Here is a 71,939-nt window from a genome sequence, read left to right on the forward strand (position 1 = left end):
TCTTTTGCCTAAACCAGTTTGGGTCAGGTTGTCTTTTGCTTGTAAACCAAAATATTCTGAATGATCTAGCCCCCCAGTTTTCCTTTATGTTGTGAAGATAATAAAATTTAATTTTGTCTCAGTGTCTGCAATTGTTGAAGGGCAGTTGCCTGATAAGGGTACATTTCAAAGACATCAGAAACCCTGAACCTGGCTACCTGTCAGAATCATCTAGTGGGGCAGCCCGGGTGGCTCAGCGGTTTAGCACCACCTTCAGCCCAGGGCCTGATCCTGGAGACCTGGGATCGAGTCCCACATTGGGCTCCCTGCATGGAGCCTGCTTCTCCCTCTACCTGTGTCTCTGCCTCTCTCTCTCTCTCTCTGTCTCTAATGAATAAATAAATAAAATCTTTAAAAAAAAGAATCATCTAGTGATCTTTTAAAAATATGGACACCCTGGCTTCACCTTGTCTGTACCATTTACTGCTTCATGGGAAAAATGAAAATTCAAAGAAAAGGTTTGAGAGTATGAAACCCTAGTTTCTGAGGGGAAGTGAGGGTATATCCACATATCTCAGAGCTCACCCGAGGAGCCAAAGTGAAGCTTCCATACAAGCCCCCACCTTATAGTCTGAGAGATCAGATATGCCCAGATGGAGCCTGGCCAACCTGGGAGAAGAGTAGAGGGGGCAGATGCTGGTATGTGCCATCAGGGAGCTGTCAAGTGCAGGGTGCCTCTGTGCCTCTGAAAGAGGACTCTACCTCCCTGGTCTGCTCTGAAACCCACAGACTCCAGATAAAATGCCAAGCCTTCCGTGGGGGAAGTGTGTGCTTACTTCCTGCCCTCAGCACTGCTATCATTCCTGTTACCACTTCCAGGCCCTTTGAAGCTTTTCTCCTGAGTCTCTTTGATTAGAACAATGAGTTGTGTTCAGTTCATTTCTGGTCAGCGCACTCTTGGCTTTCCTGATTTGTGTCCCTGTGGGCGCTATTTGAAAAAAAAAAAAAAAGATGATTCTACTTTGCATGAAAATTCCTTTTGATCTCAATGAACTAGACTTGTGCAGTCTTCACACACACACACACACACACACACACACACACACACACACAAATCCTTTCTCCACTTCCTGAGAATCTTTGTCTCCTAGGCCACAGACTCTGAAAGACTGAAAAGTGATGAGGACAAAATCCTCTGAAGTTTGACCTCATATAAGAGCTCTTGGGTGACTGAATTTAAGTTCTATAATTTTTCCTCTCTTGCTTTTACTTCACCTGACTCTGGGGACACACACACACACACACACACACACACAGAAGATGTCATTACCACATTAGTTCAAGTTCAGTAAACATGCATTATGTATCTAACAAAAGTCAGAAAGTGTGCAAAGAACTCTGGGCATAGAGATTGACAAAATTGGATTAGTCTAGTAGAGGGAACGTGTGCGGTCCTTGTAATACAGAGTGGTTGTATTTTGATAGAGCCACATATCCAGCAGCCCAGAAGAGGGGCATTTAGCCCAGCTTAGGAGTTTGGAGAGATGATGCATGAACAAATCTTGCACGATGGACAAGAACAAGTTGGTGAGAGGAGAGAAGAGTGCTACTGAGTGAACAGTGCCACACTGAGGGAACAGTGTGGCAAAAGTAGAGACAAGAAAGTGTTGTATTGGGAACTATGTGTTTTGTTTTGTTTTGTTTTAAGATTTTATTTATTTATTCATGAGAGACACACAGAAAGAGGCAAAGACATAGGGAGAGGGATAAGCAGGGTCCCCATAGCAAACCTAATGCGGGACTCAATCCCAGCCAGGACCCCGGCATCATGACCTGAGCCAAAGGCTCATCCACTGAGCTACCCAGATGCCCCTGGGGTCTATGTGTTAGGAGATGGTGTTGTGAATCCAGAGGGTCAGGGTCAGACTAGGAAGGACCTTGTGGGAAGGTTGCTTTGGGAAAGCAGGGCATTGTTTTGAAGGGAATGGGGAGCCATGGAAGGATTTCTGGCAGGGGAATACTTAAGCGACCTCACTTGGGCTCTAGTGCCAGTTGAAGATGCTTGGATGAGTGAGTCTGAGGTTGCAGAGGAGTCAAGGCTGGAGAAATACTTGGAAATTATCTGAACATAGGTGAATTATATTTTAAGGATCCCTGAATGCTGGGCATGTCCTCACAGCAATTTTGGAAAAATAATTGTTATTTACAAATTTAGTACTATTTTGTGTCCCACTTGGCAAGTACATCAAAAGGCATATTTGTTTCCTTTCCTGGAATTGTTTTTGAACTATCTCTGCCTTCCCAGAAACTGAAGAGTACATATCCAACTCTGTCTGAGTCTGTGCTGACATAGTATTCAGTGAAGATGATATTTTGCAATATTTCTGATTCATGGGTGATTCATCAAGATCATCAGAGCTAACAGTTCAGAAAACACATGGGATGAGGACCTGGAAATGTTCTTGGTGCATAGTAGCTATTCAAGGAAAATTTATAGTTTTTTAGTTTGGAAAGTGACCCTAAGAGTTTAGAATTCACTCTGGAAAGAGCATTATAATCTGGGTTTATGGTAGTAAACATATCCCTCAGACATTTCACTTTGTGCTTTGTAAACCTAAAGCCAAGCCATTGAACTTTCTGGGCTTTTCCCTGCAAGGCATTGCTTTCAGAAAACAGAAAGATTTTAACTTTTCCAACTCGGACTCAATGGGTATCATCCAGGTTCTCTTCCCTTCTGTGGTTACTTACTGGACTAAGAGGAAAAAGATTAGAACAAAAGGGTTAGGGGATTTTGTCTTAAGCCCCTGCCTTATGGAAAAGCCTTGAGAAAATCCAGAGGCCCCTTGACATGATCACATAATAGCCTTCCTACTCATGGGAAACAGATGGTCAACAGGCTGTGACTTGTTTTAAGCAAAATTCCCAAGCATCTTCCTGTATCATATACTCCCATATGATATACAATAAAGAAAAACCACAATAAATCCCATGGGAATATATGCCCTCTCGTTTTTTATAAGCCATGCTTACCTTTTATGTTTTTTTTTTAAGATTTTATTTATTCATTCATGAGAGACACACAGAGAGAGGCAGAGACACAGGCAGAGAAGCAGGCTCCTGCCGGGAGCCCGATGTGGGACTCCATCCCAGGACCCTGGAATCACGACCTGAGCCAAAGGCAGACGCTCAACCACTGAGTCACCCAGGTACCCCTTTATGTTTCTTTATAAAGCAAATAGAAACCTGCCCCCAGAGACAGGAATAAAAGAAAAGAGTTTTTTGGGATTGTACTTTGGGGCCACAGTTTTTTTCCCAAAAGGTGTATAATAAAAGAGATAAAGAGATCAAAACACTTTTGCTTTGTGGGAGATCTAACCAGTTGTGGTGGTAGAGGGTAATATCCAGATGACCGGCACCTTTATGCCTTCCTCATAGCCCAGCATGAGTCAACTGAGCTGGGTCTGGGGCAATTGAGGATTCCTACTTTGGTCACAGGGCAGGAGTTGATTGGATAATACCTTGGGGTTAGGTATGCAGAACTTTATAGGTCTTATCTCAGTGTCCTGCCATTTTCATATCATTGTGATTTTAAAAAAAGGGCGGGGGGAAAGAAAGAAACAGGGCCCGTCCCTGCTTGAGAGAGGAATCATCCCCCCATACAGGCACTGTCACTGGCTATCCATCAAGCAGCCCCATCTTCTCTGATCGCAGACCCCAGTTAGGTTCTGGGAGGCAATGTGCCCAGCCTATTCCCTCTTTACTGAGATACCTTCCTGGTCACTTTCTGAGCCTCTCAAGCGGCCAAAGGTGACCACGTGTCATAGTTCTGACCAGTGAGACAGAAGAAGTCCACTGGGAAGAGGGCAGGCGGCAAGGAGGCGGGGAGGACCTCTGCGTAAGAATAGAAGTAAAGATGTTAGGGACGCCTTGGGATGGCTCAGTGGTTGAGCGTCTGCCTTCTGCTCAGGTCGTGATCCCGGGGTCCTGGCATTGAGTCCCGCAGAGGGCTCCCCACAGGGAGCCTGCTTCTCCCTCTGCCTATGTCTCTGCCTCTCTCTGTGTGTCTCGTCTCATGAATAAATAAATAAAATCTTAAAAAAAAAAAAAGATGTTAGAGAGGAGCTTCCTTCTGCTGCCTCTCTTCCTCCCTATTTGGGATTCTGGGGCACGGATGCAGTGTTTGGTGTTGTGGTGGCCTTCCATAATAACAAAGAGCTAGATAGCAGAATCAAAAGCCATGGGGGATGCTAAGTGGAAGGTTAGGAAGAGTCTGGGTCCTAGATGATGTCTGTGAGTCACTGCACCCAATATGGAACTAGCTACCTTTGGGATGGGCATGTGAGATAACCAAAGATCTTGATTTCTTTAGCCTCCAGGAATTGGTTCTTCAGTTACTTGCACCTGAACTCATCCAGACTGATAGAGCTAATCTTGGCAGGTCCCAAAGCACCTTGGCTCTTATTTTCACCTAGCTCCATTTGGAAGGTCACCACTTAACTTTGTTTTCTTTGCTCACAAATACAGAGAGGCAATAAAATGTGTAGGTCAAAAGTGAAGGACTTGAAACTAGATGAGCCTGTGGTCTAGCTGCATTGCTCTCTAGCTGTCTGGCTTCAGGAAAATTATCTATTTAAGTCTCACTCTTCTCAACTGTAGAATGGGATAATGTAAAATAGAATAAGAATGGGACCTACTTCACTGGCCTATTTTGAATATAAGAAGAAATAATGTGGGATCCCTGGGTGGCGCAGCGGTTTGGCGCCTGCCTTTGGCCCAGGGCGCGATCCTGGAGACCCGGGATCGAATCCCACATCGGGCTCCCGGTGCATGGAGCCTGCATCTCCCTCTGCCTGTGTCTCTGCCTCTCTCTCTGGGACTATCATAAATAAAAAATAAAAAATAATATTTTAAAAAAAAAGAAGAAATAATGTAAATAAAGAGCTTAGCACAGGCTTTACACTTGTGATTATTACTATTATTTCTGATGATAGTACATATATTTGTTCACAGATACCTTACTGTCTCTTGCCCATATGGTATCCAGAGTCTTTTATATCTGATTTTTCTCCCAACTCTTGAAATTTCACTCTTCTATATCACAACTCCTGGATTTTTCTTCTCCATAATATAATCCACAGAGTCAGGAATCCAGCCCTGTGGTAATGGTAAGGGCGAAAACAGGGAAGTATGGATCATGGCTCCTTGCTAAAACAAAATGCCTATTGCTTAGTCTGGAATAGAAGTCTACCATAAGCCATATTGAATAGCAACATAGGATAGGAATCATCTTAAGGCAACCTATATTATGTTTCCAACTGGATTCCACCTACAAGGTGGGGGCCACCTGGGTAGGGACGCTATGCAAGGAAGTGGCAGATGGCTTGGATAAAGGTGCTGGAGACCTACCTGACCAGCTGGGAGGGCCATTACTCAAACAAATATACGAAGGGATGTCATTACTGGGCACAGAGCTGGAAACTTAGGGAGACAGTGGTGGCTCTATCACCATGCAAACCAACCTACTACCTAGAATTATGTGTGAAGCCCCCCATGGAGAGTAGTCAAGGATATTCTCGAAGAGTTGACTGAAGAAGAAAATTATTTTCCCAATGAATAGTAAGAACAGGGACTTCTCATCCTTCCATTACTTTAAGCATCTGACCAACATGGGAAGCAAAACAGGATCTCTCCAAAATAGAAGTCAATAGGCCTCAACTGTATCTCCCATCTGGGTAACCTGAGCTATGGAACTATCTGTCCCTTGTGCATGGTGAAGGCTCACAGACAATGACAGGTGGGGATAAGCAGGGTGCAGAGTAGACCCGTATATTGCAAGGTAGAGATGGGGTTGGACAGCTCTGGTTCTGTCCGTGACAATGGGGAGAAGGAGGCACTCCAAGTTTTTTGCTTTATCTGGAGCCAGCCTTGGATGTGCCAACATTGACACTTGAAGGGACGTGGTGGGCTAGCAGCCCCAAATATAGATTATAACAGGCAGGAGGCACCCCAGGGTCTGGCATTTAAGCATGTGTTATGCGCCTATGGTGGCTTAGGAGCACAAGGAGTGAGGTTTGTTGGTCTGGTACAAGCCAAACTACTGGAAATCCCTCTGGGCCACTTGACTTTTGTTGTTTGTGCTTTGAATCCTGATGAACCTGGATGTCAGGGATGAGAGTCTATGTAAATAACACAGGGGTTATTGTTCTTGCCCACATAAGAGCTTGTATCTGATTGTCTTCAAATCCTGATTGCGAGAGAATTGTGGTAGGAAAGGGAGGGAGTGTGTGCATTGCCCTTTGTGTCTTAACCACAATCACGAAAAACTACAGTGGCAATTTTATCTGTTAGCACAATTTAATCCCACCAGCTTGGCGAAAATGCTTCTTAGTAGCCCTCCCTCCCACGTTGCTGTTCTTACTGCAGCCTGTGGTCTCACTAAAAAGGCTTGTTCTGCCCAAGCCCTGGTGACAACGAAGGCCTCTGGAATCTCTGTGTTTCCGAAGGAAAGAAGGCTGTGGGCTGAATGTCAATGTTTTATATATTGATTAAGAAATAAAGATTTCGGGGCAGCCCGGGTGGCTCAGTGGTTTAGCATTGCCTTCAGCCCAGGGTGTGATCCTGGAGACCAGGGATCGAGTCCCATGTCAGACTCCCTGTATGGAGGCTGCTTCTCCTTCTGCCTCTGTCTCTGCCTCTCTCTCTCTCTCTCTCTCTCTCTCTCTCTGTCTCATGAATAAATAAATAAAATATTTTTAAAAGAAATAAATACTTGTTTATTCCTATTTCTTTCTAAAATGATTGAAGTCTGCTTACAGTGAGAATATGATATATATTTTCCCCTTTTTTCTTTGCTTTTTCTATTTGCTTTTGTACCAATTTCTTTGGTAATATTTTTCTGTTTTTTAAAAATCTATAATTTACCTCCTTCTATAGCTGGGTCAAAATCTCTACTCCAGGGGGTGGCAAACTACAGTTGGGGGCCAACTCAGTTTTTGAAAATAAAGTTTGATTGAGACACAGCCATACTCATTTGTTTATTATTGTCCATGGCTGCTTTTGTGCTACAGTACAGTTGTGAGTAGTTGTGACAGAGATCATGGGGCCCGTAAAGTGAAAATATGTACCATCTCACTCTGTGTAGGAAAAGATCGCTGACCTTGCTCTAGTCCATAGTCTAAAATAATTTTAACATATCTTGCCTCAGTGAATTTATCCTTATTGACATGATGTGGTGGCAAGAACTTGTGTTAGTTCTCTATGCCGATGTTAGCCTGCTTCCACTGAATGCCCAGTCTCACTGGTATCTATCCAACCTGCAGAGACTTCTCTCCTTTTTTCTCTATTCTGGACAGGAGCTCAGTCCTGTTCCTTGATTTTCATCCTCCAACACAGCACACAATCAGTATATAAGTCTTGGCCAAAAGTTTCAGGTGAGGGATGCCTGGGTGGCTCAGTGGTTGAGTGTCTGCCTTTGGCTCAGGCATGATCCCAGGGTCCTGGGATCTAGTCCTGCATCGGGCTCCCTGCGGGAGCCTGCTTCTCCCTCTGCCTGTGTCTCTGCCTCTGTGTGTGTGTGTGTTTCTCATGAATAAATGAAATCTTTTTTTTAAAAAATTTTCAGGTGAAAATAAAGTGACACCTTTATAGTGAGGACTAAAATAAGGTGACATACTTTATTAGTTACCTAACTCTAAAATCCCTCTGGCAACCCCCCTTCTTGCCCCCAGAGGAAATACTCCCTGGATCATCTTGCTCTTCAAGACTTTACCATATTCTTTGGCCGATCTCCTCCTCAATACTTACCTTATATCTAAGTGCCTCTCATTTAATCATAGAGAACAACCACGCTCTCTGCTCTTAGCTTACATAGTGTATCTGCACACCCTCCAACACTGGTATGTACCAGTTATTGCACAATAATTAAAATATGAAAGGGACCATTTGTGTGTGTGTGTGCGTGTGTGTGTGGTCTCAGGAGGAACCTAGGCTTTCCTAGGCTTCAGGTTTCTACAAGGAGGGATATCAGTTAGTGGAATACTTGTGGCCTCTCGCTAACCCTCATTCATTCTTCCCCAAGAAGGAAGGATGTCTAATGTTAATGATATGTTTGAGATAAGGACTGAGCAGTTTGCTCCTTCCTCAGTCTCTCCCTTCCTGAGACACAGCTGCCTAGAGGCCCATACTCTGGTCTTGCAGTTCAGTGCAATAAGTTCAGCTCAGGGGAGTAGGGCATCTGATACGTGGCGGGCAACTACTGATAAAGAGTGGAATTTGACGAGAATAACTGCCATAGGTAGAAGCTTCTGGAGGCCCAGGCCATGTATGTCAATGTGAGTTTCCCTTAGGAGACACTGAAATAAGGATTGAGTATAAGTGGTTTACCTGGAAAGTGAGTTTGGAAAGCACCAGTGAGGGGGTGGGTAGGGAATATAGACAATTAAAGATGTATTATCAAGCCAGCTACCACTGTGGGTGATTAGAGTATAATCCCACAGTGGGCTCTGGGAAATGATGTGGAATTTGCATGTCAGCATTATCCTACTGGAGAGGTGAGGGAACTGAGGTATCTATACTCTTAGCAGTCATTGATTGAGGACTGCTCCTTACGGATGACTTTCTGGCCTGCCCCACATCATAAAGCAGCCTTCTTCAGCTTTAGGAAAAACCCTCAAGCAAAGAAATGCAGATAATAACAGTTGGAAGTTCTTCAGGAGCTCCCTGAGGCTATAACACAAGAGGAAAGTGAGTGGGGCCAGAATACTGTGTCACTACCATAGACTCCAATGTTAAAGGGTGAATTTAGCATCTCCTTCTTTAAAAAAAAAAAGATTTTATTTATTTATTCATGAAAGACACAGAGAGGGGTGGGGAGCAGAGACACAGGCAGAGGGAGAAGCAGGCTCTATGCAAGGAGCCTGATGTGGGACTCGATCCCGAGACTCCAGGATCATGCCCTGTGCCGAAGGCAGGCGCTAAACCACTGAGCCACCCAGGGATTCCCTTGGCATCTCCTTCTTAGTTGGTTGTGCTTTACCTTTATTGTGTGACTTAAGGATTGAAGGAGTCAAATTTTGGGCTTTGGCAGGATTTGTTTTCTGATCACCTATTCTTATGTCTGGCTATTATATGTGACTATTTTCAGAGGTTATGGGTCTTGGCCCATCTCCCAATAGTCACCTATAGCTTCCTCTCTGTAGATCCTCTAGATAGGGCTACCTGCCTGGCAGACGCCGGCAGCTTCCTCAAGACAAGGGCTGTATCCCCATGATTAGTAGCAGCATCTCTAGTAGCTCAACCATCTCACATCCATGTGAAATGATATTTCTACTCCTCCACACTCTGGATTCCCTCAAGACAGAAGCTAGGGCTGAGAAAAAACTAAAAAATCCAGCAATTAATTGATGTGCTGCTCAGTGCTCCAAAAATTGTTTGGAGAAACCAGTGGTGTTCACTCCATCAAGACTGGTCAGTTGGACTTGGTGATGGAAAGGAATAGAGGGTCAGAAGAAGGAATGGGAGAGTGAGATAAAAGCTGTCACAGGACCATGGATGCTGGAAAAAGCAGCGTTGATCAGAGATGAGAAAATGAGGGAAGCTGTGGACAAGATAAGCAAAATAAGGAGATCACAACGCAGGCCAAGGAGCAAAACAACAAAACTAACTCTCCTGGTCAAAAGAATAGAACTAGTCAACAGAAAGAGAAAAAGGAAAAGTGTGGAGGGAAGAGACGAAAAGGTATTACATTGAACAAGGTGTGTTGTCCAATATCCTACAGGATCAAACCATCTTGCTATGTGGATTCAAAAAAGAGATCTGTGAGAAGCAAAGAGTAGTCCAAGAACTGGTCTGGTGGGCGTTCTCCTAGTTCCAAGTAGCAACAGAAGACTGCTGGAATAGTTTAAACCTTAGCTATTCAACATGAGAGACACCTAACTCTGGGAAACAAATAAGGGGTGGTGGAAAGGGAGGTGGGCAGGGGGTTGGAGTGACTGGGTGACAGGCACTGAGGGGGGGCACTTGATGGAATGAGCACTGGGTGTTATGCTATATATTGGCAAATTGAACTCCAATAAAAAATATACAAAAAATTTTTAAAAAATAAAATGTGAAAAAAAAACTTGAAAAAAAAATAAACTTTAGCTATTCAGAGAGTGGTCCACAGACCAGTATCAGCATCCCCTGAGAGCTCATTAGGAATGCAGAATCTCGGGCCCCACCCCAGACCTACCAAATCAGAGTCTGTATCTTAACACAATCCCCATATGATTTGTGATCACAGTGAAATTTGAGGAGCATTGGATTAAATGAAAGTATGATGGGATGTCTCACAGGCTCTGAGGACAGGGGTCTAGCAAGACCTCAAGAACAAACTAGAACCGACAACCTGAATACTAACAAGGTGTCCCATCTATCTACTCCTGAACAATAAAGTCCAGTCAGGAGCTTGTACTCCTGAAAACAACAAAGTTCAATCACAAAAGTGGAGATCACACTCTTGGAAATAAAATCTTTCAATTGCCAGGTTTCTCTACTTTTAAAATGGTCATTATGGACAAAATTAAAGCAGAGTCCATAGAGAACAGAAATTTGAACACTTGATTACACTATGAGGAGAAGGTTGAATTTCTTTTAGAACTAAATGGAGACATCTGTTTTGTTTAAATTAAGGATCTGTAAGTACCAGCTAGGGACAGAGTTGACAGCCATTTCTACAATAAAGTAATAAATCATGGGGATGGTTAAGGAAGCAAGGAACCCCACATTCTTGCTTTGTTAAACCAATTAAGCAATAAGCCATCTGGGTCCTTTTGTTAATTACTGTCAAACGCAACTTACACAATTGAATTCAGCCTTTTATTTAATTATATTAATTTATTCCAGCAACTTCACTCACAATGCCAATAATTAAGTTTACTTAAAAAAATAGAGGTCTTGTTTAATTTTTAGTTTGCAACTATTAATACCATTTACAGGGTTGCCATCTGATAATTTTTTAGCTCCATCCCAGCCTCAGGATGTCAGGAGAATTTGTTTTAAATATAGAATGTCTGAAGGAAGCAGACAGTGGCTAAAATCTCTTCTCTCAATGGGCTGATGAATCTATCGAGATCAGCACTATCCAATAGAACTATTTGCAGTGATAGAATGTTCTATATCTGTGCTCTCCAATACAGTAGCCACTAGGCACAAGCAGCTATTAAGCACTAGAAATGTGACCAGTACAACTGAGAAACTGAGTTGTAATTTTTATTAAAAATTAACATTTAATTTAACATTTAAATAGCCACATGTGGCTAATAGCTACTGTAGACAGCACAGGTCTGGAGTGTATTCTGAGGAAGGAAAAATGCAGTGGGCTATTGACTTAAGCTGATGGAAAAAGAATACATAATTATGATAGGCATTGCTTAGAAACCCTCACTTCCTACCTAGTTTTTCTTATTTGAAACACTCTAAATTCTGAGACAGCCCAGAGGAGATAATATCTTTGAAGGGAGGTTTCTAAGCTGACCGTGTAGAGATCAAACTCTACTTAGAGGAGAAACAGGGGGATAAATGGTGTCTTCTTAACAGTACAATCAACTTCACTCAACAGCTCCCTATGGCCAAACTAGGTAGACCAGGTCACAGCAAGGAGAGCCCTTCAGCTCTTGCTAGCACTGGCTCTGCTCTAGCTGAGGCATGTAGCTCCCCCAGTTATGAACATTCAACCTGCAGGCACATTTGGGGATCCCAGGCTCAGAAATGGCCACATCAGCCCTAATGGGTATTGATACCCAACTCTGGTTCCTTTCATATGAGTTTTGGCTCAAGTGCAGGCATGTCCCTTCTGGGGAGGCTTGTTTCTTTATGGAGGTTGCTATTTCTGATTCAGTCAATGCAAACCCTATGACAGGGCATCAGGAGAATTTCTCAATTGTATATACTTTGTTACTGGGAATGCTCAGTCCAAGCTGACCCTTCCAATACCAATGATTAAAGAGAAATACATTGCATGAGATTCTGGTTGGGGTTAACCAAGCTAGAGAAGGGCTAGGGCAGGGAGAATGGAGGTAGAAAGTATGGAGGAAATTCTCATTTACATGAAAACATCCTATTCCAGGTCTGCTGACTTTCTAGCTGAGCTGAGCTGGAGAATTGGGCCAAAGCTCTTCCATCTTCTTTTGAACTCTACTCTTCCTCAGTGGCCTCCCTTTCTTCTTCTGAGCTATGGCTCAGCCAGTGAACATGGAATTTGTCCTAATGAGCTTAATCCAAAGTTTTTGGGATGTCAGGCCATTATATCCTCTTCACACTTGAATTTTCATGGTTGGCTACACAGAGGATCCAAGGTAAGGCCATTTGCAAAAGATTTATCTATTAGATTTATGTATCATTGGAGATGTTGCCAGAGACTGCCCATGCCTCTTTCTTTTATCAGAGATAAAAAGCAATTATCAAGTGCTCAATGGGAAAAAAAAAAAAAACCCTAATCTTCCATACTATGTAATGACCATCTACCAGTGATGAAGACAATGAGCAATGAATTTTTTTTCCTTTTTCTAAAACAGCCAGCAGTCAATGCAATAAGGTGTAAGAAGCAAAGACTTTCCATATTCATTCATGGAGCTTTCTTTTCTACTGTCACCAGAAGCACAAACACAAAAGGGTCTGCTTCATGAAATAAACATGCTCTTTCAGTTCTCTTGGGGCTGAACTGTGATGACTAAACTTCTGTTTTCCCTTTGACAGTCACCGTTCATCCACAGTGTTGACATTGTCAAATCGCCACAGCTGGCTGGCTTTTCCATCACACTGGTGCAAGTACAAATCTTTACTGTTTTCCTGCACCACAGCTTCCATGCATTTTCCAGAAAGAATGTGGACAATCATTCCATTCTGAAAAGAGAAAAAAAAAAAAAGGAAAAGAAAAGAAAACCAGTCAATTCTCTACAATCAGTCAGCAAAGAAGGATATTTCTAAGCTTTGTGCTCATTATTATAAGAATTATAGAGGTGGTCTGAACTGGCTGATAGGAACTGTAGTATGTTGGCTAATATAAAGTATAATTTAGGGATGCTTGGGTGGCTCAGCAGTTGAGCGTCTGCCTTCGGCTCAGGGCATGATCCTGGAGTTCTGTGATCAAATCTCACATCTGGCTCCTTTGCATGGAGCCTGATTTTCCCTCTGCCTATGTCTCTGCCTCTCTCTTTCTGTGTCTCTCATGAATAAATAAAAAGAATAATAAAAAGATTTTAAGAATCTTTAAAAATATAAAGATTTTTATATTTAAATCTTTAAAAATATAAAGTATAATTTGGGGTAGCCCTAAAAATAAATATTATTTGGAAGCTTGAGGTCATTAATTAAATTATCTTTGTTGAGATTGTATAATTGTGCCAATTCTTAGAGAGTTGTGGTTAGTAGCATGCCAGGGTACAGAGCATGTTCAGTCTTTATACCATATTGGAGACATTCATTGTTATCCTTGTCTTGTATATTTTTGCTTTCGAAAAGATTTTAATCTGGTCTCTGCCCCCTCTGGATCCTGCAATTTAGTACTGCTGCCACCAGGTTGCAGTAGAAAGTGAAAGCTCAAGGATATATAAAGGGCCTAAGTCAGTCATGTTTGAAGGATGTCAGTCACGCTTCCTACTCAAAAGCGACCAGATTTAATATTGAATATGGCTATCCTTTTTTCCAACAAAAATTGATTTTCTATTTTAAAAGATTTTATCTGTTTATTCATGGCAGAGACATAGGCAGAGGGAGAAGCAGGCTACCTGCAGGGAGCCCAATGTGGGACTTGATCCCCAGACCCCAGGATCACACCTTGAGCCAAAGGCAGATGCTCAACCACTGAGCCACCCAAGTGCCCCCCAAAATTTATTTCTTTTTGAAAAGTTAAACATTTAGAACAACAATGCTGATAATGTCCATTTGGTTTTTTTTTTTTAGTTATAATTCATACACCATAATATTCACTCTTTTATAGAATACACCTTGATGGCTTTTAGTATACTCACAGATTCCATGCAACCCTCACTGTAAAAAGAAACCCACCATCCGTTAATAATCATTTTCTGTCTCTCCCTCCTTCTAGCTCCTGGAAATCACTAATTTGGTTTCCATATTAATGGATTTGTCTATTCCAGACATTTCCTATAAGTGAAGTCATATAATATATGACCTTTTGTGATTGACTTCTTTCTCTTTGCGTAGTGAAATAGTACCTAATTTCTTTTTTCTTTTCATTGCAGTAAAAACAAATTACATAAAAGTAACCATCTTAACCATTTTTAAGGGTAGTTTTGTAGTATGAAATATGTTCACATTGTTGTGAAACACATATTCAGAACTTTTTCATCTTTCAAAATTGAAACTATACCTATTAAACAACTCTCCCCTCCCCCCAGGCTCCTGATAACCACTATTCTATTTTCTGTTTCTATGAATTTGACTACTTTAGATACCTTCTATGGGTGGAATCATATAATATTTGTCCTTTTCTGATACACACTTAGTGTGACGTCCTCCAGGTTCATCCATGTTGTAACTTGTGACAGAATTTTTCCTCTCCTTTTAGGCGAATAGTATTACATTATATACATATGAACATATAGGTATTTATAAATAAATAGTATTCCATTTATTTATTTATGTGGAATACTATACCACATCTTGTTTATTCATTCATCCATCACTGAATGCTTGGGTTGCTTCTACCTTTTGGCTATTGTAAATAGTGCTATTATGAACAATACTTCACTCCTTTTCATGGCTAAACAATAATACTTTTTTAAAGTCTTAGTTTTTAGTGTATGTGCTGCCAAAGCGAGCACAAAGTCTTAGTTTTTAAAGCCTGAAATACACTGGGTGTATCTTACTAATCTTTTACTTATTATTTTAAAATGCTCTTTTTAAAGCATTTCTTATACATAGGACTTGAGTTGAATGGTCCTTTGTTACCATTCATAATGGACCTTAACTTGGTTTCCAAGATGTATTTGAGCATGTGTGGGCCTGAGTCTTAGATCCACTTATCACCAAGTAGAGAAGGAAGGGCCTTTCTATTTCTCCTAAAACCACATCACTGAGGTATTTGGCTGCTTCTATAACATACTCCATGGTCTTGCTGGTGACCTGAGCTAATAAACTTCAAAAAGGGACTGTCTCCTCTTTCTTCCATGATCTTAGTCAGAGATTTACAAAGACATGGCAAATTAGTCTTCAAGAGGCTGTTGGTCCAACTTTGCTACAAGGTTGGCTTTATTCCTCCTGAGGCCTTAACACCAAGTCCCTAAGTTCAACAGCAGGGGCACCAGCCTGTATGGTAACACTTGACTCTTGGAAGACTCCAGAACACAATCCCAGCCAGAAGCATTGCTGAACACTTCCTGAGTAGATGACTCACCTCTTGGAAGTCCCAGTGCTGTTGATGGATAGCAGGGCCTTCCTTGGTGCAGTTCTGAAGAATCACCTGCTCTTGCCTGACATCAAAGCACAGGTGCTGTGGGCTGCCATAGTGGATCTGCTTCCTGCTGGTGTGCTTCAGGTGCTGTGACAGAGGGGATGGTTGTTAGCATAGCTAGAAGGAGATCTTTTCCAAAGCTAGAGGTGAAGGAAGGAGAACTCAGGTCTAGGGGCAATCTTTAGATCCTATTAGGGTCAGCAATACAATCTCTCATAGTCCAAGCTACACATACAATCCTAGACCAGACCCAGCCACTGAAATCGCCATGTGCCACATGCTGTTGTATTCATGATTATACATTTTGGTATGTTTCTCCATTATTCTTTTTATTGCATCATAGGTGAGGCCATAAGGAATACTGTGTATCGTGTGAGTGCACTGCCTGAAGAGCAGATAGGGGACACTCTTGAGGCCCAAGGTTATCTCTTTCTGGAGAGATCTAACCTGGCCTGTAACTAATTCTCCTGCTGTCTGTTGCATCTGCTGACTCTCACTCATGGTCATTTTTTCCTCCCATGTTTTGTAGTGTTGGATTGTGCATATCTTTGCAGAGGGGCTTTAGCTGTAGGAAGCCTGTGTAGCCTGGCTGGAGAGTACCTTCTGATAAAACCATTTTCTGTTTCTGCCAGGTACAGCTTGAATGAATTTTTATATTAATTTCGTGGCTGGGAGACAGAGTTGGGTTCATGGATGTGCGACCTGTGCATTCACGTGGGGCCTCATGCATAGAAGGGCTTAGTGTTTTTGGTTTAATATACTTAGTTTAATGTTCTATTGTCACTACCTTGAAATTTTTAATAATTATTGAATGATGGGCCCCACATTTTCATTTCTTTCTGGGCCTCACGAATCGGGTAGCCATTCCTACTGGAAGATTCCCACACCATACATATATTTGAACCTGAAACCCATATTAGGTGTAGGCTGCTGGTTAAAAAAATTTTTTAAAAGTAACTTTCTCTATACAAAGACCCTGTGGAGACAGACAAGCTTCCTTTTCATCTTCCTGTGGGAGTGGGTGGATTTTTCTAGTCAAACTTTTCACAGATGTGTTACTCTTTGAAACTCAAAGTTGGCTTTCTATGATGTCTCATTTCCAGCTTCTCATCTGTCACAGGCTGAAGTTAGGCTCTCATTAACTACTCCTGCCTGTAACTAATGCCTCTGGATTCCCCTGGCTCCCTCACCTCAGGCAGGATAGTTTGGCCCATGCCTTATGGCTGCCTCTTGATTTTTGGGCCCTGGAGATTTCCCTTTGTTACAAATTCAGTTAGTTTTGTGTTTCTTCTTAATTTTTATATGGCATATATAGGTGCTTTTATGAGAAGGGCTTTCGACTTAGCTAGTTCATGATTTTGCTACATGTAGAAATCCTTGCTAATCTTCTCCTTCCCAATAAGATTCAGAAAACCCATCAACACTAACATTCTGTTTGCATGCAGGAGACAGGATTATTGCCAGCTGCAGAGGAGGAAACCAAGACTTGGAGGGGTTAAGAAGGCTTCTGATATCATACAGGTAGAAAGTGGTGAGCTGTTTCTACCACCTTACACGGCTTCCTCACTTAGCACTTTATCTCTCTGTCCCCCTCCCCTGTGCCAGGTGTGAATGCCTTTTGGTGTATTCTGGAACACTGGTTAAGGGCCAAGCCAAAAGAGGCCACATGCATCCTAAGCACCTGCTTCCCCACAGGCCCTCCAGATGCAGGCTTTCCCCCAGGGATTCCAGGGTCTCCCACTGGCAAGCCTGGCCTCATGGTTCCTCCCTGCAGGGCTGGAATCCAGACCCTCCAAGACATGTTCTGGCATTTGCCCCAGGCTCTTGGGGCCTCACCTCACTTGTTGGAGCAATATCTCCAGCAACTTGTACTTTGTTGTTTGTTTTCAATAGAGGCCTTAATGCAAAGATCCTTGTCATAGGCCAAAAGAGATTTGGGGACAGAGTAGGCATTCTAGGTTCATCCAAGTCATGAAAACCCTCAGCCAGCATCACTGAGGCTTCCACCATCTTGGGAGTTATTTCGTGATGGAAATTTTAAAGAGAAGCTATACCCTAAGATACAAAGAGACCTTCCTGATAACCAAGAGGCCTACAGGATGCTACACCTTCCCCTGACTCAGTAACCTTCTTCTTTCCTCAGACAATAGAGGGCATGAAGTTTACCAATCATTGGGGTACTGAAGGAAGAGACATGGTTCTACCCTTCAACTCTTTCTTTTAGCTTCTGGAAATTATAACCCAGGGGTTTTAGAGCCCCATGGACCAGAGAGAGCTTCAAGGGATCTATGAACCCTGGAAATTGTTAAAATTTTGTGCAGATGCACTTTTTTCTGAGGAAGAGTCCTTAGAATTCATCACCTTCTTAAAGGAACCATGTGACCTGTGATGGTGTCTGCTAGTCTGACCTCTGAGCTTTTAAGCCCCACCCCTTCACCTTATCCCTTTGCTCCACCTCTGGGCAAGCTCATAAGAAAGCCCTGTGCTTTCTTCATTGGTGTTGGCAGAAAGTTCAAACCAGGTATGCCCAGCCAGAGTTTGGGTACCCTCACCTGGCCCGCCCCCCGACCACATAAGAGCCAAAGCCAGTTGTCTCTTGCTGTCTCAACCCAGTTGCTGGCCTACCTGGGAGCCTGCCCAGCTCTCCCCCAGAAAGTCTCATAGCATGAATAATGATGCTTTCCATTGTTTCATTGCATGTGTGAAGTCATGAGTCTCCATATCTGAACCAAATTTGGGGTCAAGGGTTGATCACGCGTCCCATAGGGCAACCACAAGATATAACCTAAAAAAGGTTAAGAACCATGGGCAGGGAACAAACAAGCCACTAGACTGGCCCATCCTTACTAGGCCTACATTTTCACCAGGTGTCACCTGGATTTCTCAGCGCTGATTTCAGATTGTCTGTCCCATGGTGAGCTACTGCTATCTGAGAATGGGAACTCTGGCTCAGGGAGCAGCCTCTCCCTGTGGTCAAGGTGCCTGCCGAGCATATTCAGCATCTCTCTTTGACTGCCCTTTGGGCAGCCCCGTCCTTGTTGGGTCCAGATAGGTCCAGCCACATTGCAGAGTGGGGCCTCGGGGAAAACTGTGTGATTTGTCTTTATTGCTGCCTCTTGGTCCCTCCCTGAGCAAGTCATCAGAGCACTGTAACCTGGGGAGTGGCCCCACCAGCCCTGGCATCCCAGAAGAGCTTATGTGTTATTCCCCTCTGCTCTGAAGGGGTGTTTGTTCTCTCTGCTTTGCTTCTGACCATGGAGTGAAAGGCTTCCTCCCTGTGGGAGGAATTTCACAGACCAAATTGCTCTGTGCATGGGAAATGTTCTGAATGAGGCCAATGCTCTGCAGCTTGGAGCCAATGACTCCATCTGTGTGGGAGCCCTCCTCTGGCAAGTGGAGCAGATGGTCGTCTGAGGCCACAAGGCCTGTCTGCTCCCAATCCAGCCCTCCTCTTCCGCTTCACATAGACCACAAAAACGTGCATGTCCAGAGACACCCACACAGATAAACAGAAGCACACACGCCAGGCTCCTGTGGTGCCCTATTGATTCCCCTTTGTGAACTCTGGCTCCCTTAGAGCCACATTAAATTCCTGAAAGCCTCACCACATTTGCTTGTGAGGCTTCAGAGTCAGAGAACTGAGACAAGACTGCAGCCATGAGTTGTAGGTTTGAGACTCCACTGCAAGTGGGGAACACTTTCTGGGCTCTCCTTGCCTCCTCAGTGCTTCTGTGTCTACGGTGCCCACTTGCGTGAAACCTCCTTCCCGTCTCTGGTTCTAGCTGGCCGATGATCTCTGGCTGGTCTTCTCTGACTTTGGATGATAGATTTTTAATTTAAGTAGGGAGATTTTCCATAAACTCTGGATTTCAAACATCTTTCAAAACTTGGGGGTGATCTCATAATATTGGGGCCACTTTCATACAAAAGAGAAAGCATTGCTGAGGCTGGGGAATGGTGCTGCTGCCCTTTCAGATGGGCACATGTTCTGCAGACACTCCTCAGTCTCCAACCCAGCTCACTATGCTCTCTTTCTTTCCCTGCCTCACCCTGGGCATATATGACCTTGCAATCCCTGGGCTAGTCACTCTGAGCCTCAGTTTCCTCACCCGTTAGATGAATGGCCAGATACTCTCCATTTCCCCCAGGCTTGGATAATTGTATTCTCTGATGATGGTCTATGTCTGTGCTTGTGCCTGAGGGTGGGTAGGCAGAGCTGGGACGGGTCACTGGAGTAGGGGACACAGGACTACTGAAAGGAGATGCCCTTAAAGGGAAGCGAGGAGCATCCCAGGAAAGACCACCCTCAGGTCTTCCCGGCTGTTGAATGCTGAGAACTCTGACTACCTACCTGCTGCTGCCGGCTGTCACTGCAAGGAGCTAGCATCATGGCACAGCCCGGGATGTCCCCTTCTGCCTGGCAGTCTGCACAGAGGCCAAGTCCGGTATTGTGGAGCTGGAAGTGGACACCCATGCAGATATGAACCCCCCTGTCAACTGTAAAGACACCTGCTGTCCAGTGCCATTCCTGCAGTATAGCTCAAGGTACCAGGTTCAGACCACAGAAATAAGCAAGGTCAAGCTGAAAGCTCTAACTCCCAGGGACAGGAAGCAGGCCACACTTGTCATGATGAAGGGCCCTGAAACAGGCTTTGCAGCAATCCAGTCACCTCCCTCCAGGTAGGCATGAAAGCCTCTGAGGCCCCAATGAGTTGGAGACAGTGTGGCTAGGATCATGGTCAAGCATCTGAACATCCAGTTCCTGTCTTGGGAAACTGCCCCCACCCTTCCTCCTCATCTTCCCTGGGTCATGCCTTGCCTTTCCAGAGAACCTCAGCCTGCACTCAGTTGGGTACAGCTCAGGGTAGATGTTGGCCAGAAACCAGTGGAACATCCGACACCCCAGCCTTCTTTGCAGCTGCAGACGTTCTGTGCAATCTGGCTTCTCGGCCTGGGGCGGGAGAAAGACACAGGTAGGGAGACAGGTGAAGGCTGCTGTTCACCACCATTCACATTTGGGGAGGGACAGAGGTGGCTGGGAAGAAGCTGCAGGAATGGGACTCAGACAGGGGACCAAAGCCACAGTTCTCCAGGGCTGCAGACAGGAGGGAAGGTCATGTGTTGGGGGAAGAGGTCTGAAGAGGACAGAATAGGATGGATCCTCCGTATAGAGAGCTGTGGAACCAGTAATGTGGTTGTGAGGTCACTCCTTCCCCACAATCCCTCATTTTTTCAGTTGACAGAGACCATTATATCTGTGCTTTAAGGACTTCTCTGTGAAAGCCAGTGAAACAGTGGGGCTTTGCACCTAGGCAGGTGAGGTGCAGCACTATAATGAGCCTTATGGAGGCAGGAATTGACCCAAAGGCCACTGAGATTAAATAAGCTGGGAAATTGTGGGGTGGGGTGGGGATAAGGCAAGTTTACTCTTCTTCTCCTCTAAGTGCCCAACCTCCTCCATTAATGAATCATTCCTTTGGGCTATGCTATCCCCTTTCTTTGAAATTTTCCTTTATAATACAGTTGTCCTGGGATGGATATCAGGTAAGTCCTTAACACTTTAGTATAAATTTATGTATTTGGCTGTATTGATAAGATGTAAGGAAACCTATGTATACATTTGCTACTAAATCCTGGATATCTTTAGGGAAGACAGAGGTGCTAAGGAGGAGATGGAAAGATCAGAAACAAAAACAGAGAGAGGGGTGCCTAGATGGCTCCGTTGTTTAAGCGTCCCACTCTTGATCTCAGCTCAGGTTGTGACTTCAAGCTGAATCGGGCTCCATGCTGGGTATGGAGCCTACTTAATAAAAGAGAAAGTGGGGTAAGGAGAGGAAAAGAGAGAGGGCTAGAATAAGAAGTCCATGTCCTCTAGGATGGCAACTAGACACTGGGCGTTATAACAGGCTGTATCAAGTGGGATTGGTTTGATTCAGCTTTCTCCCTCTTCTACTCCTCAGATGGCAATGTTGGAGGAGTAAGGTCTGAATCTGCCATACTGAAATGCTCTCGGCATGCTTCTCAAACTGTTATCCCAAGCACCTGGCTCAGAAATGCCCAAGGAACTTGTTAAAATGCAGATTCATAGGCCCTACACTAGAGACTATGATTCCATAGGCTGGGGCAGCACCCCTGGAATCTGCTTTTTAACTCTCTCTCCTGGTGAATCTTATCCACAGGAAGCTTGGGAACAACTTCTCTAAGTCAGGAATGTCTTATTTATTTAGCATATTTACCTAACATTAAACCAAAGAGATCTACTACTTTCCTTTAAGGAAATTAGTATAAATTTTTTGTAGTTTCTTGGCATTCGGAGTGTTCACTTGAGACTTTGCCAGCCATTCTGTAGGGCTGGACTTTGGTCCCAGAGCAGGAACATTCCTTCATGCATATTCCATCACCTTCAGCTTTCTTGGTAATGAAACAAACTGGTACATCTAGCCAGCCCTTGTCTGACCTCAAATGAGGAAGGATGCTGACAATGAACTTGCCCTTCTGTACACCCTTGCCTGAGAGGAAAACAAAACAAAACAAAAAACAAGAGGATGACAACTCTTCCAACAGTGAAACCCCAGCCTTGTCTTTTGAGTGCCCAGAATTTCTGTATCTCAAAATCCATACGAGGATTTTGAGGTTGGAGTAGGAAAGGGGATGGAAGGATAGAAATTGTAGAGCAAAATGAGGCAGTGATATTATTAAAATATTTTTTATAAATTTATTTTTTATTGGTGTTCAATTTGCCAACATATAGAATAACACCCAGTGCTCATCCCGTCAATATTATTAAAATCTTGATACTGATGTAAGCAATAGGACAGTTCCAAAACATGAATTAATAGGAATGTTTAAAGGGGGGGAAAAAGTCTTCTCATTTACCAGTAGGAGGTGCCATTGTCTTTGTGAAAGTCAGATGAACAGATGGGGAGATTTCTGAATCAGAATAGAGCTATGCTGAGTGAAGTAAGTCAATCGGAGAAGGACAAACATTATATGTTCTCATTCATTTGGGGAATATAAATAATAGTGAAAGGGAGTATAAGGGAAGGGAGAAGAAATGTGTGGGAAATATCAGAAAGGGAGACAGAACATGAAGACTCCTAACTCTGGGAAATGAACTAGGGGTGGTGGAAGGGGAGGAGGGCGGGGGGTGGGGGTGAATGGGTGACGGGCACTGAGGGGGGCACTTGACGGGATGAGCACTGGGTGTTATTCTGTATGTTGGTAAATTGAACACCAATAAAAAAATAAATTTATTAAAAAAAAAAAAAGAATAGAGCTCGGCCCTGCAGTGTAGGCTGGTAAGGGGCTTTTGGGAGTTGTCCCAAGACCTTTGTGGGTGGTGGAAATCTTACCTCAGGCGTCCCCACACCCTGCATAGCAAACATTAATGGGAACCCACATCTCAAGTTGAATAGTATGTATGTGTCACGCCACAAGAACTGAGGTGAGTGGCAGTTGAAAATGCACTGTTTGTGGACGTTTAATTAAATGTTTAAGATTTTAATTTTTCCGTGGCTTATATTAGATCTTTATATTTATACTTACATTTGTTTCATGTCTTGGATAATTTCATAGCCTTGAGCATTTTGCCCAGGTTGAAAAGGCCCCCTGAGACCTGTTACTGCTAATATTCCCTGCCCAATCTGTCCTCTGCCCCAATGTGTCTTACAACCCATGGATGTCATCCAACAGACATCAGGGGGCTGCAGACCAAGACCAGCTGGGATGCCCTGATGCTTGGGAGAGACGCTGGGGAGAGACAGGCAGCCCTGCCAAGTAGAGGAGCCACTTGAGAGGAACAACTTAAGGGAAACACGAGGTGGAAGCTTTTATTCCCCCCCACCAGGCTAGAGGGAGAGGCACTCCCTGGCCCACTCTCCTGCTGGTGGCCCTGTGGCACGTCCAGAAGCCCCCGCTAGGATCACTCCTTACCTTGCTCAAGGAGAAGGCCTCTGGGCTGTGCCTGTAGAAGGTTTCTTTGAATGAGCCCAGCCAGGTCTCAGCGATGCGAACCTTGTTCCGCACAGTAGCCTCCTGATCAAAGGGGGAGTGGGTTTCCTGATTTCGGTAGATGTGCCCCACTCGAGAGCAGGGCAGGATTTCAACAGAGCCACCACAGAGCCAGACCTTCCAGAAAAGGAGAAAATAAACATCTGAACACCATTCCGAGGACATGGGAAGTGAGGGACCCTGACAGGGGCTGGCAAAATGCACATGATATCAGGAGCAAAAAATGGTAAAGAGAATTAGAATCCTCAGGGTGCCATAGAGTTTCCAGATCTGGGAGTTCTGGGCAGGGGAGTGACAGGGTGGAAAGAATGAGTATATTTGTCCCAGGACAGAACCAGTGGAGTAAGGGGGCCACATCCATGCAACGTGACCTGCCCCTGAAGCACACATGCAACGCTTTTAGAGATGTGGCCATGTGGATTAGCACCCCTGTTCCTCAAAGCTGCTTTCTCGGGGAGCAAGGGGTCCCTAGTTCTCAGAGAATTTCTAAAAACTCATGAAATCTCCTGCTGCAAAGGCACCAGAGCCATTTATGTGAAGATCAAAACAAGTTTTCCTTAAACATAGTTGGTCTCTCCTTTAGGAGGGTTCTCACTGTTCACTAACGCTCCTGCCTCCTCCCAAATACCTGGAATTCATTTGATAGGAAGCCTTTCATTTCACACTTGAGGGTAAAGAGGAAAGATGAAAACATTCCTAGCATAGGCAGCATATAAACTGAAACATACCACACATGGAGTTCCCAAACTGTGTGCCAAGGTACCCCCAGGGTGCCCCAGCAATCTCAAAGGTCTTGCAGACAGGCTCTTTTAAATGTTTGGGAGAAACATAGTGACATCTGTTGGATGTTCTGCAAACTACAAGCTTGAGCTAATTCGTGGTTTCAACGTTAGATGGCTGCACTTGATAACATTCATCCTTATTGGGTTAGGTTTTCAGTGGTTGCTGTGATGAAAAAGCAAGTATTGTGTTAAAATCGACATGGAGGGACATCTGGTGGCTCAGTGGTTGGGCGTCTGCCTTCCGCTCAGGGCATAATCCCAGTGTCCTGGGATTACGTCCCGATCAGGCTCCCTGCTCCATGGGAGCCTGCTTCTCCCTCTGCCCATGTCTCTGCCTCTCTCTGTGTGTCTCTCATGAATAAATAAATAAAATCTTTTAAAAATCAGCATGGAATGGGAAATGAGGGTGGCGGTGTCTGATCTGATTCCAAGGTTTGAGAAGTTGTGTGGGGCTCAACAGGTGCTAAATTTTTAGGACAAATACTTGTTTTACTTATTTTTTAGAGCTCCAGTAGTTCCCTCTTATCCATGGGGGATATGTTCAAGAACCCCAGTTGATGCCTGAAATCACAGATAGTTCAAGAATCTATATATACTATATTTTTTCTTATACATACACCCATATATGCCCATGATTTAACTTATAAATTAGGCACATTAGGAGATTAACAACCACTAATAAAATAGAATGGTATAATGATAAACTGTAACAAAAAGTTATGTGAATATGGTGTTTCTCTCTCAAAATATCTTCTTAGAGCATACCCAGTCTTCTTGTGATGCTGTGAGATGATAAAGTGTCCACATGATGAGATGGAATGAGGGAAATGATGCAGGCACTGTGATCTAGCATTAGGCTACTACTAACCTGACCATACCTCAGAAGGTGGCTCATCTCTTCTGGGCCATGGTTGACCATGAGCACCAGAAACCGCAGATAAGGGGGTTAACCACCGAATTCAATGTGCAGAACTGCTTGGCATTTGTTTTGACCTATGGGTGCTGTGAATAATGGCTGAGATGCTGAGGGTGCCATGCCCAGAGAATGTACAGGAAACTTTGTGCTACGGTATACATGGCTGATACCGTGCCCTTTCCTATGGGCAGGTTTGATAGCTGGGTTCACTAGGGAATACAGGCATGAGAGAGATGGGAAAGGGAGTTTTGACACACCACATTTCATGACTTTATACTTTGCCTGAAGCCTCAGACCCAACTAGGGGCATTTACTGGCTGCCTCCAAGCTGGGACCTTACACACAACTCCATAGAACCCACCCGGCTCCTCCCTTGATCCAGGACATACCTTGAGAGATAGTTCGAGGTTTTCGCCACCCTGCAGTGACATGAGAGGGTCATAGGCTCCAGTGTTTTGGAAGTAATGTCTGTCCATGGCCACAACCCCAATGGGCACCACAGGGCTCCTGGGCAGAGAGAAGACAGGAATGATCAGGTTAATATATAAATTACATAAGTCCAATTTAGAAAATCAAGACAATTTTTTTTTTGCACTTCTAAGCTTATGGCTTATCAAACTTCTGTTAGAGTCACACTCCCTTGAACGGACCCTTCGAAGTCCTGTTTGTGCCTAATGTCTTCATTCTGTGTCCCTGTACTAGATACTCAGAGGCCACCAGAATAATTGGTTGGCATTGGGCAGTATATGACGGAGATGGACTGTGGCTAATGGAGATCCACTGCCCAGAGGTGAGCACCACCACCCTTGTCCCAGAGGCTCTTCTTACAATGTGACATTGACGTTGCTTCCCCTGAGAGGTGGGGTCTATATTTCCTTCCCATGAAGAAAAGACCTGTGATTATGTTGGAAGTGACCCTGGGTGACTTCTAAGGCTTGGTTAGAGAAGAGGATAATGTACTCTGAAACATTATACTAAGTGAAAGAAGCCAGACACAAAAGGTCACATATCATATGATTCCATTTATATGAAACATCCAGAATGGATCCATCCATAGAGACAGACAGTGGTTGCCAGGTGCTGGGAGGGGTGGGGAGGAGAGGGTGGGAAATACCACTTAATAGGTATGAGATTTTACTGTATTGTGATGGAAATGTTTTAGCACTAGATCCAGGTGGTGGTTGCACAACACATGCACAACATTGCTACTTGTTACAGAACTGTTCATTTTTAAATGGTTTATTTGTGACATGTGAAATTCACCATTCATTTTTTTAAATTATTTTTATTTTTTAAGATTTTATTTATTTATTCATGAGAGACACAGAGACACAGGCAGAGGGAGAAGCAGCTCCCTGTAGGACCTGATCCCTGGATCCAGGATCCCACCATAAGCCAAAGGCAGAGGCTCAACTGCTGAGCCACTCAGATGCCCCTCACTCATTTTTTTTTAAAAGGAGGGGGGATACAGCTTGTTTCACCTGGCTGGCCATCTTGGGATACATAGTCTCAGAACCCAGTGCCATGGGTAGTAAGCCCCACGTGCAGAAAGCTCATGGAGGGAGTGGGTGAAATTCCCATGGAGGTCCCAGCTGATGGTTAGCATCAACCTACAGATATTCAAGGAGCCTCAGGGCTGCCTCCTGCCCCACCATCTTGAGCCATTTCCTGCCATCCCAGATACCATGGAGCAGAGACAACCAACCCTGATGCTTCCTTTCATAATTCCCGGCCAGCAGAATCTGTGAGCTTAATAAAACTGTTGTTGTTCTACGCCATTAAGTTTGGGTGGTTTGTTATACAAAAGAAGATATCTTGAACATCTTCTTAAACAGAATAATTGCTCAAAACCCAAACATGCTCCAACACTAAAGCAAGCAAGCAACCCACAAAATTTGATGTATTTTGAGAGTTAAGACGTCTTAGCATTCACCTGACTGAATCCTTCCTTTTTAGCAAGAAAATACCTGAAGTCAGGGAAATTCTTGGGGGAGGTAGAGTTAGGTCAACATCTCAGTTCAAGGGATGCCTGGGTGGCTCAGTGGTTGAACATCTGCCTTTGGCTCAGAGTGTGGTCCTGGGGTCCTGGGATCTAGTCCCGCACCGGGTTCCCTGCAGGGAGCCTGCTTCTCCCTCTGCCTGTGTCTCTGCCTCTCTCTCTCTCTCTCTCTCTCTCTCTCTCTCTCTCTCTCTCTGTCTCTCATGAATAAATAAATAAAACCTTAAAAAAATAATAAAAAGATCCCAGCTCACGCTCTCTCACTGCCCCACTAAGGGGCGTCCACTGAAGCTACCTGAAAGAGTTTAAGCTGGACTCCGTTCACATAAGAATATAACAATAATAACACCAAGGGTTGAGTGCCTGGCATTCTCTCCATGCTTTTCATGTAGTGTGACTCTTTCAATCTTCACAACAGCCCTATTATGCTCAATTCACTGATGAGGAAACTGAGGAACAGATTACGTAACTTGCTAGGAAACGATGAGACCAGGATTAGATCCTAAGCAGTTTGGCTGCTGAGGAAGCAAAGGAGAAGCAGGCTGTGTGATAGAGCCTCACCTGATGGGGCTGATGGGGGACTGGAGGACCTTCCTTTCTCGCTCTGGCAAAGGCTCCCAGTGGAAATCCAGCTTCCAGTCCAACACGCCGCGCTGCAGGTCCTTGGAGGGGTAATATTGGAAAGTCTTCCAGTCGATCACATCTATGACTGGAGACACCACCCGGCTCCTGGAAAGAATTGTGGAATCAAATAAGAGATACAAACCATTCACTTGCTGGGGGATAGAAACATAACCTACACCCGTGTTGCCTAATACGGCAGCCAGTAGCCACATGTGGCAGCCACATAATCTGTCTGAATTGAAATGTGGTGTAAGTATAAAAAACACACTGGATTTAGAACACTTAATACAAAAAAAGAGTAGAGATCTCAGTAATTTTACACTGATTACATGCTGAAATGATAACGTTTTGGATTTAGTGGGTTTACTAAAATGTTATTAAAATTAATTGCATCTGTTTCTTTTTGTTTTATAATGTGACTATTAGAAAAGTTTAAATTATATACATGGCTTGTTGTATTTCTATTAGACAGCACTGTTCTAGAAAACATGTTTTTCCCTAAGCAGCTAGGGGCCCATTTCATTAAAGAGCATGCCTGCCTCTTTCTCTTTTGAAAAACTTCTGTTGACAGCACCCAAAGACAGGAAAGTGGGGTTCTAGGCTCAGCTCTGGAGTATGTCTCTGGGCCTCAGTTTCCTCATTTGTAAAATGTAAAATGAGGGAGGCAGAGATTGAACCACTTCCCATAAACACCTTTCTCAGCTGAAACATTCTAGGACTGTGACTCTTGACTTATTTTGGGGCCTTTAATCCCTTTGAGAATCAGGGGGAAACTATGGGCTTGTCTTCACAAAAATAATCATATGCATATATCCAAAACACTATGCACAGTTTCAGAGGGTTCATGGGCCCCTGCTCTAGGATCTGGTTTTTATTCTTCTCTATATCATACAAGTTGATTGGCTTTAAGACTCAAGACTGCCAAGTTCCAGAAGTGTCCCTGGTGTTGAGCATGCAGTGTCTATAAGCAAAACAAAGTCCTGAGTCTAGGCTTATCTGCTTGCTCATTTACTGATGCTATTGGAGGTTGTATTTTATCCCTTTGTTGTTGTTGTTGTTTATTTTGTTTTGTTCACACATCCTCAGAGAGGATGATGTGGAAAATGGTACAGGCCAGAAACTTCACTTTTAAATAAACAGGTAATCACTCAGGTGTACAGGAGCTAATCTCCACCTAGCCAATATCTCGTTCACATTTTTTTCTGGCCTGTCATGACTGTTATTTCTAAAATCTATCCCATGGGGCCCCTGGGTGGCTCAGTTGGTTAAGCCTCCAACTCTTGATTTCGGCTCAGGTCATGATCTCGGGGTCATGAGATCAAGCCATGCGTTGGATAAAATAAAATAATTTAAAATCTATGCCATTACATGGATCAGGCTTGAACTTCGGGGATACTGGAAGATGCCACTCTAAGAGAAAAGAGATTCCTGGCAGAGAGATACCAGCCATACTGTGTTTACACTTCTATCAATTTCCATCTCTGATCCTTCCACCTCAGACACAGCCAGGCTGGAGTAGCCCAGGCTACCTGAAGAGGGCCAGGCTGGTCCTAGGGCTCAATTATCTGTCCCTAAGTGACTGACATTGGCATGAGGAGTCATGGGGTTTATACTTAGAATAAGGATCCCAATATGATTTTCTTGCCCTTTTCACATTGTGCCCTTTAGAAGGTAAGGGAAACTTAATCCCTTTGGTCCCCACTACTTCTGGCATCCTGAATTGACCTAAGAAAACTGAGAAGCAGGATCAAGGAAGAAAGGAGGACACCCAGCCCCCCTCCCAAGTCCCCACTTACTGTGGAGTGAACTGAACAGATGGGATGGATTTGGCTACTGGCAAAGCATTTTGTGGAATTTCAGAATCAAGAGCCAGGGAAGCCGTGCAGCAGAATCCTGAAGAATCCCATCAAATTTGTGTCATCTTAGTAATCAGGATAAGAAAGGAAATAACATCTGAGCATCCACACACCTAGCTTGTCCTAGACCTTTGAGCTGTGTCTTTCCTGACAAAGGTGTACATTACTTTTGACCAGAAAAATGGCAACTCTAGAATTTATCAAATGTTTCTTTTTGCTCTGTCTTGCCGGAACCTCAGAGTCCTATGCAAAACTCACTGTTAAAAACTATATTACTCCAAATATCTAGTGCTATCTTTTCCTGTCTGAGATCTCCATTTCCTTCTATTTTAACCAAACACCTAAGTGATGAATCACGAGACACTCTGAGTGCCTTTTGGATAGAGATGAAGAGGATAGCAGCTGCTTATCCACGGCTGAATTAGGGAGTAACTTTAGTCTAGTGACTCAAAAATGGTGATTTAAAAAACCCAAACAGTATTATATTTAGCTTTGGGTTTCGTACCTACAGATGTGTCTGGTGTTCTTGGAATACACTTAAAGCAAAATGGCAATGCTGCCCTGTTTGACTTGGAAGGAGCTAGAAGTGTCTGCTTACACCATCATTCTCTCTTTCAAATTGAGTTTTAACTCTCAGGCAAGTACAAGGTTGATTTTCTCTTAAGCCCTTCTAAGCTTCAAGGGGTCAGGCACTTGGGTTTCAAAAAACAAACAGAGGTAAGTTGAGCTGTCAACCAAGACTGGTTGACTGCAAAACGTGAGGTCAACTAATAAACTACTGCCCAAGTATTCAAAAGCCAACTGTGGCTTCAACCTTACCAACCAAACCTAGGTTACTTACAAGCCCTAGCTTATCTCATCCCTTCTAATTACTTCTGCACCTCCAAGTTCCTCTGGGCCTGTGGTCTCTAAAGTCATTTTGGGAGTTCACTCAAGTTCTTGGTGCTGTGGAAAGTATCTTATATCGAGAAGCAAAAGGCTCTGGGTTTTCTCATCCCAGAGCTCTTGCTTCTCAAGTGTGACCTCAGGACTCGTGTCAGCTGTTGCAGTACTGTATCATGCTGGGGCCTATGTGGTAGGGTGAGGGCTGGAGAGTTTCCCTGGGGCATGAGACCAAAAGAAGGCTGCTCGCTGCTTCCCTTGTGGGCTGGAAGTATCTTGGTCCCCCGGCTGCTCCTCACTACACACACACATACACACACTGTCTCACATACTCATACTCTCTTACACACACACACACATACACTTACTCTCTCACACACTCATACTTTTCTTTCACACACATATACACACTCATACTCTTTCATACTTTCGCACGTACACACTCATAACTCACAAACACACACTCTCTCACACTTTCACATAGGATTCCTCAGATTGCTTTCCATCATTTAACCCTTTGTAGGGCAGAGAGCGATGGGAGGTGGTCTGTTCCCTATCCCTCCTTGCTTCTCCCCATTGAGCAGGCTCAGCCCTATAACCCATTATATAGGAGGAAAGTAATGGCAAATCCATATTTATAAGTAGATGGCTTATGTGTCTCTAAAATAGAGGACCAGACCAAATTCAAATGGAAAACAGCTTGGACAGCCTCTGGAGCCAGCATCACCCCCCAGGAGTTGTTGTCTTTCAGAACTTCACTAAGGGACTGCCCCTTCTCCATTGGAAGCTTTCATTTTTCTAGGGCCATGACTCTCATTCTATGGCTTGGGTATTAGAGTTCACATATAGCACAAGGCAGTTGACAGGTGGCACCTGAAATAACAGCTACCCTTGATCTTCATCTGTTGCTTTACATGGAAACCAACTACCAATCAGCACCTCTAACACTGCTCTAAAAACTGCTCTTTGAGCAACTCTGTCTGGGGCTGCTATGTACAGTTATGTGGGTTGTGCACTGCCCAAACTTAGAGAATGCCTCAAATATCATAGACATTGTAAATTTGCATAATTCTAAAATTTCTGGCAGTTAGCATTAAAGTAGCTTATTCTAAAAAAATGAATGTATTATGACACATGTTCTGAGAAATGAGAGTAAAGGGTAATGAAGAAGGGATTCCTTTTACCAATTCTTACAAAGTTGCCATATGGCTCTCTATAGACCTGTTCTGTGGGTAGGGGCAGGGAACCAGGGCTAGGAACTAGGCCTGGAACCCTCTGAATAGGATGTTGAGGAAGTTATGACTCTTTGACATAACTGATTTGTGGCTTATTACCTGTTACTCATCATTCCATTCCACCTTTTTAATGAAAATTCTTAAAGACCTTTGTCTATCTTCTGCACAATAGGTCCTCACCTGGTGACAGAAATGTCTTGCCATGAGCATCAGGGGCAGCTGGGACCCCTTTCTTCTCCTGAAGAGTAGCAGCTATTAGAAGCTGTGCCCAATGACTTCTACAGCTTTGCTTTACATGAGGTGAGCTGCCATGGGAGGCTGGAGGAAACACTTGAGCGAAATTGCTGTAGGACTAAGCAAACCTTAATAGGGGGCACTCCCCCGCCAGCCACAGCTTTCAGAGCATCACTGTGTGTAATGGAAAGGGATGAGAACTGACTTTTCTTTCAGACCCTCACCTGCAAAGGCCTGTAAGCTGAACATTAGGTCCCAAAGAAAACAGGGTACACAGGAAGCTATGAATGAGGCATGGGATGACAAAAAGATAGTTAAACCATAGGAGAGAGGGGACCTGAAGAGGAAGCCAAACGAGAATGGGTCTAAGACCAGAGGCCCATGTGTGTGCACGTGTGTGTGTGTGTGTGTGTGTGTGTGTGTGTGTGTGAGAGAGAGAGAGACAGAGAGAGAGAGAGAGAAAAACAGAGGGGGAGGGAGGGAGAGAGGAAGAATGAAAGGGAAGGAGAGGGAGAGGGGAGACATTTGATAAAGAGAGGAAGGGAAGAGCCCAGGAAATGAAAATTTCACAGACCCACCTCTTAACTGTGGAAGGTTTCTCAGGGAGCCCCATTTTATTTATAGCTGAGGACACTGAGGTATTGCCAAGTCTTCCTCTCTCAGCCTAGAGTGAGAAATCTCCAGATCTGCGAAAATGGCACCAATGTGAGAAGCAGACATGAAGGCCTCATTCTAATCAATGTTTTAACACATGTCTCACAACCAGGGTGGGGAGGGGGATGAGTAAATATCACTCCCTCATCAGCTCCTCCAATTCTTAAAATAATTCTTAGACAACAAAAAGAGCAGGAGACCGAGCATTAGAACACCTGACTCAGCTGTAAAGTCTCTGTGTGCCCCCACAGATCATTTCACCCCGTGGAGCCCCACTAACCCTGTGAAACCAAAGCAGAAGTACTTGCCTGAGGCATCTCACAGGCGGGGGTCATTGAAGAATTATATGAAAACACTCTACAACAGTCATACATACATAAGGCTTACTGATATCAATTCTTGAGTTCCTAAACATCTGCATTAAAGAAACATAGAAAATAGCCTAGTTATTGAGTGGCTGAGTGACCCTGAGGGGTCTCCTTGCCCTCTCTGGAACTCAGTTTTTTTTCAGGAGTGAAATCATGAGATAGGACTAGGTGATCTTACAGGTCCCTCCGAAAGCCACCTGTCTATGACACAGGGATGGGAATTAGATGGGGAATAGGCGGGATCAACTTTAGCTCCCACGCCACAGTCATTGTGACTTTGAAGACGGAATCCAAGATGGCAGTTTGTAGGGTTTGCATGTTTGCTTGTCCCAGTCCTGGTGCTGGATTTATACATGTCTCCTTCTCTTCTGAGATAATAGCCAGGAGTGGGCAGTAATCTGTGTCACAGTACTGGGCAAAACTAATCCTTGATTTCATTTGAGCTCTGATTGTTCTTTACTAAAAAGGAATTGCTGGACTGTTAACAATTTACGTTGTATTGCTTGCAACCTCCTCTATCTAGTGGATAATGCTAATTCTACCAGCATATTCTTCTATCTCCTCATCCAGAAATGTCTTTCCTATATGTTGTCACCCCCAACATCAAAGGAGACAGTGAATGTTTACCGTGGGGAGGAGTGTAAGAATAGGAGTCATAAGGCTTGGTTCTGGCATCAGCCTTATCTGGATGGGCATCATCAGAAGTGATAGTTTGTTGAGTTCCTACCGTGTAATACGCCTCTGCAAACCCCAAGGGTATGCCTGAGGGGGTCAGGTGGGCTAGCCACCAGGTTTTGCTTTTCCTTTGTGGGATATTCAGATTGAGGAAAATAGTCGACAGGACATGTTTAGGAACTGTATGAGGAGAACAAAGAAATGGGGAGCAAATGACAGCAGGATAGGGGAAGAAGAACAGAGAAATGGTCAAAGAAAAATTTTGAATGTTTGACTAAGGGGTGTGTAATGCAGTTCTCTACGATCTCACATTCCTGAGACATTGGTTTATAACATTAGAGACCCCTCATCCAGAAAACCAATGCTGGTTTTTGATGGAAGTTTAGCAATCACAGAGTCTAGTGCTTTCTGTTTAAGGGTAAGTACCTATGAGCAAAATATAAAGACTTTTTCTCAGGTTATATTACAATCTTGATTAAAATTGCTGACTTAAGGGGCACCTGGGTGGCTCAGTGGTTGAGCGTCTACCTTTGGCTCAGGGCATGATCTCGGGGTCCTGGGATGGAGTCCCGCATCAGGCTTCCTGCAGGGAGTCTGCTTCTCCCTCTGCCTATGTCTCTGCCTCTCTCTGTGTCTCTTATGGATAAATAAATAAAATCTTTTTAAACAAATTGCTGACTTAGGCAGTAAAGAGAGTGATAACTATAGAAAAATGTTACCCTATCCAGGAGTATTTGCAACTTAATAGTAGCTTACCTCCAACACCCAGTGTTTTGTTTTGTTTGTTTTGTTTTTGTTTGTTTGTTTTTTAATCTAGAGAACAAGGCAGATGGACTGGAGGACCTCTAACTTCCTTCCAACATTACCTCTCTATGCTTTAGAAAAGGCTCAACTTCAAACATCTGAAAAAAAACAACAAAGAAACATGTTGCTCTCTAATGGTAGAGACTTGGGGCCTTTTTCAATGGTGTATAGATGTTCTGTGAGTGGCTGAGGCTGTAAACTATTTCTTCCAGTCCCACCTCTGCTCCCCAGACCCCAAGGGCAAAGTTACCTGTCACCAGCTATTCTGCTGAGGAGGGGCTCCAGCCAGCCTGGGTGGCACTCACAGTGGGAATCCATGAAGACCAGCACATCCCCGGTGGCCCTGGTGGCCCCCAACATCCGGGCCCTGATGGCACCCAGCCTTTTGTTGCTCCTGAGCAACTTCACCCCCTCCAGCCTGGCCACGTATTCGCTGAGAGAAGACTTGAGTTGTCCTAGAATCAACAGAGTTGTGGTCACTGGGGACACAGATGCCATAGCCAATGAGACTGTGATGCCATCCCTAGGATTCTTGTCATCAGTTCTCTCTTGGGAGCTGTAGTGAGCATAAGGGTCCTAAGACCCGATACATTACATTGTAGTTGCTGCTAGGATGTCAGTTGCTTCAGTAATTTGGGGTGGTTGGTATTCCCTCCAGTAAAAACCAGGAGAGATGGTGTGATAAAACCAGGAGAGGAGAGAAATGGCCTGCTTTCTCTAACTGCAGCAGTGAGGTTATGCAGATACTGTTGGTGCCCTACTCAAATGCCCCATAGTTCCTTTTACTGGTTTGATTTGGTTTGCAGGTACCCAGCAGCTATCGGTTTGCTGCTAACTAGTCTGCACCCTTCTCTGGAGACATTCCTTTGAGTATAAAACTGCCTCTTCTGTGAATGCCAGAGAGTTATGCAGAATGCCACCTCTGGCCCCAGGTGCCCAGGGTCAATGACCAACCTAGTGCAGAGTTACCAAAGCCTACTCCTTTGCTTCAAGGGAGGACAGATTCTGAGGTACAGTTTGCACTACCGAGCTCTCTGCTGGATCAGGGTATGGCTAGACTTCATCTGAAACCTCAACCTGGCTCAGTTCCTTCCTCTGCCTCTTATCCTTCCTCTACTCTCCTACAGGGCTCCCCTGACAGAACACCCCCTAAAAATCACAAGCACATGAATCCCATGTCAGGCTCCACTTCTAAGAAATCTGACTTAAGACAGCGGTCAAGGAAGTCAAATCCAGAGATCCATTAAATGTGGTCACTCATAGGTCATTGGTAGGACTGGCCAAAGTGGTCTCATTGCAGTGGTAGGGATGGATGGGCAATGCAGTGGGTCAAAAAGAAAGTGGGACATGAGAAACCAAGACAAGAGTCTAGACATTCCTTTAGGAACAATGATTCTATAGGAGATAAAGGAAGAGAGAGGCTTTTTTTAATTAGGTTTTATGTTTAAGGTAAGAAAAGTTGTATGTGCATGCATACACACACACACACACACACACACACACACACGAATACACCAAGATGACCAAGTCAGTCAAGACAGAAGGAATAAAGCATTCACAAAGAAGTAGTGTCCTCCCTCCATGAAGTCTTGGAAATGGGGTCCCCCTCATCCTCTGAACTAAGAGCTTCTCAAGGGCAGGGATTATACCTCATGCATTTCCACTGCTCTGATCCCTAGTGCAGGGCTGGCCCATGGTAGGCACTTAGTACATGTGTGTTGAACAGAACTATGCCAAAGAGCAAGAATGTCTCTAGTTCCCCAGCCCAGAGGTAATCTTGACAGGGACATGTGTAGTAGCCTTGCTACTTTGGTGGCTGGGTCTCCAAGGAGCTGGGGAAGGCTCAGGCAGCCTGACCTGAAAACTGCACCAGACTCCCTAGAGAGCTGCCTTCTGAGCAGTATATGGCTCCCCAGGAAGATTTTTCTGCAGAAGAAACTGTCCTGAGCAGTGGACATAAGGATTCCCAGTCATTGGCTGTTGAATTTCTTGGTGATAAAGTATTATACCAATTTATTACTTTATAATTATTTTTCTGGCAAGCTTGTTAGTTCCAAGTCCATTCCCTAGAGAAGGGCCTCTGTTAGCAAAGCTATTAAAATTTCTGAACTTGATTGTGTGAGAACCAGCCCCTCAGTGGCTCCACTGTACTGAGCACAGCTAGTTGTTTTATCCAACATTCATTCTCCCCTTCTACCTTACTAACTGAAACTTGATTTTGCTCAAGACATCTAAAAACAGTAATCTACCAAGACCCCATTGCTGTTAGTAATAGCCTTTTAATCTAACTCTGGTGGAAATATATTACGTAAAAAAATTCTGGAAAAACTATTGTTTTACTAATTTTTTTCTAAAAGGACAAACTTGGCTGACCTCTGCCTATCTGCATTTCACTCTTTCCTGCTTGGAATGCGATGTAATGTCCAGAGGTAGAGTGGCCTCATTGGATTATTCACTCCAAGTAGGGCTAAGTGAAAGCAGAAGATGCTGAGGACTGGACACCTGGGTGGCTCAGTCGGTTAAGCATCTGTCTTTGGCTCAAGTCATAATCTCAGGGTCCTGGGATTGAGCATCAAGTTGAACTTCCCATTCAGCATTGAGTCTGCTTCTCCCTCTCCCTCTCCCCCTCCTCTCTGCTCTTGCTTTCTCTCTCTGCCAAATAAATACATAAAATCTTATTAAAAAACAGAGTGAGAGTATTAAAAAAAAAAAGAATATCCTGAGAACATTGGAGGTCCCCACTGCCCTAGGACACTTCCATCAGCCAACCCAGACCAGCCCAGGAACTGCTCATCCATTTTGCCTAATGGCCAACAGTCATATGGCCTAGACAGCCATATGTACCTCAGTGACCTCACACACTTCCAGAGCCTCTGGCTAGTTTTACCTGCTGCCATGCACCAACTGGACAAATTCTCAGCATGAGGACCTTTGGAAGAACCAAAAGAGGTATGTGGCCACTTGATCCTGTTTTCTGTCATTACCCCTAGAAAGGTGGTTTTTTTGTTGTTTTTTTTTTAAGCTCAGCAAATGTTCAGTTGCCCTTGGAGCAGTCTGTTCTCCCCACAGGACCAGAGGAGGCCTCCACAGTCCATTTGGTTGAGACAAAAACATAGACCTGAGGCCCCAGCCAAAGAAGAGCAGTGGTTCTCAAAGTGTCATCCATGGATCAGCAGTATCCGCATCAGCTGAGATCTTGTTAGAGTGCAAATTTGTGGACTCAGTGCCAGATCAGGAAACTCTGGGGCAGAGCCTAGCAATCAGTGTTTTAATAAGCCTGACAGGTGATTCTGATGTACATTCAAGTTTGAGAACCACAGACCTTCTTTTGTCTCCACCTTCTTTTAGCAACTCAGCCATGCAACGGGCTGGTCCCTAGTAGTGAATCTCTTGTCAGTGGAAAACATCTGAGCAGATTCTGCAAGTCTGGACTCTGGGCCTGACTCTGCTGCCCTTCGCATGACTCAGCCCTGGTCAATTCTCTTCTGTAGGCCTCAGTTTCCTTGTCTGGAAAATGAGTAAATCAGGCTAAACAGGAATTATTTAGTGACTAACACACATCAAGTGCTTCACCCAGTGTCTAGGAGGCAGTGAGCACTTAGGAATGGCTACCCTGCCGTGATACATGAGTGTCTTGAGGAGAAGCATATTGGACTGCATGGAGGTTGGGACTGGGAGAGATAACCCTGGGATCAGGCTGGAGTGGCCCCCTTGAGATCCTTGTCAGGACCACCTTGCCTTGCCTGGCTGCTTTGCCTTCTATGTCTTCTCCCCCCACTTCCTTACTCATTGTCTCAGGGCTCTTCATTGATGAGTTACCTGTACCTGAATCCTCATCTGGAGGGAACCTTGATGATACAGGCTCCAAACCCCACACTGCATGGGAGCCCCACCCCCCACCAACCCAGGGTCTAGGCCCACCCGAGGAGCCGGGAGGAGCCCATAGACACCTTGCTGGCTGAGGTCGTCCACCAAGATGATCTCCTTCAGAAAGGCCCTGGGGACCGTGTCAAGGATGCTGTGCACCGTCCTCAGGAGGGTGGACCAGGCCTCGTCGTGGAAACAGAGGATGATGCTGGCTGTGGGCAGGCTGTCCCAGGGGGGCTGCTGCAGACACCTGCAGGGAAGAGAACCAGGGAGCCATGGGAAGAGAAGACTACAGGAGCATTGGACATCCTCTAACTCACTCCATAAGCCCTGGCTGGGGCTCCTTTAGCCAGATGGCTTTCCCCCAGTTCAGTAGCTCTCTGGGTTTGCTTGAAATTTCCATGTAAAGAGAACCCATCACACCCTCACAGTAGTGCTGTCCACTGTCTTCCAATCCTCAAATCCCTAGAGAAATGTTTTATCCATGCCTCACTCATAGCATTTGAGAGGTGTGGCCACCATTCCCAGCAAACAACCATTCTAACCTGTAAAATGGGAATGAATGACATTATCAACCTCGCAGAGCTATTCTAAGGCTAAAATAGGATAAAGTACACAGTAAGTGTCCCATGAACACACATTGTCATTTATTTAAGGGCAAGAACACTATTTTCTTTATTTTTGTATCCATATAATCTAGCATAGCACCTGGCACATAATAAACATTAAGTATTATTGTTCTTGAAGAAAGGCAAGGATTGAACATTTGTGAGTGCCAGTAATATGCCACATACTATGCTAAGGCCCTTTACACATATTACTGCTTGTTTACACTAAAAGAAGTCTTTGGCCCTTACCTCATTTTGTGGATAAGGAAACTGAGGCTCTGAGAGTGGGCAAGACTTATCAAAGCTCACACTATCAGTAAGTGGCAGAGCTTTAAACTACCCTGGCCTTTCCCCTCTGCTGGTTTGTGGGTGGATAGGTGGGAGTGTGAGGTACCACCTCTGCCCTAAGCCTGCCTGGGTTCCCTCCTTCCTTTGCAGATGAATAGGATGCTCTGTATTTGCTTTGCATTTCATCTGCTGAGAGTTCTGAGTGAGACCACAGTGGAATAAATTAGAACAACAGTATGCATGGAGCAGTGTGTAGCTCACAATTGTTCACAAAAGGTGCTTTTTTCTAGGTAGCTTTTAAATGTCCCTCCCTGAGGAGTAGTTGCATTGAGTAGGGGTTGTCCCAAGGACCTCCAACTTCCAACACCTAAAGGCAATTTGTGATGGTTGACCTGCTTGCAGACAAACAACCAGATTAAGGCTGGCCCATCCTGAGGGAAATGCCGTGCTGTTCCTCAGCTGAGTGTCCCTCTGCCTGCTACAGTTCTAACCAAGGCTGAAACTCTCAATGTGCAGGACACCTGCATGTAATTCCAGGCAAAAATCCTATGCTGGGGGCTGGTGGGGACTGATATTAGGTAAGTACTTTAAGGTAATAACAACATAGAAATCCTACATTTAAAAAAAATAACCCAAATGTAAGAATATCTCATAACCAGCTGTCAATTATTTTATTAGTTTATATATTTATGCATTATTTCTTTCCCTAAAGGATTTGAGGTCACTCACAAGGAATATGTACAATAAAATAATGATAATATAAAGTAAGGATGAAAAGTCAGGAGGAGGGAAATAGAAGTAAGAATAGAAAGTCAAGGGGCACCTGGATGTCTTCAGTCAGTTAAACATCTGACTCTTGATTTCTGCTCAGATCATGATCTCAGGGTCGTGAGAATGAGTCCTACAACAGGCTTTGTGCTGAGCGGGGCGTCTGCTTGAGATTTTCTCTTTCTCCCTCTGCCCCTTTCCCACACAATGCTCTCTATCTCAAATACATAAATAGATCTTTTAAAAAAAGAATATAAAGTCAACATTTGGAGAAAGAAGATAAATATATAGGCCATAAGGACCTTGGAGTTTCCAGAACTTTCTTCCAGAAAGAATTTTAAATTTAAGCTTCCTAGTAGCCAAAGGAAAATAGAAGTTTATTCTGCAGCAGAATTGTCACCATCAGAGAAGCTATAGGCCAGATCTTTTTTTTTTAAACCCAGTTTTGTTTTGTTTTTTGAATTTATGATAGTCACACAGAGAGAGAGAGACAGAGACACAGGCAGAGGGAGAAGCAGGCTCCACACACCGGGAGCTCGATGGGGGATTCGATCCCGGGTCTCCAGGATCACGCCCTGGGCCAAAGGCAGGCGCCAAACCGCTGCGCCACCCAGGGATCCCTGCCAGATCTTTTTTAGAGAAAGTGATTCTCTTTCTTTTTTTAAAATATATTTTATTTATTTATTCATGAGAGACACACAGAGAGAGAAAGAGAAAGAGAGAGAGAGAGAGAGAGAGAGAGAGAGAGAGAGAGAGAGAGAGGCAGAGACACAGGCAGAGGGAGAAGCAGGCTCCATGCAGGGAGCCCGACGGGGGACTAAATCCCTGGTCTCCAGAATCACACGTGGGCTGAAGGTGGCGCTAAACCACTGAGCCACCAGGGCTGCCCAGTGATTCTCTTTCTAGTACTTTTTTTTTTACAGTTTATAATTTTTATTTTGAAATAGTTTAAGAATTGTAAGTAGTTGGGATCCCTGGGTGGCGCAGCGGTTTGGCGCCTGCCTTTGGCTCAGGGCGCGATCCTGGAGACCCGGGATCGAATCCCACGTCGGGCTCCCGGTGCATGGAGCCTGCTTCTCCCTCTGCCTATGTCTCTGCCTCTCTCTCTCTCTCTCTCTCTCTCTCTCTCTCTCTCTGTGACTATCATAAATAAATAAAAATTAAAAAAAAAAGAATTGTAAGTAGTTGCAAAAACAGTACAGAGAGTTCCTGTGTTATCTTCACCCAGCTTTGCCCAGTGGTGATAGATTACATAACCTTCCACCATGAGTAGAATCAGGAATTTGACGCAGTTCAAATAGTATTAGCTCAAAGACTTTATTTGGACTCCAGAAGCTTTTACATCTAGCTCTAGTTTTTAAGAGAAATTCCTATGAGCTTTGGAAAGAAGTCTCCAACTGGGTGACAGTGTCCTTAGAAGCATCCCTATGACAAACAAAATAATGAATTTTTAAAAAAGATTTTATTTATTGTTTATTTGAGAGATAGAGAGTGAGTGAGAGAGAGAGAGAGTACAAGCAGAGTAAAGGGCAGAGGGAGAAGGAGGTTCACCACTAAGCAGGGAGCCAGATGTGGGGGCTCTATCCCTTGACTCCAGGGACCATGACCTGAGCCAAAGGCAGATGCTTAACCAACAGAGCCACTCAGGTGCCCTTGAAATAATGAATTTTATGTGCACACTTACAGGCTGCTTTCAGGGTTGTTTTCACATCACAAGTTCAAATTGCCCCCCCATCTCCTATAAGGTTTTTGGGAGATTAATTGAGTCCCGGGTATGTGCTGTTGGTTCTGCTGAGTGACTTCACCCCTGCAGCCCCTCCCTCCAGTCACCTTCTTCTTCCCACCCCCATGCCCTCATGAAGCCTCCCTCCTCCACCCTAACTGACTTTAAGAATGTCCACTCTGCACTCAGAATTGCTCTAGATCTGCTCACAAACAGGTTCAAAATTTCCTTCATGTCCTCTCTATTTCCTTTGTGGTTGGGAGTGGAGGAAAATCCAGCGGTCTAGGACCAGGGCCTCCGGTGGCTGTGAAAAGAAATCGTGCTTCGGTGAGTTCAGTGGGTGCAAATCAAACCGAAAACATTACTAAGGCAGTGGCTTGGGGGCTGGCTGTTTTCCAGCTCTGATAGGAGAGATGCTTGGGGACAGAGAGGCCTGCATGTGGCATTCTCACAACTGCAGTTTTATAGGGACTGAGTCTGTCACTTGAGGGCAAACAGGGCGATGCCTTTTGGAGGGATGGGTCTTTTCTCTCCTCCAATCCACCGATCACGAGCACCAGAAACAGCACCAGTGTGTGGTGTGCGTGTGAGTGCATGCATGTGTGCGTCCTTGAAAACGTGGTTAAAGAGCTTAGGCTTCAGACTCATATTCAGATTTGAATCTTCACCCTGCTGCTTCCTAACCCCTGGGGTAATATATTCAATATTTCAAGCCTTAGTTTCCTCCTCTGAACACTGGATTATATTTACTCCTTGGGCCTGTTGTGAGAATCTAAGAATAATTATAGGCACTCCATAGACAGTGGCTCTTTTATAGCTCTCTTGGAAAAAATGTAATTAGCATGTATACTGTATTTATGATTATCTTTGTAAAACATAATAATCTTTAAGCAACCACCCTACAGTGTAGTGTTAGATGCTGCCTGAACCACTTTTGGAAGACTTGTTTTTCCACATGTGCACCAGGGGAATGCTCCGCTTCCAAGCTTTTGTAAGAAACAAATGTTTAGCTTAGCACAGTGCCTGACCTGTAGTAGGGGCTCCATCAGTAAAAGGGATTCCTATTGAAACTCTAGCTATTTGGGACCACACTCCTCACACATTCCTCAAAGTCAGGAGACAGGAGAGCTTTCTGTCCTGCTAAATAGCTGGTGAGCCCAGGGCTACTGACTTCCCTTCTCTGGCCTTGGGGAACATGCTCCGTGGACCAGGAGTCTAGCTGATGATTCAAGCCATGGATTCCAGGGCATCGCCACTTCCTAGCTGTGCAAATGACCCTGGGGAGCTGCTTAGCGTCTTGGTGCCCTGGTTTCCTCAAGATGGTGATAACAGCACCCACTTCGCAGAGCTGCTGTGGGGAGGATTGGCCTTCATAAAGCACAAAGCTGCCATCGTTAGAAGCTGTACCATCACTAAGAAGATGATCAGGGAAGCTCTTCCAGCCTGGAAATTCTGTGTTCTTGACTCTTTGGGGCCCACTAGAGGTAGGCGAGGGGAAAGCAAGAGGAAAAGCCAGGGGAGCCGGGATTTCGAAGAGAATTTGGTTAAGATTCCTCTCACTCCAGCTGTCTTGCTGGAGGATTTTCTAGGTCTTGTGAAGAAATACAACTGTGCTCTTGCTTCACAGTGAGAGAAGATGGAGAAGAGATGAATGGGGTAAAGGAGTGTGACTGGGATAAACTTGACTAAGCTGCCAGCTTTTTTTGAAAAGCCAAGTGGGTTTCTGAGAGCTGTTGCAAGGCTAAGGGAGATGCCCCCCAACTCGAGCTGCGGTGATGAGTGCCCTGGCAATAACAGTTCAGACACAACTGTCACCTGCTCTGCAGAAAGCAGCGCACACAGGCTCCAAGACATAAACAGACAGCTCTGGGGCACCTCTTCAGGCAACCGCAGGACTGCTGGGAGCCGGAAATAACAGTGGAAATAATCTAGAGTTTCAGGAGAAGACAAGCATGGGCTCTGAGTGAATCCTGTGGTTTACCAAAAGGCCCAGCACTCTTGGCAAAGTTCTAGAGTGCAATGCTAACTATTAGAAACAGAAGTTTGGCAAGGTCTTGTGTCTCAGGGCACATTAGATACTTTTCAGAGGAGCCAGGAATTGATTATTTTGTTTCTGGTGAATAGAGTGACTGGGTGGAGGGGCCTGCAGACAGTGTAGGCTGTGTAGCCTCCAGATACCAGTGGCAGGGAGCCGGACCCACTGTATGCATGGCCTTATGGAGGGGGTCCATGGTCATCATTCCAGGGATGGGAATCATCAGCCTGTGGGTAGCCCTGAGTCTTGTGGGGATGGGCAGATAGGATGAGCCCCCTCCATGCCCACAGACCCAGGTAGTAGCACAGAGTGGAGGAGGGTGTGATACTTGATGCCCTGAAATTAGCTAAACCCCATTCACCTTGCTCAAAACCTGTCAGTTTATCATCTTGGGAAAATTCTATATGTCACATGGACAGAGATCAAGCTTTGGCATTAAGTTTTAACCTTGAATCTGTTCTTATGTGGCTTGGGCAAATGACATAAGCTCTCTGATAACCATCCTGTCCTTCCTTTCAACAATTTCCAGATCCACAGACCCAGTTATATCTATAATAATCAAATCTTTTTTTTTTTGCAATCCTTTTGATTCTAACAAGTCCTTCTTGAGCATGTAATATGCTTAACCTCCATTTTCTTATCTGTAAAGTGGGGGTGTTAGAAGGGTCAAATGAGTTAATATATATAAAGTGCTTAACCCAGTGCCTTACTCATAGTAAGAGTTCAATAAATATTAGTCTTTATTTTTTCTTGCAAGCCTTCTGTGTGCCAGGATACCTCTCTAGGCCTCAGTTTGTTTATCCATAAAATGAGGATAACAAGTAAAGTTACTTTAGAGGGCTATGTAAAGATTATATAAACAAAGAGGAGTTTTGTTCATACCAAACTTTCAATAAATGGAAACTGTTGCAGTTTTTTTAGGTTAGTGTTGTATGCTGGCTAGTTTCTGGTATTGCTTCTCATCATAGAAGACTGGTCTGGTCCTGATATTTGTAGGATTTTCCCATGTGCTTTGTCATTTAATTCTCCTTCTCATCATGGGGGCTGTTGCATTGCTCAACTCCAGGGCATGCCATGCCCCCACAAGACCACGTGATGGTGCCTCTTGGAGTTGTGCAGCATGAGGGTGCAGTCTACCACAGAGGATCTCAGACAAGTGACTAGAACTCATATAGATCCCCTGCTGTACCCATCCTCTGTATAACACTAGCCTAGCAGTGAGATGTTCTCAATTGCTCAGGCAGTCTTTGGGAACAAAGTCCTGCTGTACACCCAAGTGGCCTTGGTGGCTTCCATGTTGTTTTGTTAAAATACAGGAAGAATTCTCCTTGAGAGACTAAGGCTTGTGATAGCAAGCATCCCCTCATCCCTTATTTGATATGAGTGGGTAAGGTTGAGGAGATCCTGAAGGAACAGAAGGAAATGTGGGGCCCTGATCACTTGTGTTTGGGAACCCTGGTCCCCTAATATCACCATAGGGACATGCGGTCCCTAAGGAGAAAGAGGGCACAAGGAGGGAGGTGGGGAATGGGAGTAGAAGGCAGGTGGTACTACAAACCTACCATCTGCTTCACAACTGCTCTTCCTGCCCACCTCCCACCAATTTTTAGAGCTTTGAGGGGTGGGGAGTGAGAGGTGTAGGTAGGCCAGAACTAGGGAGAGAGGTTAAGTAGTGATTCAAAGAAGCTATTGGAAGCCTCTAAAAGCAAGCAAAAAAAACCCAAAACAAACCCTCTAAAAGTCCAGCCAAGATAGTTTAAAAGGGGACTTAAAGTTCATTTAGCACAACTCCTCCTTGCAAGTGCTCTTTGGTTGGATACAGAGTGAGCACACACTCAAATGTCTGCTCAAATGTCAGACAGCCAGGGGACAGTGACCCGACCCATGGGGGTTCCAGTGAGCTAGAGACCACATGGCCTCCCCAAGAGCAGCCAGTATTACCAGGAGGAAATTCAGCTCAACATTGCCAGATCTTTCTGATTTTCAGAAAAAAGCCATAAGCCTGAATTGTTTATGGGAAATCTCTCAATTTTTAAATGTTGGTCACACTTCCAAAAAAAACCTGTGGCCAGGGGCGCCTGGCTGGGTCAATCACTAGACCATGTGACTCTAGATCTCAGGATTGTGGATCCGAACCCCATGTTGAGTACAGAGATTACTTAAAAATAAAATCTTTAAAAAAAAAAAGTAAAACTGCAGCCAAACAACATATCTGCGACAGAACACAAGCCATGGGCTGTCATTTTGTGACATCTGAGTTATCCCTAACTCCAGGGACTCCTGTCCCTTCATCCCAGGCAAGACTTTGCCTTCTGCGCATCTTTTCCCTCGAAGACCCTCCTGCTGGGAGCTGGCACTGTGATTACAGTACAGCCTGAGCCAGGAGACTGGTCTGGAAGGAAGAATATGAGACTAGGTGTCAGAGGGCATGTATCATGTACGCTGAAAGAAGACATATGCTGTGCTCAGACCTCTGAATCCCTTGTGAGAAAGGGAAGTAAGGGACTTTGAGCTGGTCCGTAACTTCTCTGGTACTAGTTTTCACATATGATGAAGGAGGGGTTCACTCACTATGCAATGTCTAGACATTTCCAGCTTTGCTGTCTGCAATCTGTTCTCGGCACGGGGGATTGGGGAAATTAGGGTGTAATGTCCTATTAATATTCACTGTAGCCACCACCCAATGAGCGTTCCTATACACAAATGCTTGCTAAATACATACGCTATCACATGTAATCCTCCCAAGTGCCCTTTGGAATAGGTATTTTCATGCGTGCAGAGATGGTCGTTATAATTCTATAATTCACCCTCATATGCGTGCTCCTTTGCACCATGACTCTGCCACTTTTCTCATCAAGAGGGGCGACCTATTTCTCCACTCCCTGAACCTGGCTGATCTTGTGACTTCTGATAGATAGAATGTACTGGAAGCGATATTCTGGGACGTCCAAGGGTAGATTCCAAGGGGCCTTGCAACTTCCACTTGCTGCCATAAAATGCAGTGTAAGGAAGCCTATCTACTCTAATAGAAGTTGAGAGGCCACTTGGAGAAAAGCTGAGGTGCCCCGGGAGGGAACCAGGGTCAGCTGCCAGATACATGAGTGAGGCTGTCTTGGATCCCTCAAGCCCACCTGGCCTCCAGATGAATGACAGCAGCCACAGGAGGGACCCCAGATGAGGGTGGCAGCAGAAATTCCCAGCTAAGTTCAGTCCTAATTATAGACTTGTGGATAAATGGTTATTGGTTTAAGCCACCAATATTTTGAAATAATAATTTTATGGGGATATAATTCATATATCATAAAATCCACCCTTAGAAAAGTATACAATTCCGTGGTTTCCAGTATATTCACAAACTTGTGCATCCATTACCAGTATCTAATTTCAGAATATTTTCATCATCCCCAAAAGAAACCCATTACCCATTAGCAGTTACTCCCCATCCCTCTGGCAACCACCCTAGCTCCAGGCAAACACTAATTTGTTTTTTATCTCTATAGAGTTTCCTACTCTGGACACTTTATACATATTAATGAAATCACACAATATGTAGTTTCTTCTACTCAGCAGAATGTTCTCCAGGTTCATCACTATGTAGCACATGTGTTAGTATTTCACTCCTTTTTACTGCCAAATAATATTCCACTGTTTGAGTGTACCACATTTTGTTTATCTAATTGCCAGCTGATGGACAGTTAATGTTTCTGTTTTGGGTTGTTTTGAGTAACGCTGCTATGAACATTCATGCACATGTTTTCATAAACTTATAAAACAAGTTTTTAGAACATAGGAAATATGTTTTCAATTCTCATGGGTGTATACCTAGGATTGGCATTGCTGAGTTATGTGGTAACTGTTTAAAATTTTGAGGGGCTGCCAAACTGTTTTCCAAAGCAGCTGTATCATTTTGCAATCCCACCAGCAACATGTGAGGGTTTCAATGTCTTCACATCCTTGTCAGCATGGGTGATTGTCTTTATTTTAGCCAGTGGGTGGTAAAATGGAATCTCATTGTGGTTTTTGATTTGTGTTTTTCCTTACTGGCTAATGGTTTGAACATCTTTGCATGTGCTTTTTGGCTATTTCTATGTATTCTTTGGAGCAATGTCTATTCGAATCTTTGCCTATTTTTAAATTGGGTGTCTTTTGGTTGGGTTGGTTTGGAAGGGTTCTTGATCTATTCTTATACAAACTCCTTATTAGATTTGCAAATATTTTCTCATTCTTGGGTTGTCATTCACTTTCTTAAAGCACAAAAGTTTTTATTTTCATGAAGCTCAATTTATCTGTTTTTTTAAGCCATTAAATTTTGAGGTGGTGTGTATGTAGTGCTAGATAATGAATACACATTCCCATTTTAGAGATGAGGAAACTAGAGCCCAGAGAGCTTAAATGACTTGTTTTAAGTTACATAGCAGATACCTGATTGGGCAGTCTGACTCTTCTTCAGTTTGGTTGCCAGGAAGCTCAGAGTAAGGAATAGGATATTTTGTCATTGAGAAGGTTCCATGGATTGCCTACCTTCGATCTCATTTTGTCTTCGATCTTGACTTTCCCTCTTCCTATCCAGTCATCTAACAGATATTTAATGATAACCTGACACCTGAGAAAGATGAATTAAGTAGGTATGATCCTTGAAGCAGAACCTATGGTGCCCTGCCCACACCTCCTTGAGCCATAGCAGTACAGCAGCCTGCCTTCCAATTGCCTGAGGGCTTTCTCTGCCTACTGGAGATGCTCTCTCCTTTGTTGGCCTAAAGAGCTGGAGAATCGACCTCCCACCCTCTCCTGAGAGCTGCCCTCAACCAGTGACTAAAAGTGCTGAGGTGGGCACCTGGGTGGCTCAGTGGTTAAGCATCTGCGTTTTGCTCAGGGTGTGATCCCGGGGTCCTAGGATGAAGTCTCACATCAGGCTCCCCACAGGGAGCTTGCTTCTCCCTTTGGCTATGTCTCTGCCTCTCTCTCTGTGTCTCTCATGAATAAATAAATGAAATCTTAAAAGAAGGGGTGGGGGCAGAGGTATTAATACCCAGCAACCCTGACCCTGAGGAGGTTGGACACATAGAGATGTGTGTTTCATAGCGCCTCGCAGGTTCCCAGCAGGCTGAGCCCTGGCTGCCCACAGAAAAAACTGACCTTTTATGGCCTTCTATTTTCTGCTCCATGGTCCCAGTCCCCAAACAGGGCTCCTGGCATCGTTTCCAAAACGAATTCTCCTCTCAGGGTCTGCTTTGGAAGAACCCAAACTAAGATAGTCTCTGATGTCATGGAGTTTATAGCCTCTTAAGCTGATAACCAAATACTTATCTAACAGCTGTAGCAAGTGCGCCAAGGAGACACTCGGGACTGGGGCAGTAATGTGAAAACCAACACCTGAAGGGTGACCTGGATGCAGCTGAAGGGAGGTGTGTGGGTGGGGAACAGTGTTCCTTACTGGCAGATGTCACAGCCCCTGCTCAGGCCTGAAGGAGAAAAGGAGATTGCGTATACCAGAAACTGAAGGGAAGATATTCCAATTTTATTTCCCCTTATCTTGATTAACATTATATTCATAGCAGTTTTTCTATTTTTATGATGTATTCTTAAATCCTTGAGGGAATAAGGTTGGTAGGTAAACAAACGAGTGAGCTCTCTCCCTGGGCAAGAGAGAGCCTTGCAAGGGGCCATGGGCAAGTCATTTAGCCTCTCCACATCTCACATTCTTTGTCAAGTGGGGATGCACATTCTCCCTGCTGTGTCTCTGCCATGGCTTTGCTGGGGCAATCAGTGAGGCGGTGCACAGGGATAGCTTTTGGACATTGCAAGGTGGTACCCAAATGTGACAGGTAGTTGTGAAGAGGTTCCATGAAGAAATGCATGTTCTTATTATTTACTAATGGGGTTACTTTCTTTGTCTTTCAACCATGTCGCTGGTGGATATCTTTCTCTCTCAGTTATACATCCAAAAGCTCACCCTGACCTCATTTGTCCATCTTCTGAGTGCCAGCAACAGAGAAGGAAGACCAAGGGCTTTGGAATCAAATCAACTCGGCTTTGAATCCTGGCTCTATTTACATCCCCTAATTAGCCAACACAGGGATGCTGATAGGTTTCTATTACCCAGGGGTGCTGCTTGGATTAAAGGGATCATCCTGGCCCAAGAGGGTTAGCTTCATAGCTTCACACTCTAAGATCAGAGGAGTCCAAGGTCTGTGTTTGTACACAGATGCACGCCCTCTCTGCATGCAGCTCCAGGATCCCCTGTGAACTCAGAAAACGCATTTGGGTGATGATTCTGAAAAGGATGAGTCATAGCTTTGCACCAGATGGCCTGGCTTTGGCACAAACACTGCCCACCCCCCATTTCCTCACTTGGCTAGGGCAGAAAGGTTTCTGCTGGTTTTCTGTTTGGGGGTTACTGACCTCCAGCCTCCACCAAATAGGCAGGGGTCCCCAACTCAGATGAGTTTCCATACTGCTGCCTTGAGCCCACCAAGGTAACAACCTGGTTGCTTATCTGCATCCCGCATGCACCCCAAGCTCCTCGGGTCTGGGGCTGGGTCTTGCTCACCTTCTCACCTTTCATAGTTGCTAAATAAATATTTGTTCAATGAATGAAGGTAGACATTGGTCTTGCTCACAAGGAGTATATAAACTGGTTGTATAAACAGGAGGGTAATACATAGAGTCAGTCACATTCTGTGAAAATCCCAGGGCTCAGTGTATTTTGTCTATAATTGGTAGGGCTCATCTCAGGAATACTAATTCTAGGCCAGGCCTGGAGATAGAAGGGCTGGAACACAGCCTGAGGGTGATCCTTTGAGGGATGGACAACATTCCTACAAATGAGAGAGAAGCATGGGACAGGCTGGAGCCTATAGCTGAGGCTAACGCTGCCAGCCTATCATTCCCAAGAGTTGGAAAGAAGTCACACAAGGACCACACAGTCCCCTTCTCTTCACGGGGTCCTCAGAAGCCTCACAACCTTCTTCTCAGGGACTCCAAGCAGCTGTGGCTTTGCTCTGATCCTGGCTCCCCAGCCCTGGAGTAAAGATGGGCACTGCCAGGGAGTCACTGGTCTGAACCCTGACCACAGCCTCTGAGACACCCTGGGACAGTAGTCCCCCTAAAGGCATAGCCTCCCCCAAATGGTGACCAGGTGAACTTTCTTGCTCCTCTATATCAAGGAGTTTGATATTCAGACATAGAGGGAGGGTCAGCAGTTGGTAGCAGGTCATAGAACGGGCAGGAATCCAAAGATGAGGCAGCAGAAGCCAAAAGGCTGCCCAGTGCCTCTTGGATGTTAACATATACCTGATCCACCTGCACCTGTACCCCCCCGCCCCCGCCCCGGGGCATCTCTGTCAATGCATATTTGGATCTAGGAGGTCCGGTGGGGCCTGCGATTCTGCACTTCAGGATCCGGATGCTGCTGACCTCTGGACCAGAGCTTGGGTAGAAGGCAGTGGTTTCTAGTGGCAAGACATTAGCAGGTAAGTGGCTGTGAGGGCAACATGAGCAGGCTCTGGGGACAGCAGCCCCTGGAGGACGTTGGGAAGGCCCAGGCCGAGAGGTACTATGGCTTGGGAGCCTCTTTCTTTTCCTCCTCCCGCAGCCCCCTGCCCTCCTCCACAGACTGTCCCTGCTCCTCACTCCCCGTGTCTCTGCTCCTTTGCACCCCAAAGGGCAGCTGCACATTCGAGTCACTTAGGAGAGTTCCAGTGAATTGTATTTAATTGGTTGATCTGAGGTGGAGCCTAGATAGGTGTGATGATTTGTAAAACTCTCCAGTTGATTCTAATGTGCAGGCAGGGCTGTGAACCACTGGCCTCATCAGAGCTCCTGAAACTCTGACATGAATGTAAATCAGCTAAGGATCTTGTTAAAAAAATAGAGATTTTCATCTATTTAGTAGGTTTGAGTGGGGCCTGAAGTTCTGCATTTTTGATGCTGCAGGTCTGAGGACTAGACTTTCAGTGGAATTACCAGTTCCTAAGGATCAAAAACGATAAGACGGGAGTTAACCACCTCTGATCTGATCCCCAAGCCTCACCTGAAGCACAAAGACTCTGCTGCATTGACTACATTGAGTACATTTGATCTCAAAGAGTTATAGTCAGCTTGTCTATACCACAAACCCACTGAGGGGTGACAGATCCAGGGTGGAGATCCAGGAGGGGTGGTGGGGGGTGGGGCAGCACTCCCAGCCATGGCTGCGCTAGGCTTGAGGAGTGAAAGCTTGGAACGTGTGTATTCCCTTTGTGACTCGGCTGGCCAGGACTCGGAGCCAGCACTCCGACTGTCCGCACTGGGTTGTCTTCCCTCCCTTCCTGGTTGGGAGGGTGGATAAGCTGAGTCCCAGCACTAGCTGTCTGCCCCAGCCTGCTGCTTCTTGCCCTCCCCTCCCTGCCCCTGTCCCAGGGCTGTGGCCACTTGCTCAGATTTATTGATGCCTGCCTGCCAGCTGTCTTCTCTGCCTTTTGCAGCCCAGGTGTCAGAGCCAACAAAGGGGTAGGGAGTCAGCCTGGGGTGGCTCCCTGCCTGCCGGGAACTGACCAGACAGGAAGGTACACTAGACACAACCCTCTCCTTGACAACAAATCTTTTTGTATTTTTAAAGACTGTTTATTCATGAGAGACACAGAGAGGCAGAGACATAGGCAGAAGGAGAAGCAGGCTCCCTGCAGGGAACCCAATGCAGGACTTGATCCCGGGATCCCAGGATCCCAGGATCCCAACCTGAGCCAAAGGCAGATGCTCAGCCACTGAGCCACCCACGTGCCCTATGTTGACAACAAATCTGCTGCCAAAGTGGCCTCTGGACAGGAGGGAGGGAACAAAGGAGAGAAACCCTTCCTGTGTCTCTCCACCTGCTGTGAAATGCCACTGCCCACCTGGTGCCTCGAAGCCCCAGTTCTCAGCCCTGGCTGTGCATCACAACCACCTGGGGAGGCCCAGGCCCTCCCCGGGCCAGCTAAATAGGAATCTCTAGGAGTAGGACCCCAGTATGAGTAGTTTTTAATATTAGGTAATTCCAATGTGCCATGGAGTTTGTGATGATTTCGCAGCCCGTGGGGGTAGAAAATAACTCTTTGATCAGAGATAGGACAGTGACGTGATGTCCACAGCTGCCTACTCTGACTTTTCTCCATTTCTCATTTCACTCCTAGGCCCTATGCTCAAGAATATGATAAGGACAACTTCTAGTTTGGACTTGAATACAGAGAGGGGAAGTCATCACACATTCTATCTCATTCAACCTACAACCCCACTCAAGGCTGTTATTTTAGCTACATTTTAGAGGAAACTGAAGCATACAGAAGTTGAGTGGTCCCCCAGGGTCCCCCAGTAAGAGCTGGGGCTGGGATTTAGCCCCAGGTCTGCTGTTCTTTGGTTATATGAATTAGTCACAGTTGTGGGGATATAAACCAGGGAAACATGGACCAAAATAGAACACGAGTTATAAATTGACGCAAGTAGGTAGTGCAAAGCCAGGTATGGAGCTGACATTTATATTTAAGTACAAAACTCTGGGTCGTGAAAGGGGACTGTGTTCTTCTCTGCCTCTCTTTTCTATTTTCCAATCCCAGGACTACCTCCTCCATGGAATCTTCCAGAACTCTACTCCCTCTTCACTCGCTGTCTATATCAGCAGTTCCCCAAACTAACTTTTAAAAATCAGATCACTGCCCTCCAACTCCGAACTATGGAGAGTCTCCAGCAAAGACGCTTGAAAATCTACATTTTAAAAAAAGCAATACTGGGGAATCTGACAAGTACATACTTGGGTGAACCAGTGATATAGCCCCTTGCTGCTCAAAAATGTGGTCTGTGGACGAGCAGCACCAGTACCAGCTGGGAGCTTGATGCAAGTGTAGCATCTGGGGCCGAACCCCTGGCCTACTACATTAGACTGTGCATTTTAACAAGATCCCCAGAGTGGGGGCGGGGAGGGGGGTTTACACATATTTTAAAATTCGAGAAGTGCAGCTCTGTCTAGCCTGTTAGGTATAGAGAGTGTCCTCAGATCAGCAGCATGAGCATTACCCAGGAAATTTGTAGAAACCAAATTCCTGCGCCTTACCCTTGACCTACTGAGTCAGGCACTGTAGCGGGGGAGGACAGGAATCTGCATTTTTGTAAGCCCTCTAGGTGATCCCATGTGAACTCAGGTTCGAGGGCCACTGCCTGGACCAGGCTCAGTCAGAAGCCTCTGATCCTGGCAATCAGTGGCCCCGTGCTGGATGCCAGGACGATCAAAGGAGAGCTAGGCCTAGAAGAGCCTTGAAAGCCGTCATGCCACACAAGGCTGAGTGGGGTGAAGACCCATTCCTCCCCAACCCCCTCGTGGACGGCAGCTTTGAGGGACTGAGTCAAACCTAATCTTCAGACTGGGGCTCTTTATTTCATCTATGTATTCATTCACTTCTGGTCCCACCCTGTCCCCGGGATCCTGCCCTCCCCATAGCATGGCCAGTCTATGGGGCTTCATGTGTTCTTATAAAGAATGCACTGGTTAGTGTGCATGGAGCTCACATTTCCCAGGGATGTCATGCTACGGACCTCTTTTCTGCATCTTACTTGCTCCGCGTGGTGCTTAAAGGCCTCCCTCCATCACTGTTGTGCGCCCAGTCTGTGGCCTCTACCTCCCGCAAAGTACCTCTGGGGCTGCACTCAGCCCCCCCCAGCGCCCTTTGATGACGTGCTCTGGTGGTTTCCCACTCCTTAGTACGCCCAAGGACACTGTGACAGATGTCTTCCTCCGTGTCTTCCTGTTGACCCATGGGAGTTCTCCCTAAATTTGTAGGTGGAAAAACTTGAAAAACTTGAAAAAACTTGAAATGCTTTTGGCCCAAGTGACCTACCCAGGTAGTTAAGAACATGACTTTGGTGACAGACACACCTGGTCAGGTAACCTGGCCTCAGTCCCTTCACCTTTCTGTGCCTCAGTTTTCACATCCATAAAATGGGAACGATAATAGGATCTAGCTTATGGGTTCATTATGAAGATTAAATGAATGAAAGCCACTTAGCAGGGGCCCTAGCACATAGTAAGTGCTCAAATGAATGTTCACTATAATTTGGCCTTTATTTCCAGGGCCTGCCTTTTGATTGTTTGCACTGATTTTTTTTTCTATTTTGGTTTTGCATCATTACTGATTTCCTTGCATGCCTCTTTTCAAAATGACCTTCCTAGAGGTCCTCAGAGAAAACCTATGGCCTGGGGTGTACGGGTGGGGGTGATAAGCAAAGACCAGAGTTGGTTTGGAGATTTTGATGCATGAATTGGGGCCAACAGGACTTGTCTGGATTAGGACAGGCTTGTAGGACACCCTGGGATGGGAGGTGCTTGGCACACTACAGCTGAAGACAGAGGCACTGGGATTTCCAGAATTCTCCTAGCCCTAGTGGGAAAGCAGTGCATATAGCTGTATTCTTAACACATGGCTGTTCTTTTATGAGCTGTATTTGGGCCTAGTTTTAAAGTGGTGAGGGAAGCAAAGTTGTGTCAACCTGGTAGGAGAGTAGGGGGTTATTGCCTCACTTTTGCAGATAACCTCTTGTGTGTCCTGAGAGGGGCCCCAAGGGGAGACACCAGCACCTGGACCACAGAGGGGAGCCAAGAGGCTGGGGGCCCAGGCCCCAGCCGCACAGGCTGCATGGAGAGGCTCGGGCCAGCAGAGGGTGCCACATACCTCTACACAGAGCTGACAGCCGGCCTGTGATGACCAGGGCAGGCTGGGCACAGGGAGGCCAACTGTCCCTGTTTGCCCGGGACTGAGGGGTTTCTCAGCCGGGAAAGTCCCAGACAAACTGAGACAAGTCGGTTACCCTGGCTTGAAGAGGCAACCACTGAAGCGGTGCACACACATACACACATATCAGTGCATATTGTACACATGACACAAAATGTACCCACATTCACACCACATGTGCACATCACACACCCCTGCACTTCACACCACAGGCATAATACCTGTAACACACTTGCACACACATGTGCACAACTTGCCCAACACATTTATAATATACACACAACACACTCAATGCACACATGCAACACACACCAAATGCGTGTGCACACATGTACCCACAAACATGTAAAATACCACATGTGTAAACTCACACCACCACATGCACAGCATACACAGTACGCACATATACTACCTACAGGCATACAACACACATGCTGCAAAATTCACCCATACTTGTAGCACATGCACACAAACACTCATGCACTTCACACTGCATGGATAGCATACATAGCACACATACACATATACAACTCAAATAATAAGTTTTTACCACACATGTGTAACACATGTAACCCACACTCACACAAGCACATCATGCACACGTAACACAGTCACAACACAGTATCATGCACTAGTATACCACAAAAACACAAACAAAACAAAACCCCAATTACAACATACACATGCACAATGCATGTCACACCATGTGTAAAACATGCATGGTCATACAAGTGCCACATGTGCCACTTCATACATTAACGTGCATACATGTGAGAATATGAACACATCCACAACACACTTGCATATGTGACTACACACCATATAACTCATACCTATGCACATCACACCACAACACATGCAGTCACTAGGCACACAGGCACCACATAATGTACTACATACATGTACTACACACAACACATACAATCTGTTTAATGCACACACAACACAATGCATACACAACATACACATGCACAAACACACACATACAATGCACACACAGATATGCATATGCACAGCACAGTTGCATAAGGCAGACACACAAACACACACACACACACACACACACACACACACACACACCTGTAGGTAGCCAGAGACCCTCCTGTTTGATGTTTCATTGCCAGCAATGTTTCTTACTGGCAAAAGGAAGACATTCATTCTTATTCTAGGCCAAAGAAAAAATGTATCCAAAGAATCTGAAAACAATATATTTTTCATTAAGCCATCATGTCTTTACTGTCTGCATGGAAGAGACCTGAGCATTGAACGAACATTAGTAACCATTTAGCTTTGGTTGTAGTATATTTAAAATTTCTGAGAGCACAAAATTGCACTGGCGTGGACCTGGCTGGGCCTGGAAATTTCCTGAAAAGAGCCCAATGTGGGGCTTGATCCCAGGACTCTGGGAAAATGACCTGAGCCAAAGACAGATGCTTAACTGACTAAGCTCCCCAGGAACCCCAAAAAGAGGTTTTTAAGCCAAGACCTGAAGTTGGAGCAGCAGGGTTGGGATGGGTAAAATCAGTGAGCACCCCCCACACACACCTGCAATACAATCTAAGGAGCCACTCTCAGGGGCAGACCTGCATTTGCATTACCCTGAGGGTGAGTGCCCAACAGTGAGACCAACAGGAACACCAGGGATCAGAGGAGTACATGGTTTTGCTCTTGACTGCAGCTCTACATGGATCCATTCACCTAGAAGTTCAAAACATGTGTTTGATCGCAGGGAAACTCTCTGGGCTCTAGGAAGAGCAGTGGCTTATAGAGATGGGACTTCCCCGAACTAACCAGCTGCCTTGGCCCTGGATGCTGGACCAGAGCCCTCCTCTGCAGCCAGCCATGGTGATGGTGGGGGAGGACAGGGGATGTACAAGGCAAGCTCTGCATCTCCCTGGGTCCGGCCTGCATATTGTCACACTTCCCAGCTTGCCTTCTGTGGTGGGACCACACTCCCAGGCTAGGCTGCATCTGCACAGCATTCTAGCCCCTGGGCACTGGGATTGTGCTCTTACTCTAGTAGACTAAGGAGGGCAGCATGGAGTGGCAGTCCAAGGAGACTGGAGCTTCTTGGATTCAAAACCCTGCGTTGGTACCTGCTAGCTGTGTGACTGGACAAGTTACTTGACTTCTCTGTGCCTTGTTTTCATACCTATAAAATAAGCCTGATGGTGATACTCACACTCATCTTACAGAGTTGTAAGGACTAATATATGAACAGCTCTTAGATCAAAACCAGGCACATGGTAGGAGTCACATAAATGTTAGTTTCAATTGCTCTTTTGGCCCAAAATGAAAGCAAACAATAACAACAATCATATCAAAAGTATCAGAGGCAGCGTGTTGGAGCTGGAAGGTAGGTTGGAGAATGTCTACCCAGGCTCACTATGTGTTGTATGGATAAGGCTGTTTGACCTGATAATCCTGAGACAGGATTAGAACCAGGATGGGGAAGCCAAGAGCAAGTAAGGGCCCCTCCTTTTCGCACCTGGTTAAATCACTGGACTCACCCAGAGTTTCTCACTCAGTGGTTCTGGAATGTGGTCTGAGACTCTGCATTTCTAACAAGTCCCCAGGGGATGCTTCTGCCACTAGTCCAGGGACCACACGTTGGGAATTGCTGCCCTAAGGACGGTGGAGGCAGAGTGGAGAAAGTTGGCATCCCTGAGTCCTCCGCAGATAACGGGCCTGGGGATCTGGGGAAGGGAAGCCAGGGCCTTACTTACAGTGGATGCCGTACCTCGGGCAGCGCCCTCTGCAGGGGGATGCGGGCACTGAGCGCCTCCTCCAGGCTGAACGGGGTCAGCTCATCTTCAGCTACCTCCCCATCCTCCTCCTCCTCGGCTGCCCAGTCCTTCCCTGGAGCCTCTTCATCCTGCCTTCTGCTCTGCTGTTTGATGAGCCGGTAGCTCCCACCTCTCCTGCCCTGCGTCTTGTTCCTTCTGGCCCTGGGTGAGGCCACTGCCACGAGGAGCTGATCCTCCCGCAGCGAGATAAAGGGGGGCAGGCCCTCCAGGGGGCCGTACTCTTGGCCCTCGTCCTCGGCCTCCAGCACCCATTCCTGGGATTCCCCGAAGTCCAGGCGATACCCAGCATCCGGGCTGCGCTGGGCGGCCCGGGCTGTGGCCGCAGGGTGCGGGGCGAGCGGGGGAGGGTGCAGCATGGCCACCATCAGCAGCGCGCACCCCAGCATCAGCAAGAGCAGCAGGAACTGCAGTCTGCACGGTCCATGCCTGCATCGCTTCCTTAGGAGCATGTTGCTGGAACTTGCCAAATGCAACAGGTCATATTCGAGTTCGCGGCCTCCTCCCGCTCCAGGTTCCTTCGGGCTTGCAGGAGAACCTGGCTTCCTAGTTCCACCTGGAAGTTTTTTGCTGGTCACTTAACCTGCTCCTTTCCCCCCCATCTGACATCTGTGTAAGAGTGACTTCCACTTACAATCAGAAAGCCACGGGACCCAGGTCCCACCCTGGCTCCTCTCGGAGTGGACTTCTGTTAATTGCCTCCTGAAAGCCCATTCACAGGGTCTTCAAATGGAATTGTTTTGCCCCTTTTACCCCTTTTATCTCCTTGGGGAAAAAAATTATTCCATTCTGCTCAGGTGTCTAGTCCCACGTGTTTCATCTCCCCCCCTCGCATGATTGGTCAGGTTGCTATGCGATGTCTTGGGGGAAGCTGGTGGGTCCTCGGTCCAGCAGAGCTGACAGTCGTCCTCCTTTGGACGCTTCAAGTCAGGTCAGATCAACAGATGTGAAGCCGGCAGGCAGCGCCTGATCTCCTTTCACACATAGCTCTGCGCTCAGCTGAGAGCCCTCTGCCAGACACATAGGAGCCAAGCGTGCGCCTCGCTCCTGGTCCTAATGCCCTCACTGTTCCCAGGCTTTGCACAATCCCACGGAACACAGCTCCGGGGCAAAATAAACACTGTCACTGCCAGGACCAAACCCAAACAGGAACATCCCAGGAGTTCAGATTTGAATCTCGTTCATAGGAAGACTTCTCTCCCCACCCACAGGGGCAGGAAAGAGTATTCCTTCCTGATTTCAGAAGGGCTGTATCTGTGACATAGATGTAAACAGCTAACTGTTTATTTGCACCCTCAGCCTCCCACAAGTGATCTGGAAAGTTAGGCTGAAGTCTCCCTCCTTCTTGAGGACCATGGTCCTCATCCTTCTGAAAATCAGGGAAGCTGGGGGGAGATGCTCCTGTAAGCCCCTCCTGCCCCCAAGAGCTTCTAATGCCTCCTGTACACAGCCAGTAAGGGGAACCATCAGGAGAGAAGGGGCATGTTCCTTCAGTTGTGAAACCTCCTTCATTCAACCAACAAATATTAATGAGCACCTACTATGTGCCAAAACTGTGCTGGGGCTGGAAATCCAACAATGAGTAGAACACCAAAATTTGTGCCTCAAGGAGTTGACATTCTAGCTAGAGAGACAGGCAGATAATTAATTTAAAAATGCAGTGGGCCAGGTGGTTTGATAAGGGCTAAGGAGAAAAGTGAAGCAGGGGAGGGCTGGGGAACATGTGATGGGAGTTGATGAGGGACACTGCATGGCGAGGAAAGGTTTCACAGAAGAGTTAGCATCTGTGTAAGGAGGAGGACCAGGCAGTGATATGGGGATGAGCACTTGGGGCAGAGGGGATAGCAAATGCAAGAGTCCTGCAGCGAGCATATGCCGGCCTTTCCAGGAGCAACAGAGAACCTAAGTGGCAGGAATGGAGTGAGGAGGGCAGAGTGTGATGAAGAACAGGATGAGAGTGGGTGTGTGGGGGGGGTAAGTGGTGAAGAGGGATCATGTAGGACCTCGGAGGAGGGCATTGTAGGGATTTTGGCTTTTCCTCTTTCCTCTGAGTGAGATGGGAACCCTTAGAGGGTTGTGGGCAGAGGGCAGACACAATCGACTTAGATTTGAATGGTATCACTCTGGCTGCTGTTTCAGGATCAGACTGGGGGAGCAAAGGGCAGAAGCAGGGAGACCAACTCAGGCACTGTTGCAGCAAGACATGGTGAAGGTGTGGACCAAAGTGGCCTCCTTGGAGGTGGTGAGGAGCAGTCAGCAGGGATATATTTTTTTTAAAGATTTTATTTATTTATTTATTTATTTATTTATTTATTTATTTATTTATTTATGAGAGAGAGAGAGAGAGAGAGAGAGAGCAGAGACACAGGCAGAGAAAGAAGCAGGCTCCATGCAGGGAACCCAATGTGGGACTAGATCCCGGGACTCCAGGATCACGCCCCAGGCCAAAGGCAGGCGCTAAACCACTGAGCCACCCAGGGATCCCCCAGCAGGCATATTTCAAGGATGATCCTATAGAATCTGCTAATGAATTGATATCTGTTGTAAAAGAAAGAAGAGTCAAGGATGATTTCAAGTTTTTGGTCTGGTAATTGGAAGGACAGAGTTGCCATCGACCAAGATAGAGAAGGACTGTAGTAGGTAGAAGCGGATGTCTGACAGCGGCTGTGTGGGCCATGTCAAGTTTGAAATGTCTTACAGAGAGCGAAGAGGAGATGAAGGGTGGGCAGCAGGATATGCACTAGCTGGAGGTCAGAGGGGAGCTCTGGCCTGCCGATGGTAAAGCAGCACAGGGATGGTGTCTGAATCCGTGAGATCCAAGGTGGGGATGTAGATGGGAGAGAGAAGGGAATGCAGCATGCTCAGAGTCCCTGGGCTGCTGACTGGAAGAGCTGATTCAGGGTGACTAACCATCACTGTGAGGTGTGTTTCTTCTGATGACTGCAGAACTGCAAGGCAGCCCAGTAACCAGGGGTGAGTGGCGGAAAAACTGCCATTAGGGAATTCCTGAAATGAATTGCTCATTGTTTCTGTTTTGATTTTGATCTTAGAATGTAAGCTTAAACATCTCATGGAAAAAAAAAATATTTTTCCCTTTGAATCACTTGCTTCTTCCAGAGCTCAAGCTCATGCATGTATGTGTGTGTTTTCCCTGAAGACATTCAGAACCAGAGGTGACATGGTGGGTTATATGTGATTGTCCTTCATAGCCTAGCATAGTGTCCCAATGGACAGCAGTAAAGATGGCTGGATTGGACCATATTTTCCAAATCCCACATCAGGGTATACTGGGGTGGGAGTTCTATGGCTTTCACGTTCAAGAGGCAGGCACTCTGGGAGATGTAATTTAGAATTTCTGGGACATTTTGAGGTTAACAAGGATGAATCCGGGAGGCTTTCAGAGAACAAGGAACGTGCAGTCTCCAGCCTCAGAGCAGAACACCCTCCCCCACCGTCTCCAGCAATAGAAGTTACAAACTCACCGACCACCTCCCCCCTCAGGGCCTTTACCTGGCCAATCCTTTGCTTGACTGCGCCTTCCCCAGAAAGCCAGCCATAAGGCTCATTAACTTGCTTCAGTGTTTCATCCAATGTCACCTAGTCAGTGAAGCCTCTCCTGACCCACCTTTTCACACCAGAAGCCCCTCCATCTACGCATGGCACTCTCTGTCCTCTTGCCTCGCTCTCTGAGGATCTCTGTGGATTTCCACAACACTTGGTAAGTAAGAAACTTGGTTCTTTGTTGTTGATGCCCCCATCCCACCCCCGTAAATGGTAAGCTCGACAAGGAGAGCCATTCCACCTGTTTCTTCAGTGCTGTTTCCCCAGAGGGCTGTGTCTGACATAGAGTGGGCCCTCAACAAATATTTGTCGAATGAACATAGGGACAACAATTTAGCTATTCTGATTCAAGTGAGGTCTGCATGGCCTCTGAGACTTCGGGATTTCGATCAGCCCTAACAGGATTCCACACAGCCCAGAATCATGGGATGATACTTGATCTGCTCAGAATGAAATAAAATTCCCATATACTTCTCCCATGGGCGGAGTCATCCCGAGTGGAGGGAGCCGTAGGCCTTCCTGGCTCCAAGCCACTGGGACCCTCTACGTATGCTGCTCTGTCCCATCCTAGCTCCTGTCTCGTGGTTGTGTTGTTTTGCTGATGGCTCATCTTCTCTCAGGTGGAGCCTCCCCTTGAGCACCCAGATGTCAGCAATGCATCCTCAGTCTAGAATAGAACCTTGGCTCTTAGCTTCTGTCTTCATGAAGCTGGAATTTTCTGCTTGATGTCTTCTGCTCAGAAACAAAACCAACCAAGCCATCGATCCCCAAACACAACACAAAGTCCTTTTAGTCTTCTTTGCCTATTCCTCCCAGCCTGGCTGGCTCAGTCAAAAAAGCATGCGACTCTTGATCTTGGGGTCATGGCCTCAAGCCCCTGTTGGGTGTAGTGATTGCCAAAAAAATAAATAAACTTAAAAAAAAATAAAGAAATGAGACTTACCCTCAAGATGTCCCTTCTGTCACTGCCCAAAGTCTCAGGGGCTACCCTGCCCCTGTCCGGGGCTGGACACAGTCCGATGGCCCCTGTCCCCTGTCATCTTTCTCCTCTTTCTCACTTGTGTTCCTATTATGGGTTGAACTGTGTCTGCTCAGAAGATGTTGAAGTCCTGTACACTGGTACCTAGGAATGCACCTTATTTGGAAATAGGGACTTTGCTGATGATCAAGTTAGATGAGATTATTAAGGTGAGCCCTAACTTGACATTACTGATGTCCTTATGTGAGGGGAGGTTTGGGCACAGACACACACACACAAGAGGGATGTCGTGTAAAGATGAAGCCAGAGATCAGAGCGATGCACCCACAAGTCAAGGGACACCAAAGATTGCCAGCAGACCACCAGATGCTAGGGGAGAGGCCTGGAACAGATTTCCCCTCACAGCCTCAGGAGGAACCAATCCTGCCGACACCCTGAGTTCAGACTGCTGCCTCCAGAGCTGTGAGAAAATGAATGTCTATGGTTCAAGCCACCCAGCCTGTGGCGCTTTGTTACAGCAGGTCTGGAAACTAATACAGTTCCTTCTGCCTGCCCACTTTCTCCTTCCTTCAACTCTCCTTCTCCCTGTCTTTCCTTTCTCTTCTCCCATTCCACCTCTCTTCCTGTATCACACTGTCTTTGGTCCTTGTGTCTGTCTTCCCACAGTGCAGTCAGCCCTGAAGGAAGGCTCCTCTAAGGACTGGACCTGGCTTGGCTCTGGCCTGGGGCTCTTGGTTCTGGTTTAAGACAAGCCAGGTCTGGGTCCCTCCTGAGGCTGTGGCCTGGTTCTCCTCATCTCAAAGTTCCAGTAACTAACTTCCTTCCTTCCTTCCTTCCTTCCTTCCTTCCTTCCTTCCTTCTCTCTTCCTTCTTCTCTCCCGTCCTTCCTTCTTTCCTCCCTCTCTTCCTTCATTTCTTCCATCCTCTCTCTCTGCCCCCACCATGGTTTTTTTCTGATCACTGAATTGTTGAAAATGCCAATCATATTCTAAAACTATGGTCAACCAGTAATTCCTGATGCTGGGTAAGTGCTGGGGAATGGTTTGAGTTTTGTTAATCCTTAAATTGAGTTTTCAATTTTGAAGTTGAGAATCATAGACTCTAAATGAATTTTTTTTTTTTTTGGTTTTGTAATGGTACATACAGGTACCAAGAAAGTTATAACTTAGGGTTTGGCTGTGGGGTTTCTTGCTTGTTTGTTTTTGTATTTTTTTAATGATTCATTAACTTTTCTAACTTTACTGAAATTTGCAGCTTATACCTCAATAGAACAGGGGTATTTTAAATCACACAACTGCAGACAAACAGGAGCTGGGACAATGAACCCTCCAGTTAGGTGCCCATTGGGATTTCTGCATGTTATGTCCTTTAGCTTTTATCTGTTTTCCCACAGTTCCCAGCACCTCTACTGTAGAAAAGTCTGCTATTTGCCTAAAAAACAGTTGAGTTTTCATTTTTTAAAAAATTTATTTATTTATTTATTTATTTATTTATTTATTTATTAGAGCTACAGAGAGAGGCAGAGACATAGGCAGAGGGAGAAGCAGGCTCCCTGCAGGGGAGCCCGAAGCAGGATTCAATCCCAGGACCCAGGGATGAGGCCTGAGCCGAAGGCAGATGCTCAAATCCTGAGCCACCCAGGTGCCCCCAAAATTGAGTTTTCAATTAAATTTGGTATCAGGTCAAAGTGTTTGAATAAGTCAGAGACTGAGAACCTTCATTGAAGGAACAGTGGTCATCAGCTAGTAAAGAAACCCTCTGCTGTGCAACAAGAGTTGCCTGGCCCAGGTCATTCAAGACATCATCAACAGGTGACTGTCTGATCACCATTCAGTTCCCATCTGAATTGGAAGTGAAGAGAAGAGCCAGAAATAAGATGAGAAAACAGTTCCCTCAAGCACTTGACTACAGTCGTGTCCTCTGTGTGATTTTGTTATAACATGTGGGGATGGCTGTTTGCTTTTTTGGCCTCCCCTGTTAATGATCACTCCACCTTTGTCTCTCCCACATGTAGCCCAGTGCCTGAGTCAGAAACACGTGTCAGATGCATGGTTCTTGGAGATGAGACCTGATGTACACTACACATTGTACACTGAATGAATTGTTGACAATAAGGTAACAGCCTGGGATGGGGAACCAATGTTTGGGCTCAGAAAGGGGAGAAGGGAGTGAGTGGCCATGCTGCCCCACTTCCTCCCTTCCTTCAGACCACCTGACAGGACTGGGCTTGAGGTGGCCAACCCCACTCCTGCTTCTCTGATATAACCCATTTGGCTCAGCTTTCCTTGTGCAAAGATCGTACTGGGAAAGAACATTACCACTGATTAGGGTGTGTCCAATGTATAAATGCCACGATGATAGGCATTGACAGAGAGTGGTTTTTACACAGGGCTACCTCAAGGGAAGAGTGGCATCTATGATGCCTGTAAGCACCCCCTCTGTGCCCAACCATCACCAGCAGGGTCATCTTCAAATGCAAAAGTGACCAAGAATATAGACACCTTCTTAGGTCCTTCTCAGATTTCCTGAGCTAGAGTTGATGGGGTGGGCCCAAGCATCTGTGTTTTAATAAGCCCTCCAGATTCTTCTGACATCTGCAAAGGATGGAGAGCTCTCTCAAAAGGAATGCATATCCTTCAATGTATATCATTGTCACATCACTATGTTGTACACCTAAAACTAATATAATATCACGTTTGCTCTATTTCTTTAAAAAAAAAGATTTTATTTATTTATTCATGAGAGACACACACAGAGAGAGGCAGAGACACAGGCAGAGGTAGAAGCAGGCTCCATGCGGAGAACCTGATGCGGGACTCGATCCTGGGACTCCAGGACCACGCCCTGGGCCAAAGGCAGATGCTTAACTGCTGAGCCATCCAGGGATCCCCATGTCTGCTCTATTTCAATTCAAATAAAATATTTAAAAAATAAAGAAGGTATCTCCCTTAATATGACAAAGAAAAAATCCAAACTCGGTTTGTTTCTGTCTTTCTCTCTAGTCCAGGCCATATCCTTCCTGGGCATGAGAGGGAAGCAACGGAGCTCAGTTTCATGTGTATAAACTTCAGATGTGCAAAGTCACATTCTCCTCAGTGTGGATTCAAAAATAAAAATACTCTTCTGGCCTCACACATAAACCAGTCTTGGGTTGTTCACAGTTTCCCCATCTCTCTCTCCAGGGCAGGCTCTAGGTTATGGGTGCTACACAGGGCCCGGGCATGAGAGGGAGCACACCTGTCCTCATCCTTGTTTTAATCCATGCCACGGTGTCCTGAAAGGGCCTGCAAACCCTTACAGAGGTTCTGCTGAATCCACATGCTCTCCAAACACCAGGCTTCCTTGGGCCACAGGCTTCCTGAGACATAGCTGCACCCCTCTTCTCGGGGGGCATGGGGAACTCTGTAAGACTGCCTCACTCCCCACCACCCTAAACCCATGGAAAACTTTTCTCCTGCTCACACGCCATGTTGGTTGAAGAGGATTCTGGGGGCTTGTCACTGCCTGGGACTGTACCTGAGCATGGGGACACTGGTCCTCTCTCTGTGGGCCTTCTGTCATTTACCTCCACATACACTTTCTGCCTTGGGAATTAGCTTAGAGGAGGGCCATTGGGCCCTTTCCAGGGATTTACTGGAATCCAAGGTCTCTCTACTCTCCCTTCAATCTTTCTGCTTCTGGACTAGTGGGTTTAAAATATATGCATTTAAATTTTGTTTGTTCCTAAAGAGACTGTAGCAGCTGTGGTTGATTCACTGCACTAGATCCCTTGGCCTTGCTCTGAGCTTACCTGTAGCCACAGATGGGCACTCGATGGGTACCCAGACAGTATGCCATGGTGCCCGCATCCCCCTGCCTGCCTGCAGGTCTCTCCAGCATCAGGGAATTAGCACTCCTTCCTGCAGAGCAAGTCAGGAGTGCTAGGGACTTAACTGCAGGAGCATCTTTAGCCATTAAGGAAAGGAAACTGGAGATAAGTACCTCAGTGAAATATAGCAAATAAGCTCAGCACAACCGTTCTGAGATGTGGTCTCCATCATTCATTAGAGAATTCCCAGCAGGCGTGAGGCCTTGGTTGTCACGGTGGCAAGCTGCTCATCAATACACCCTTTATCCACGTTCTCCCTTCTTTGTCTCCTTCTCACCACCCACTCATGTACTTCTTGGTTCTCTTCCCAAATAAGCTGCTTACATCCAAGTTCTGACCTCAGGGTTTGCTTGCAGAGGAATCCAAAGTAGGCAGGGATGCTGACCAGCAGAAATATTTTATCTATCCCCTTTTATTTTCTGGTTGTGGAGGAAAGTAATTGCTGAAAGAAATAACTTCCTATAGTATCCTGCAAGATGATTTGTGTTCTTTTTGTGTAAGTCTGAATGTGCAGTGAAATGGATAGCTATGTAATCAGCACTCTTTTAGATCTCAAGTCCTCAAGAGTGAAACATTCTTCAGTATATTCTATATGATGTCTAGAATAATATGTTGAAGGGTAAAGGCCTGACGCTGTAAAGTCAGTCCATCTTAAAAGAACAGTTAATCCCAGGACCCCTAACAGCATTTTGGTATTCATGAATTATCCAATTCCACTGAAAGAAACTTTTTAAAAAGATCCTTTTATTTTCTTTTCAAGTCATGATTATGTATTTTTTAAAGATTTCATTTATTTATTTGAGAGAGATAGAGAGTATGCACAAGTGGGAGTGGAAGTGCAGAGGGAGAAGGAGGAGCAGACCTCACCCCTGCCCCACTGAGCAGGGAGCCCCATGCAGGCTCTATCCCAGAACCCGGAAACCATGACCTGAGCCAAAGGCAGACACTTAACCAACTGAGCCACCCAGGTGTCCTATGACTATGTATTCTTTAAGGGCAAAAACTTTTCTCCTAAAAACAAGAATTCAGAAAATTATTCCTGCTACTCAGTAGGCTGCTCAGCAATACCAGGTGGGTGTCAGATGGGGAGGGCGATCATGGACACTCAGCTTATCCCCCATGGACCCATCCAGATAGTGCGGTGGGGTGGCAGGAGCACTCCTGACTCTGCCTGCCTGGGGAGGCCTAGACTCAGGCAGTGGCCATGACCCAGTTCGACATCTTGCTGAGCCCAGAAACAAGACTTCAGACAGCTACTGCCAGCTCCACACGGCAGATGTAACCGAAAAATGACTCTATACAAATTCAAGTGGTGTGCATTTCAGCTTCGTGTTGTGAGAACACTCCAGGAGAGTCTGTACTTATTTCTTCCATCTTCTCAGCTACCACTGACTCTCTTGTCTTTGTGAATGAGGACTAAGATTCTCATAACCACCCTAGACTAGCCACGTGAGCCCTCTCTGGGTGACATCTGTCACTGTCAGTGCTATGATCTACTCTCAACAGACTCTGCTCAGGGGACCTCTGGCTCTTGTATAGGACAGGGAAGCTCTGCTTATAGTCTTCAGGTGTTCTTCCTTTTTTTTGGAGCGGGGAGGCATTTATGTCCCTACTTAGTCTATTGAACCTGAAAAGCCAAGCATTTGACTTCTTTGTAAGCAGTTTTCTTCAGTGCCATCCTTTTCCCAAAGCAATGAGGATGGGTGCCAGTTGTTAGAATCGGGAAGGCTAGCTAAGGGCTACAGAAGAAATTACAGAGAGCAAACTTACATTATCCTGCCATTTGAGTTCCAGGTGTCTTTGCAGGTCTAAGGGATCTAGGAGAACAACGCGCCCCGTCCTTCATTATTCTTCTAATTCTGAGAACAAAGGTCTACTTTCTGTCCTGGTGCAAAAAGCAGAATGAATTCACTACCCTCTTTACTCAAAAATGTGTAGTTTGTGTATGTGTCATGTGTGAGCATGTGCACGCATGCATATGCACTTACAGCATACATTTGAAATAGACTTTGCAGATAATTACACTGACTTGAATGGGTTGAAGGGATTAAAGATGCTGCCAAACCTTTGGGAGTACCTGGAAGAATAATTGCAAGGGTGTGGTGTGTATTTGGGAGATAGAAATGAGTTATGTGACCAATATACGAGGTTTGAAGTACCTATAATTATTCTTTTGGAAAAGCGCTGTGAAGCCCTACTGGGCATATTTATTATTATATTGTCTCCATTCATTCTGAAAACATTACTGAATACCCACTATGTGCCAGGCAAGGTGCTTGGCATGGTGGATAAAAAGATGAATCAGATGTGGCCAGTAAGACAGGTCCACAAGCAATTATAACCACAATACTGCGCTGGAAGTAATCACAGAGATGCCCACAAACTAACATTTGGGTAAATATGAAGAAACCAAAATAAACTGTAAAGGCCTGACATTTCCCCAAGCCTTTTGATAAACAACAAAAGTGCAATTACCTCTCCACCCTTTTGTAAGCTGTAAGATCTTAGAAAGCTATGTGGAATCTTGTGTGCTTGGCTCCTGCTGGTGCTGTGACTTCAAAAGGCTTTTTAGTAGTGTGTTAATAATGAATTAAAGCCAAATTGATTCCAACTTTGAGGCTGCCACTCTCAAAGCCTTGCCTTTGGTTCTGTGAAGCTAAGAAGGAGTTTCAACAGATGACCCTGAGGGAGGAGGATAATCCTGCCATGGATGATGAATACTTTGTTTACACAATTTTCCATTGGGTCTTGATCCATGGAAGGTGGGTCTAGAGGGAAAATTTTTGTTTTCATCAGCTCAGAATTCTGATCATATGGGGAACTTTTTTCTTTATCAACTCTGTTCCTGGACTTTTTGTATTACAGTTTTAGGAAAATATATAGAGAGACACTGAACTAGAGAGGCCCTGGTAAAAGGGATGAATTCTTGTGTTGGTCAGTTCTCAGGTTCTATTTCACTCTGGGAGGATCTAAATGATGCGAAAAGTGGAGAAGAAAGAAAAGAAAGAGGCAGAAAGGGAGAGCTACCATGAGAGAGCCTAAGTTGATCCATATAATAAAGAGATGAGACAGAAGAAAAGGAAAAAAAATGAAGAAAGCCCTATGAACTGGGCATTTAGAGTGAGATATGTCGAGTTTAGAGGAAGAGATGCTCTGTACTAACTACAGAGAAGAGAGGAAAGGAATTTTAAGATGTGGCTCTGTTCTTCACTTCTCAATAGCAGAATTTGCATTCTTCTCAAGTGCCTATGGAACATTCTCCACAATAGACCGTATGTTAAACCTTAAAACAAGCCTCAATAAATTTAAGGATTGAAGTCATATAAAGTATTTTCTCCAACCAAGTACAATCAATACCAGAAGGAAATTTGAGAAACTTACAAATACGGAAATTGAACAATACACTCCTTAATAATAAATGGGTCAAAGAGGAAATCATATGAAAACTTAGAAAATACTTTGAAATAAATGAAAATGAAGATACAACATAGTCAAACTTATGGCATATAGCTGAATAAGATTTAGAGGGGGATTTATAGCTCCATATGCCTATATTGAAAGAGAAGCAAAATTTCAAATCAAATCTATCCTACTACTTTAGGGTACTGCAAAATGAACAGTGAACTAACCCTAAAGCAAGCAGGAAGAAGAAAAAATAAAAATCTTGGGCATTTTCTCATGCAAATATTTATAAAGCTGCCATTTTATTTGATGACTATGTAGTATTTCATTGGGTAAACTATTCAGTGGTTAATTTAACCAGTCTTGTACCAATACACACGTAAGTTGTTATCAGTTTTTTTTCTCTTATGATAATCTTGCTTTAAATATCCTTATACACACAAACTCTCATATGAATGTGCATATATTTGTGAATTCTGGGAAGTGGAATTTCTGGGTCAAATAAAATATGTATTAAAAATTTTAAGGCTGTTACAAATCATACTCCAAAGAGGCTGAATTAATATACACTTGCAATAATAAAATATAAACATCCCTGTTTTCCCATAATATTACCAATACAGTGTTAGTAGCCCTTTTAATCTTTGCCTACCTGATAAGTGAAAAATGGTACCTCAGCAACAAAAGCTCCAAGGTGCCTACTAATAAATCTCACAAAATTTATAGGGCAAACTATAAACTTTATCGAATGAATAAAAGTAAAACTGGAGAGCAATACTATGATCCTGGGTGAAAAGACTCAATATCATAAAGATGTGAATTCTCCTAAAATTCGTCTATAATTTCACTCTCATTTCATTCAAAGTTCTCATTAAGCTTTCTACAGATCTTCACAAGCTATCCTACAATTCCTACAGAAGGGTAAAGAACCAAGAATGGATAATTACAAAGAGAAAGGAAGGAGATTCCTCTTCCCAGACATCTAAATTTATAAAGCTATAATAATTAAAATAGTGTGACATTGGCAAATGAATGAGAAAAAGATCAATGGAACAGAATAGAGTTCAGATACAGACTGATAAAAACGTTAAAGTCTGATGATACCAATTCAGTCAAGGATGTGGGGGAAAGGAATTGTTCACATTATTGGCAGCAGTGTCAACTGGTAACTTTGAGGAGCATTCTGACAATATCCAGTAATATTGAGGATGTACATATTGGAAAGCCCAACATTTGCACTTCTGGGAAAACCTTTTGCACATGTTCACAAAAAACACGTGCAAGGATATTCACCAAAGCACTATAATGGCAAAAATAAGAAATAACCTAAATGTCCACATAATGTCACATAAAGAAGTACACACAAAACTCTAAAACATTGTATACATAAACCACATCTTCTTTATCCATTCATCTTTCGATGGACACCGAGGCTCCTTATTACTCAGCCATTAGAAATGACAAATACCCACCATTTGCTTCAACGTGGATGGAACTGGAGGGTATTATGCTGAGTGAAGTAAGTCAATCGGAGAAGGACAAACATTATATGTTCTCATTCATTTGGGGAATATAAATAATAGTGAAAGGGAATATAAGGGAAGGGAGAAGAAATGTGTGGGAAATATCAGAAAGGGAGACAGAACATAAAGATTCCTAACTCTGGGAAATGAACTAGGGGTGGTGGAGGGGGTGGAGGGCGGGGGGGTGAATGGGTGGCCGGCACTCGGGGGGGCAATTGACGGGATGAGCACTGGGTGTTGTTCTGTATGTTGGCAAATTGAACACCAATAAAAATAAATTTATTATAAAAAAGCAAAACTCTAAAACAT

The 71,939-nt window shown here is 45.1% G+C and overlaps 1 protein-coding gene across 4 annotated transcripts; it reads right to left on the reverse strand.

Moving 5' to 3' along the window:
• Positions 1-10,832: 10,832 nt before the first annotated feature.
• On the reverse strand, positions 10,833-59,374 carry GALNT15 (polypeptide N-acetylgalactosaminyltransferase 15). Of its 4 annotated transcripts, XM_055321237.1 has the most exons (10): positions 58,220-59,374; positions 38,420-38,586; positions 34,720-34,924; positions 27,699-27,866; positions 25,528-25,645; positions 23,363-23,557; positions 20,250-20,381; positions 19,782-19,886; positions 15,374-15,517; positions 10,833-12,858 (listed from the first exon to the last, which is right to left on the reverse strand). In XM_055321237.1, the coding sequence occupies exons 1-10, from the start codon at positions 58,747-58,749 to the stop codon at positions 12,712-12,714; spliced, it is 1,911 nt and encodes a 636-aa protein (XP_055177212.1). In that variant the 5' UTR covers positions 58,750-59,374; the 3' UTR covers positions 10,833-12,711. The 4 variants fall into 4 exon arrangements, with proteins under 4 accessions (XP_055177212.1, XP_055177215.1, XP_055177213.1 ...); XM_055321240.1 differs by lacking the exons at positions 34,720-34,924; positions 38,420-38,586; positions 58,220-59,374 and adding exons at positions 29,558-29,654; positions 31,915-32,525; XM_055321238.1 differs by lacking the exons at positions 34,720-34,924; positions 38,420-38,586; positions 58,220-59,374 and adding an exon at positions 32,547-32,654.
• Between the last annotated feature and the right edge of the window lie 12,565 nt (positions 59,375-71,939).

The sequence above is a fragment of the Nyctereutes procyonoides genome, unplaced genomic scaffold (assembly GCF_905146905.1).
Source record: "Nyctereutes procyonoides isolate TBG_1078 unplaced genomic scaffold, NYPRO_anot_genome, whole genome shotgun sequence".
NCBI lineage: Eukaryota > Metazoa > Chordata > Mammalia > Carnivora > Canidae > Nyctereutes > Nyctereutes procyonoides.

Bases quoted from the DNA above. Each gene is read 5' to 3' on its own strand.
- GALNT15 (XM_055321237.1), bottom strand. From the start codon at position 58,749: ATGCTCCTAAGGAAGCGATGCAGGCATGGACCGTGCAGACTGCAGTTC. The intron at 23,558-25,527 runs GTATGTCCTGGA...CTTTTCTGGAAG, and splicing joins ACCTCGAACTATCTCTCAAG to GTCTGGCTCTGTGGTGGCTC. The intron at 19,887-20,249 runs GCAAGGCATGAC...GTCCACTTCCAG, and splicing joins GGCTGAGGTTCTCTGGAAAG to CTCCACAATACCGGACTTGG.